At 36.9% G+C, this 71,145-nt stretch overlaps 3 protein-coding genes and 2 non-coding genes across 6 annotated transcripts; 3 read left to right on the top strand and 2 right to left on the bottom strand.

Annotated features, from left to right (window-relative positions):
* Positions 1-10,828: 10,828 nt before the first annotated feature.
* LOC141587351 (branched-chain-amino-acid aminotransferase 2, chloroplastic-like) lies at positions 10,829-14,094 on the top strand. 2 transcript variants are annotated; one of them, XM_074408818.1, is made up of 9 exons: positions 10,829-10,877; positions 10,982-11,154; positions 12,125-12,301; positions 12,400-12,531; positions 12,615-12,716; positions 12,807-12,923; positions 13,022-13,117; positions 13,562-13,674; positions 13,766-14,094. In XM_074408818.1, the coding sequence occupies exons 2-9, from the start codon at positions 10,984-10,986 to the stop codon at positions 13,878-13,880; spliced, it is 1,023 nt and encodes a 340-aa protein (XP_074264919.1). In that variant the 5' UTR covers positions 10,829-10,877; positions 10,982-10,983; the 3' UTR covers positions 13,881-14,094. The 2 variants fall into 2 exon arrangements, with proteins under 2 accessions (XP_074264919.1, XP_074264918.1); XM_074408817.1 differs by lacking the exon at positions 10,829-10,877 and having other exon boundaries at positions 10,878-11,154.
* Positions 13,931-15,611, bottom strand: LOC141587352 (uncharacterized). Its single transcript, XM_074408819.1, has one exon. The coding sequence runs from the start codon at positions 15,452-15,454 to the stop codon at positions 14,114-14,116; it is 1,341 nt and encodes a 446-aa protein (XP_074264920.1). The 5' UTR covers positions 15,455-15,611; the 3' UTR covers positions 13,931-14,113.
* A 15,940-nt stretch (positions 15,612-31,551) lies between these two features.
* LOC141587350 (vacuolar-processing enzyme beta-isozyme) lies at positions 31,552-35,612 on the bottom strand. Its single transcript, XM_074408816.1, has 9 exons — positions 35,301-35,612; positions 34,519-34,683; positions 33,703-33,859; positions 33,525-33,610; positions 33,228-33,427; positions 32,813-32,861; positions 32,511-32,720; positions 32,112-32,315; positions 31,552-31,979 (listed from the first exon to the last, which is right to left on the bottom strand). The coding sequence occupies exons 1-9, from the start codon at positions 35,523-35,525 to the stop codon at positions 31,794-31,796; spliced, it is 1,482 nt and encodes a 493-aa protein (XP_074264917.1). The 5' UTR covers positions 35,526-35,612; the 3' UTR covers positions 31,552-31,793.
* Positions 35,613-38,496: 2,884 nt separating this feature from the next.
* TRNAN-GUU (transfer RNA asparagine (anticodon GUU)) lies at positions 38,497-38,570 on the top strand. The gene has a single exon. It is a non-coding gene; the product is annotated as a tRNA-Asn (tRNA).
* Positions 38,571-48,877: 10,307 nt separating this feature from the next.
* Positions 48,878-48,951, top strand: TRNAN-GUU (transfer RNA asparagine (anticodon GUU)). The gene has a single exon. It is a non-coding gene; the product is annotated as a tRNA-Asn (tRNA).
* Positions 48,952-71,145: the final 22,194 nt, after the last annotated feature.

Genomic DNA, 71,145 nt, shown 5'->3' with positions numbered 1-71,145 from the left:
GAGACAGCAGCAACTCGTGCTCCATTCCCGACTCGCAGGTCCACATCACCCTTTTCGAGAGGTATGATGTTCTTTAGGCCCTGCAAATGATTACACAGATGAGAACCACAACCAGTATCAAGTACCCAAGTTCCGAAACTTGCATGGTTAATCTCAATCATATGAATATAAGATGACATACCAACAGGAACGACGCGGCCTGCCTTGATGTCCTCACGGTAGACGGGACGTTCCTCCTCCAATGTCCAGTCTTGTGACAATGGTGGCACTCTATGTCACCGCCCTTGCTCTTTGCCTTGCTCTGTGAGCCACTAGTCTCACCAGGCGCACTCTTACCGTTTCCTGGCTTCTTAAACTTTGGCTTACCTACAGCTAGGTCGCCATGAGCCTTGCCCTTACCTTTACCCTTGTTGTAAATCGTGAGAACATCCTGCTTCATGCTCCCACTCAATTTCATATCCTTCTCGGTCTGTACGAGAAGGGAGTGTAGCTCATGAGGACTCTTTTTCAAGTCATTCATGTAGTAGTTCGCCCTGAAAAGGGCAAAACCATCGTGAAGAGAATGAAGCATTCGGTCAATGACAATGCTCTCACCGATTTTACAATTCGGTGTCTCCACTTCTCGACATTCTCAATCATGTGAAGAATGTGTGGGCTAACCGGTTGGCCCTTCTGGAGTTTCGCATCAAAGAAGCGACAGGTATGCTCATATGTGACGATTCTCGGTGCCTTTGAGAACTCGTTAGTGAGCGTGGTGAAAATCTTGTTTGCACCTTGGGCAATGAAGCGTCTCTGCAAATTGGTTTCCATTGCAAAGATGAGTACGTTCTTTATCGCACCCGCTTCCATAACGAAGTCACTATAAGCGAATGACTCGTCGGCTCTTGCATTTGGGCCTGGTTGACCGGTATTGGCTCGATTAAATACCCGAGCTTACCGTCGATAATGGCGACATTCCGTAGTACCGCCTCCCGGTCCATAAAGTTGGACCCATCATTCTTCAGTCGCGTGGACTGATTCATTTGATCCATGAATACTTTTAGCCAGGATGAACGATCTAGTGTGGCACTAGGCATTGGGATTGCGTTATTTCCAGCCATTTGTTGTAACAGTATTATCGAAAATAATCGTGTTCTACACTGCGAAAGAAGAATAAAAATAATAAGCATGTGCATCGTTTTGACTTTAAGTCTAATGAACTAATGTCATAACGCGAAGACTCAAAACATTTATACAATTGACCTCCCTCAAGAATTATATAAATGATCCCAAGACTCAATTTTCTGTAAATTGATAAGCTAACCTTTTAGCTAATTCTACCGTTAGAATTCTTGGTCGATAAATTTATGTAAATACTATCTTTAGTCCATCATAATCACGAGAAACTCTTCGGACTATGATGTTGAGGTAAACTAAGTCAACACAACTACTTACCCAACGTAGAAGGGGTCATATTAGGCCTACCAACGAAGAAGGGATTCATAGATGTTTGCCCTTATAAAGACTAATCTCAATTTCCGTTTTAGAGGAAGATCCCATCAACTTTATTTTAATTCATTTTAAGTGAACTATAATCTAGCATGCGAAAATGAATAAACTAAGGTGATGGCTTATAGTCTGTGACATCTGCATGTCCATGAAAACTAACATACAACCTATATGAGACAATTTTCATGCATTTTAGTAGTAGTAGGTGGTTTGGTTTTAGGCGGAATATGATGCATAAAACTAACATGTGAATGAAAAGCAATAAGAATGAAAAAAAACGTAAAAACAGTAAAAGTCCTAGTGTGGCCTATCCTATCAAAATGAACAATAAATACAAGTTTGGAATCCATCCTTGGACCCGAGAAGCTTGTCTTGATGTTCCATCTTGATCCATGTAGCGGGAGTGAGCTCCAATCTCCATCTTTAGTCTTCTTTGAAATTACAATAAATAAAATTACATAATTGACCTATTTATTACATTCTAATTTCAAAACCCAAAACTAAAATAAAGGAGATTCGAGATCTCATAATTACATAAAAAAATCATGTTTCCTTCATTACGAAAACATGATTTGACTAAGGCCACACTAAGTATTACAAATTACAACCGATTGCAAAAATAAATACGTAAATAAAAATCATTCATTCGATTCATTCAACAAAATTAAAAGCATCAACTAAAATAAATTAAACATACATAACACAATTCCTTAATTATGTTGATTAATTTATCCAAACCACCTATTTAAATTAAATTAAGTGACAATTCCTCAATTAATCACATTAATTTCATTCTTAATCCATATTAAACTTGTAATATGAATTCAATCCGTCAAAATTTTAAACTGCTTTAAAGTAATTCGGTATCTTTTAATTGTGAACCGTTTCACAATAACTAATTGGCCAAAATCAAAACAAAAACAAAATCCTTTTTTTTTTATTTGGTCTCGGCATAAACAAAGAAAAACAAAACAAGCATGTTTCTTATTTTATACACGGTTTTATCTGTAAAAACCGAAACAAAAAAAAAATTTATTTTTTTTAAAATTCTGTCCCCTGTGAACAGTAACACGTGAACAGTAACAACAAATTTTTTTATTTTTTTTTTCGGATGCTTTTCCAAAACGGCATAAACAAAACAACCGCAAAAAACTTTAATCGGTTTTTCTCAAGAATTTTTTTTTTTAATACTGTTCATCCGTGAACAGCAATTTTTTTTTTTTTTTTAATACTATTCATCCGTGAACAGTACAGAAACAGCAAAAAAAAAATTTCACGGTTTTTAAATTAGGACCCTAATGCCTTTTTAATTTCAACTTAATCTGCATTAAATCAAACATGACGATTCCATTTATGTTTTAACTTAATCTGCATCAAATCAAACATCTACCAATTCTTCATATGATAATTTTAACTGATTAAAACAACATTATGAAAAATAAAAATGGAAATCTCGCATCAAAAAGAACAAACACCGGCTGCAAACATTTTTTTTTCAATCGGCATTAACAAAAAAAAAGACAGCCGTGCCCTAAATTTTTTTTTTCGGAAACCCTAAAAATTTACATACAATTTTTATGAAAATCATCAAAATTAAAATTCGTGGCCTTTGCTCTGATACCACTTGTGGGAAATAATCTGTATACTTCCCTTAAAAATGAAGGATTATAACGAATTTAACAATGATGATCAATGGTCATAAATAAAATACATAAACAAAGTATAAAGGATTCAGAATTAACCTTCGGTCCTAGCAAAAATGGCCTAAGAACAATATCAAAGTAGATATTCGCCTATCAGTTGCACCCAAGACGATATGAGATATGCCCCTTGATTATGCTAGAAATCGATCTAAAATTTTCTGTAAAATTTAGTTGTTTTTGTGTTTTTCTGATGAGAGAGAGAGAGAGGCTAGGTCAAGAAAAAGAATTAGGGTAGAAATAATTCTCTCCCTTTCTTTTTATACAGACCGAAATTTGGAGTCAATTAGGAAAGAATAATCCTTTCCTAATTTTCGGCCATCAGACCGAAATAAGGACTATATGCTCCTTATTTTTGATCTTTCCAAAAATATATAAAGTGTGTTAAATTGTCATCTAGTGAGGATCGAACCCATGACCTCTTGGCTTGTGTACCCTCACTATTACCACTATGACACATTCAATTTATTGATATTAAATATAACTGATTATATTTATTTACGAATTAACAGATTAATTCGTCCAACCTAACATTATATACATTTAATTAAATATAACTTATTATATTTAATTTACGAATTGACAGTTAATTCGTCTCAACTAATATTATTTAATTTTCATTAAATAATTATCTCATCAACACATTGACTAACTTTTTAGTCATATTGGGCATCAATGTAATTATATTTCTATAACCACATTTCTCAAACACATCCTATAGGTGTGACCTTTAGGGACCAGTTGATCACCGCCATCTGTATGATAATAACGTCAAACTTTTTAGCAAGCCAACCGTTATTAGGTAAACGTTAATCAACTGATTAAATATACGAAGTATACCCTTGTGAACCTGTAAGAGATTTACAAATGTTATCACACTAATTTGTGGAGGACACAAGCTCCAACATACACCACCGCTAAGAATTCCTTTTCCGTGACGGTGTAGTTCCGTTGAGCATCATTCAAGAGTGAAGAAGCATATTGGATCACATGAGCAACCTTCCCGTCCCTTTGGCCTAAAACCGCGCCAAGGGCATAATCACTAGCATCGGTCATGATTTCAAACGGGAGGTCCCACTTTGGAGCTTGAATTATCGGGGCCGTTACAAGCTTTTCCTTCAAAGAGTCGAATGCCAATCTACAAGCATCATCAAACACAAACTCCACATCCTTGTGCAAAAGCTTGCACAAGGGGTAAGCAATTTTGGAAAAATCCTTAATAAATCGACGGTAGAAGCCCGCGTGTCCTAGGAACGACCTTATCCCCCGAGTATTAGTAGGATATGGCAAGGTTTTTATCACTTCAACCTTAGCCACATCCACCTCAATCCCTCTCTTTGAGACTATGTGGCCTAACACGATGCCGCTTTTAACCATAAAGTGACATTTTTCGGAATTCAACACAAGGTGTGACTCCGTGTATCGTGATAGGACCATAGTTAGGTGGTCCAAGCAAGCTTCAAAACTATCTCCATGGACGGTGAAGTCGTCCATGAAGACCTCTAAGACTCTTTCTACAAGATCCGAGAAAAGACTCACCATGCAACGTTGAAATGTACCCGGAGCATTACATAAACCGAAGGGCATCCTTCGGTATGCATATGTTCCGAAAGGGCATGTGAATGTTGTCTTGGATTGATCCTCCGGACGTATGGGAATTTGAAAGTATCCGGAATATCCGTCCAAGAAACAATAGAATTCCTAACCTCTCTAGCATTTGGTCTAGAAAGGGTAGAGTAAAATGATCTTTGAAAGTCACGGCATTTAGGCGGCGATAATCGATGCAAACTCTCCACCCGGTTTGAATCCGGGTGGGGATCAAAGCTCCTTCTTTGCCCTCGATTACCGTCACACCACCCTTTTTAGGCACACATTGAGTGGGACTTACCCATTGAGAATCACTAATGGGGTAGATGATTCCCATTTGAAGTAGTTTGATGATCTCTTCCTTCACCACCTCCATCATTGGTGGGTTTAATCTTCTTTGTGGTTGCCGAACCGGCTTTGCTTCCCCTTCCAAACGGATCTTGTGCATGCAAACGCTTGGGCTTATCCCTTTTAGATCCGCAATGCTCCACCCAAAAGCTTCCTTGTACTTGTGCAAAACATCCACCAATCTCCTTTCTTGATCACTCTCAAGTTGGTTGGAAATTATGAGGGGTAGAGTGTTGTTTGCCCCAAGAAAGACGTACTTCAAGTGGTCGGGGAGTGGTTTTAGATTGGGGGTGGGTGGCTTAATGATGGATGGAAGTGGTCTTTCAAGGGAGGCCTCTATGGGAAGGAATTTGGGGTAGCTAGGATTTGTCTTTAAGCAAAACAAGTATTCGTGGAACAGGCGGTTTGGCAGACTGCCATGGGCTGGCAGACTGCCGTGGCAGACTGCGGTTTGTCCAGCAGACTGTCGTGGGGTTTGGCAGTCTGTCGGATTCCCTGATTCCGACCTCTTTCTTTCCCATTTGATAACGCAAACCTAGGTGTCGTAATATACTAGAATTAACCTATCAAATTAACAATTTATAAACCAAACTCAACTCTACACTATGCAATTAATAATAGTAGTAAAGGGAAGTAAGGGTCGAACCCAAGAGAAGGGATTTAAGACTAAAAACTTGAATTTAGATTAATGGAAATGGACAAAGCACAAAACTATGCACAAACTATGGGTATTAACAATGAACAACAATAGAGAGACATATATGGAGAATTGGCATGGAGAAAACAAGTAACAAAATCAAGGAGATGTGAGTTTTCCTATGAGACAAGGTAACAAACACTTGGTATGCAAGTAACAATTATAAGAGGTGAATACTTGGTATAATCCTACAAGTTCCAACTTTTCTCAAAGCAAGACTCTTTCTTTCCAATTTGATCGTCTTCAAAGGTTATTTCCTCCTCTAACTTGTTGACATAATCCTGCACATCATTAGACAACAAAAACCGCAACCCTTCTTTCTCGACATTGTTAGTGAGGGCCACCTCAAGTGGGTCCCTATGACTAATTTGGTAAACTCTATTTGCCAAATGTTCAATTTTATCAAGAAAGTAGCAACAACTCAAATCATCGGTCTTTTTCATCGTCTCATACACATTGTATTTCAAAACTTTCCCTTCAAATTCCATGGTCAAAGTTCCATCATACATGTCAAGTTTGGTTTTGGAGGTTCTCATGAAAGGCCTCCCTAGCAAAAGGGATGTAGCCTTGGAGTCCGGTTCCATGTCCAAAACATAAAAATCGGCCGGGAAAATGAATTTATCAACCTCTACCAACACATGTTCTACAAGACCTTTAGGGTGAATTGTAGAACGATCCGCCAATTGGATCACAACATTGGTCCTAGACAAGGGAGGCAATTCTAAGGTCTCATAAATGGAATAAGGCATGACATTAATAGAGGACCCCGAGTCTAGCATAGCTCTAGCAAAAGCTTTGCCTCCAATTGAGCACGGTATAGTTAGCATGCCCGAATCATCGCACTTTTTGGGAAGATTTTGTTTGAAAATTGCCGAGACATGCCTACTAACCATGACTCTTTCAACTCCTTTCCTTGGCTTCCGTTTAGGGGTGCAAAGTTCTTTGAGGAACTTTGCATACCTAGGAACGGTGTTAATGATAGTAAAAAGAGGGATGTTGACCTCACATTTCCTAAAAGTCTCATAAAGATCGGAGTCTTTATCAAACTTCTTGGGACTTGTGAGGGCACTTGGAAATGGTACCTCCGGTTCATATTCTTTTTCAATCTCTTTGAGTTGATCCTTTGTGTTGGTGCTTCCTTCCTTTCCTTTGTCAATGCTCAAAGGACTCCTTTCTTTTTCCTCATTAGCTTTTGAAGATGATCCTTTCTCTTGTTCAACCACAAGCTCTTCTTCAATTTGCTCTTCAACCTCAATAACCCTTTCTTGGGACTTGCCCCTTCTCTTCTTCTTCGGAGGGGATTCTAAAGTTCTCCCCTTCCTCAATGTCATAGCACTAGCATTCTCTCTAGGAGGAAATGTAGTGGAGGGGATAGAAGTTGAGTTCCTTTGATTTTTCTTGGCAAGTTCTTGGGCAATTTGGCTAAGTTGGACTTCAAGGTTGGCAACCTTGGCATCACTAACACTCTTGTCGGCATCAATCTTGTCAAACCTCTTGTTCGTTTTGACTTGCTCTTGCAAAATGTTCTTAAGCAAGTCTTGAACACTTGGTTCCTTTTGAGAATTGTTGTTGTTACCTTGATTGCCAAATTGGGATGATTGACCTTGGTTTTGGTTTCTACCTTGGTTGTTGAAATTCCCATTCCTATTTCCTTCTTGATTGAAATTCCCATTCCTATTTCCTTGAGAATTTGAACCTTGACCTTGTCGGGAATTTTGGTCCCTCAAGTGGTTGAATTGACCATTCACAAAGCTCTTTGAGGTGTCACCACCCCAACCAAGTCGAACATTGTCCCTACTCCCAACATTGTAAGTATTTCCACTAGGGTCATAATTGTAGTATCCTCCTCCGGAAGGATTCCTAGCATTGTAATTCTCATACCCCATTGCACTTACATTCTCCACTCCAATTCCTTCTTCAATCATGATGGGGCAATTTTCCTCCAAGTGAGGACCTTGACAATAGTTGCAATCCACTTGATTCCCTTTTCCCCCATCCTTGTTTGGATTGTTCACTATCATATTCTTCACTAAGTGATTCAAATCATTCACACTTTGCTCAAGGTTTTGAGTAGATGAGGAAGAGGTTCCCATTGAAGAAGTATTCCTTGTTCCCTTTTGAGTTCTTCCATAATTCCTCGTAGTAGAGGCAAGTCTCTCAATGATTTCCTTGGCATCCACTATGGAAAAATTCTCCAACCCTCCTCCGGTAGCGGAATTGACCATTCTTTGATCATCTTGGCCTAACCCTTCATAGAAGTTCACAAGAAGATCATCATCGCTCAACCCGTGGTATGGGCATTGAGCCACCAACTTTTTAAACCTCTCCCAATACTCATACATGGTTTCACCATTGAGGTCTTGTTCTATGGTAGTAATGGCCTTCATAGCACGGTTGTGACGTGCATCGGGGTAGTACTTCTCAAGAAAAGCCGCCTTCATTTCCTTCCAAGTTCTTATAGATCCCGGAGCAAGATAAAAGAGCCAATCTTTGGCCGAATCCAACAAAGAAAATGGGAAGGCCCGTAGTTTGAATTGATCCTCCGTCACCCCATTCGGAATAGCACCTTCACACATCATGTGAAATTCCGAAAGGTGACGGTTTGGGTCGTTCCCCGCATGGCCATGGAACTTAGGCAAGTTATGGATAAAGAAGCCTTTGAGTTCGAAATTTGCATTGGCTCCTAAAGGGGGATAGGTGATACACAAGGGTTGCTCATCATAATTCCTTGCTCGTATCTCCCGGATGGTTCTCGTGTCATTCGCCATAGGGGGATACTCTACTTCAATCGGATTTACGTCAATAGGTTCTTCTAAAGGTGCTTCTTCTACTCGATGTTCTCTTTGTGATCTTTGGTACCAAGGATTAGTAAATAACCACGAATATGCTCCAAAAGCGTCCTCTTCCACGGGAGTTGATTCACCGTGTTGTGGAGAACTAAACATAAACCTTCGCACTACACACACAAGTTAGAACTTCCACTTACTTATCAAAACAAAGAGAAGAGAAATAACTAACATGCAATTTAACAATCAAGCCTTTAGCTATGTTGCCCTTCCCCGGCAACGGCGCCAAAATTTGATAACGCAAAACTAGGTGTCGTAATATACTAGAATTAACCTATCAAATTAACAATTTATAAACCAAACTCAACTCTACACTATGCAATTAAGAATAGTAGTAAAGGGAAGTAAGGGTCGAACCCAAGAGAAGGGATTTAAGACTAAAAACTTGAATTTAGATTAATGGAAATGGACAAAGCACAAAACTATGCACAAACTATGGGTATTAACAATGAACAACAATAGAGAGACATATATGGAGAATTGGCATGGAGAAAACAAGTAACAAAATCAAGGAGATGTGAGTTTTCCTATGAGACAAGGTAACAAACACTTGGTATGCAAGTAACAATTATAAGAGGTGAATACTTGGTATAATCCTACAAGTTCCAACTTTTCTCAAAGCAAGACTCTTTCTTTCCAATTTCATTTACCCAACAACAATCCTCAAGCAATTGATTACCACCATCTAAGCCAACAATGATAATCCTACTTAAACTACAAATTCTAACATTAAACCATGTAGGAATTGTAGCCAAGAGCATGAAGAACAAAACCAATAGGAAAGTAAATGGGATATCACAAAGATATGTTTAAACCAACAAACCCAATGATACAATCAATTTCTACTCACAAAGGTTGATACTTTAAACCAAGATATCAATAATCATGAGATGCTTCAACAAGTTATCACAAAAGCAAGAAACTTTGCAATAAACAAGCAATAGATAAACATTAAAGAAGCAAGGGTAATTACTTCTCACAACAAAACATTCATCAAGACATTCAAACTTAGAAATTGAAATAAATGAAAGAGTAGAGATTAAAGAGTCAATACAATGATAAAGATGAAAGCTTGCAATGGATTACACCAAGTAGGGAAGGATTTAGCCTTCCATAGTCTTCATAAACCCAACAATAAAGAAAGATTACAACTTTCACCCAAAATAAAGTGTTCTTCCTACTACAAGTTTCTAGAGATTATTCAATAATTAGATGATAACTAGGTCTTCAAAATGAGGAGTATTTATAGGGCTGCACGAAGTTCTAGGGTAATACGGAAATTTGGGCTTCCATTTAAACCAACGGGCTAAACAAAAGTCACGAGTAGCTGACACATCGGCAGATCGCCATTGAATGGCAGATCGCTAGTGGCAGATCGGGCTGTGGCTGGTGGCGATCCGCAAAATGCCCGAATGCGAATTGTTTCTTCACTTCCTCAACATGAGTTCGCCACTACTTGACCTTCATGCTTCCTAACAAGGAATGTTGGCTCATGAATCGGTTCATATAGGGTCGTCTCCGCGTGATTGCTTGTCTACTAGTGTGGCTCGAGGCTTGCGCTTGGGATTCCGGGTTCTCTCCTCATACGAAGCTCCACACATGAATCAAAATGCATTAGTTGTGACAATCATCGGGACGGGAAGATTAACTCTTTATTCCGACAAAATGACCCTTAATTAAAACATACTTGGCCTAAAAAGGCCCTAGTGACTCGACACTTTTTGACTCTATCAGTCGCCATGAAATTTTCGAGGTTTTTAGTTAAATTTTTCGAAAATTTTCGAGTATACCTTATGAAATTAGTCGTTCGCCCCGCCCCCTAAATTCAAATCCTGGCTCCGCCACTGTTTAAAACGGATACGGTTGTCTTACGAGAAACTTAATGAATAATTAATGTTACTATGAAACATATCAACAATTCAGAAATGTTATACGGAAACTAATGTATTTTATTGAATGTTCTTCCATAAAAGCTAGCTATTATTCAGAAATGAATAATTATTTCTGCATTAAGTAGTCAGTAAAAAACTAGCTTGGTGCAACGTATTTACAACAAAACCTTTGACTTTTCCAACTTTGTAAACATCATTTTGTTGTATTTACTATACTCTTTTTCAGACTAATCTAACAGCCCTTTTTGCATTAAGTAGTCAGTAAAAAACTAGCTTGGTGCAACGTATTTACAACAAAACCTTTGACTTTTCCAACTTTGTAAACATCATTTTCTTGTATTTACTATACTCTTTTTCAGACTAATCTACCTGCCCTTTTTTTTATTTGTTTATCATACAATTTTATTGTTTAATTGTTTTTAGCAATGGAGCCAGAGATTGATTGGGATAATGTTGGATTTGGCATAAAGAAGACGGATTACATGTTCGTAATGAAATGTTCAAACGGTGATGAGTTTAAACAAGAAGGTGGTGAACTTAAGCCATTTGCAAATATTGAGTTGAATCCTGCTGCTGGTGTTTTGAATTATGGCCAGGTTCGTTACCTACTCGTATTTTTTATTCTTTCTAAAAAGTATTTTAATTATAGGTAAACAATTTATTCCTATTTTCCGAGAATAATGTACAATAGTTGGTTTCAGTTGTGACGGGTCAGAAATGTTGATAGAAAAAATGTAAAAATGTGACCATTTTATGATTTTATTTATCTTTATGTTTTATCATAAATTAATCACATTTTTCTGTCTCAAATGAGAATTTCGGTAAATTTAAACCAAATATTTTAATCGAACTTAAATAAATACTCCCGCTGTCTTGATTATTTGTTGTTTTACCTCATTTTGGGTGTCTCAGTCAATTGTTGTCCTTTTTATTTTAAGAATTAACTTGACTAGCAATTTGATTACTCACACTCAATTTGGTCCACTTGTTATTCATTAATTGGCCTCCTCCTTTTTCCTTAATCTTTGTAGCAAAACAAAAGGACAATAATTGACTGACACGGAAAGAGTTGAGACGGAAAGAGTAATTGATAAAAAGGGAGTAGTACCAAAGCATAATTGTGTCGTTATAGCCTATAGGCATATAGACATATAGTACTCTGTATTTGTTACTCGAATGTAAAAATATTAGATGTGGTGTAGCTAATTATTATCACAAATTTCCGTCTTAAAAAATAAATCTTGATAAATAGAAGAATGAGACAAAAAGTAGAATGTTTAGGGAATGACACACTATTTATGTGGGGTAGTATTCGACCTACTAATCTATTATACACTTAAGACGGCTATGATCATATGGCCATGACCGTCGAGACCAACTGAATCATTATTTGGACTCGGCTGTTCTGAAAATAAAATTAGCTATCAATCGATGCAATTTTTTGTGGAATTATTTTTACTGATGGGTAATGTTACTATATGACTGAACTTTCTCAATTATCACTCATCTACATTAATATTGTTGATACATATCATGAGATTGATGATGCAAATTAAAATGTAATAGGGTCTGTTGGAAGGAATGAAGGCATACAGGCGAGAAGACGGAAAGATAGTGTTGTTCCGACCTGATCAAAATGCGTTAAGAATGAAAGACGGGGCTGATAGAATGTGCATGCCTTGTCCTTCTGTTGCTCAATTTGTTGATGCTGTCAAACAGACTGCTCTTGCTAACCAGCGTTGGGTATGTTTTTTTTTTTATCATATGCAACCCATTGTAAAACTCCGTCTAATGCAAGACTTTCGTGTACAAACTAACACAACTTTGTCGAGTTACAACAGATTCCCCCGCCAGGAAAGGGGTCGTTGTACCTAAGACCGTTGCTCCTAGGAACAGGACCAATCCTTGGGCTAACTCAGGCGCCAGAATACACATTTCTCATCTACACTACTCCTGCCGGCAACTATTTGAAAGTAAAAATATACACCGATTGCTTCTATATTTCCGACTAATTAATCATCTTCTTATAGTCTAATACTCATTAATCTTGTATCAGGACGGAGTAAACTCCCAGTTTAACTTGTACATTGAGGATGAATATGATCGCGCTTCTCTTGGTGGCACCGGTGGTATCAAATCAATTACCAACTATGGCCCGGTAACAATGCCAGATCCATGATTTTCTTATATTTCTTATTGTACATTTTTTAAGCGTTGTAAACTAAACAATCATTTAATTTAATTTCAGGTTTTGAGACCGTTGACTAAAGCGAGGAGCGGAGGATTTACTGATGTGCTATATCTTGATTCTGCTACCAGAAAATATGTTGAAGAAGTCTCTACTTGTAACATATTTATAGTAAAGGTAATAAAAATACTAATCAAAATTATTTATTTAGGTTTCGACTTTTTTCCGAAAGAAATACATCAGTCATCAGTGTACTTAGTTGTTCACACTTTCAGGATAATATAATCTCAACTCCCCCAACAAAAGGAACAGTTCTCCCGGGTATAACAAGGAAAAGCATCATTGAAATCGCGCGGGATCAGGGATATACGGTAAATCGTTATTTGTGAGGAATCTGACCGTCTAGCCGCGCTGAATAACATTATATCATTTTAATTAGACCTGGCAAAGCTGACCCGTCCCGATAAGGTTGACCCGAGACCCGAAAATGACCCGAAATGTATCACTCGAAAGTGACCTGATAGACCCGACCTGAAACTGCCCGACCCAAAGTGACCCGACTTAAGTGACCCAAAATGACCCGATTGACCCAAAATGACCTAATTAAGACAAAATCATGACCTGAATGACCCAATCGACCCAGATTGACCGACCAGAAGTGACCCGACCCAAAAATGACCCGACCCTAAAGTGACCCAATAAGTTATTGACCCGAAAATGACCTGACCCGATGTGACCCGACCCGAACCCGATACAAATGACCCATGTCAGGTCTAATTTTAATAGATATTTGAGTTAACCAGTGAAACCAACAGGTTGAAGAAAGGCAAATTGAAGTGGAGGAATTGTTTGAAGCTGATGAAGCTTTTTGCACCGGAACAGCTGTTATAGTTGTCCCTGTGGGTAGCATTACGTACCAGGGCAAACGGTATGTATTTCTACTGATGCAATACTTACAGTTGAGTCAGAGTAACAACGCGTACAGGCCTGATGCAATTTTTGTGATTCTATAATTGCAGGATACAATACCAAACAGATACCAATTCAGTGTGCAATAAGCTGTTCTCAACATATGTAGCTATTATAAATGGTGAGACGGAAGACCGTAAGGGTTGGATTACTGAAATTAACTAAAAGGCTCTCGATTGTCTCGTACTGCTCAAACTGTGATGCATAATAAATTAGTTAATCAAGTATTTTCTTATTTTACAGATTTTTCTGTTTTCGAATTCTAAAATGTTTCTTTTCTTTCTTTCCTTGTGATTCGTAATACTGCGATGCATAATACAGTGGATGGCTCTTGATTAATTAAACAGTCAGTATTACGATTAATTATTTAAACAGTAAACGTAGTGTCATACGTCCAATTATCGTAAAGCAACCCAAACTAAATCATAAGAAGGTAGGAGATGGCAAATGGCATCACCCGGCTTGCCATTGAGTATCTTGAAAACCAGTCTGTTACGGTTCCAAGATGACGTGTCATCGTGACAAACTGCCAACATATTGGCATATTTGAGACGATCTCCATTTAGATCACTCAATTTTAAGGCAAATACAGAGGATTTTCCGAGTTGGTGACAGTAGAACCCGACATACTGTGCTTTATGGCAAATGACGGCCTGCCCAAATGCAGCTATGTTCTTGATCTCAGCAATGGTGGAGATGTTCATTTCAGGCGCAGCGGATGAAACAAGCTTGTTCTTTCCGAGCTTGCCTGTCACCTTCTTAGATATGTCTTTGTAGGAAGAAGAGCAGAATTTGAACTCTTTTTCTTGCGATTCGTGCTCACAATTTGATCTAACTGATGACTCTTGGGTAGGTGACGGTGCTGCGAATAAAGGGCACACAATTGCACCTTTCTTCAACTTCTCTTTTTTCAGATAGACGCTACAGTATGAAGCGCTATCTTTGTATTTAGGGGATTTTGAGGGGGGAACAGTGGCATCGAGATGAGGAGGTTCAGGCTCGCCTGAAAAGAAGGTTTGGCTGTCAACCGGTATGACATTTATATCAGAAGATTTTGGAGGTTCAGGCTCGCCAACAAAGAAGGTTTGACTGTCAACCGGCATGACATTTATATCAGAAGATTTTGGAGGTTCAGGCTCGCCAACAAAGAAGGTTTGACTGTCAACCGGCATGACATTTATATCAGAAGATTTTGGTGGTTCAGGCTCGCCAACAAAGAAGGTTTGACTGTCAACCGGCATGACATTTATATCAGAAGATTTTGGTGGTTCAGGCTCGCCAACAAAGAAGTTTTGACTGTCAATTGGTATGACATTGGTATCAGAAGATTTTGGTGGTTCAGGCTCACTAACAAAGAAGGTTTGACTGTCAATTGGTATGACATTGGTATCAGAAGGTTTTGGGTGGCGGATAGTGGAATCAAGAAGTGGAGATATAGGTTTGTGGTTGAAGAAAGTTTGGGTGTCAATATGAACGGCAGTCAAACCAGAGGGTTTTGGGTGTTTGACAGTGACAGAAATGGTCTTGACATGAGGCGGTTCAGGCTCGCTGTTAAAGAAGGTTTGGCTGTCCACGGGTATGACAGTCAGATCAGAGGACTTTGGGTTGTCAATAGTGGCACCAAATCCAGGGACATGAGTCGGTTTTGTCTCGCCAGTAAAGAAAGTTTGACTGTCGGTAGGAATAACAGTCGAAGCTGAGATCGAAGAGACGAGGCAAAGTAAGAGAAAGATCATCATTTTCTTTTGTGTGAGAAATAGTTTGAATGATGAACACGGCTGGTCATTAAGAGTATTTATAGATGTCAATAAAGAAAGCGAAACCTTGTCATAAAGCCCAAAAAAGGGATTATGGAATGTAATGGTGCGTTGAATTAGAGAACGATGGGTAAAGTAATCCCCCGTCCCAGTCATTTGTTTACGCTTTATACCGATAATTAAGAAAGCAATGAACCTGGTATGAAGAAGAAAGCGATGTATAACAGGATTTAGAGATTGTCATTTTGCTTATTGTAGAATGTAATAGTGCGTTCCATTTCATTGTTTAATAAGACTATGCTATATTAGGAGATTTATGCTTTTTTGGTTTTATTTTAGGTGCTCATATTTGCTTGTTATTTAAAGCTGAAGAAGATTAAGCGTTCATGAGAAGACAAAATATCTATCTGGTATACACGTGTAGTGGAAACTGATACGATTCTGGATACGAACTAATTTGAGACGAGTTTGTGTTGTGAGTAGTTGAGTGAGAATAACAATAATCAAGTCGAATTAAAACTAGTCATAAGATTAGATTTAATTAGTTTTTACGAGTTGTTAGATTAAGTTTAGAATTATTTAATCCTCTTATCTCTCTACTACTAAGAGAATAAAAATTTTTAGTTTTCCCTTCAAAAAGCATCTAGCTAAAGAAGGTAATAAAATAAAATTTTCTTTCATTACATTATTTTCTTTTCAATGAATATATTCTTATAAATAAACTCTAATTTTTTAAATAAATTCATAATTATGAGTTTTTCATTGAAATAATATTAAATTGATATTAAATTATAAAGTATAAGTTGCTAAAATTTTCAGTAATGCAATAATTATTATTGTAGAGAATAACTTGACACATGCTTACTATTAGCTTCGTTACAGAAAACATTCACTAAAAAAATTCACAACTTAAATATTTTTTTTTATTAATTTTCCATTTCAATTTTTTTTGTTTCATATCAAAATACAATGGAGTGAACTGATAAATATTAATGAGATGCAAATTTTAAAAATATAAATCCTTCTATATACTAAGAGAATACAACTTCTCTAATGTTTTCACTCCAAAGTGCTCAAACTTATATATGGAAACAAATTAGATTTTCATTTATTAAAACTAATTTTCCATTTAAAATAATTTATACATAAAAACTGTATCTCATATTATTAACTTCATGACGAAAAAAAGATTTTTAAAAATTTTTGATGTAGTTAAAATATTTTCATAAAAAACACAATTCATGAAATTATTCAATTCTTTTTTTTGATTAATTTTAATATTAGTTATTTTTTATAAAAATTCGCGAGATATAAATCTAAAATCTATAACTAATACACTAAAAATTAAAAGGTTTATATTTACCGCGCATTTACGCGGGATCTACACTAGTCTCCCCTACTACTAAGAGAATAAAAGTTCTCTTAGTTTTTCCTCCAAAAGGCATCTAACTAAATAAGGTAACAAGTAAAAAAAATTCATTACATTATTATCTTTTCAATTAATATATTCTTATAATTAAACTCTAATCTTTTAATTAAAATTCATATTTATGACTTTTTCATTAAAATGCATAATTTATTATGCAATCATTTCCATTTCCAAATATATTATTTTTCATCAATTACACTCTAAAATTACGCAAACCCGTTTCTTATGCAGTCGTTAACATAATTATTGTCATCACTTACACCCTAAAATTACGTAAATCTGTTTCTTATATTATTCTTCATCAGTTACACTCTAAATACGGTGTATATTTTAAAGGACATAATAATTTTTATGTATTTTTTTTAATTAAAAATAAAAAAATATTAGTCTAATTATTCGTAATTCGTCTTTATAAGTGCGTGGTATACTGTTTTTACTTGTTTTTGTTATAAAGTTTATACGCGTTTAGATTAGATTTTACATTTTTACATCACTTAATTGTAATTTAATGTCATAAATTAGTTTTATGTAATGATATATCATTATAGGGTTATTTTTTAGGGTTATTTAACATAAATACTCCAAGCTATTGCGCCCCTTCTCAAAACACTACGAACTTTAATTTAACTCAAAATAAACTATACTATTAACCCCTTCTTCTCACATTATACTCGGGCAACCGACTACCTGTTTAGCAAGTCACCTCCATAATTGTCCTTACAAACCCACCCATTGACATACACTACCATTGTCATCGGTAAATCAACATCGTCACAACAGCCACTACCTATAACTACTAATGCGCAAAATCACCGGACCGCCTAAGCCAACTCTCGACGGTCATAATGACACCCCCAACGACCCCCCCCCCCCCAAGCCCCAAATTAATATTTACCCCCAAATTGATTTGGGGATTTAGGGTTTTAAAAATTCAAATCAATTGTTGGTGGTGACGATGACAAAGAGGAAGGAATGTAGGGGGATGCACAAGCTCACAGCCGCGACGGTCGACGGTAGGAAAGTGTGGCACAGCGGCCAACAACAGGAAGGCAACGAAGGTTGAATATGGCGAAGAAATATGGGGTACATGCGAACTGCGGAGGTGAAGAATGGTGGCTGACTGTTGAATATGACGGCGAAATATGGGTGGCCGTGATGAATGGTGGTTGAGAATGCTGTAAAAAATGGGTGGTAGGTGGTTGAGGATAGATAGTGTGGATTGTGGTTTAGAGGGTGATGTATGGATGGTAATAGGATCTAGGAGGTTGTGTATAGGTTGTAATGGTAGGGAGAGGCAATTTAAATTGAAAAAAAATAGAGGAGGAAAATAGAGGAAAGTAGTATTGTATAATGAAGAAAATGAAGTTGGAGTTTAAATTGTAGCTGATGGAACATGGGATTATGTTGTATATAAGAGGAAAGTTGGGTATAAAGAACATTGATGGAGGTAAGATTGGGTGGAAGAAGATGAAGTAGTGGGTCCCGTCGTAGGTTTACCTGTTATTATAGGTTAAAACAGAGGCAATTCTATTAAAAACGAATGGGTGTAATAGTTGGATATATTCCTAGTTAAATGAAAGTTTGGAGTAATTTAAGAAGACATCCAATAGTTTAGAGTATTGCTGTTAAATAACCCTATTTTTATAGTAAAGTAAAAATGGTTTAAGACAAAAATAAGTTAACTTAAAGTGTCTTTTGATGGTTATAAACTTTCATTTTGTACCTCTAACTAAGATTATATTAGTACATTATAACATTAAAGGTACAGTTAATTTATGCAATTAATTTAAGAAGAATGTCTTTTTATAAAACAAAACTAAAAAATACCGTGCTGTAGCACGGAGATCTATACTACTATAGTACTAAGAGAATAAAACTCTCCTTCCCTCCAAAAGTTATCAAGCTAAATAAGGAAACAAAAATACTTATTTCTTTAAATCATTTCATCAAAATATAACCTTTTAGTCAAATAATAGTATTTTCTTTAAAGTCTAAATTATAATATTTTAATTAATATAAGATAAATTCACTATAATTTTATAAACTGTAAATTTCTATTTTTTTTGTTATGTATTACTCCGTATTATATATGAGAGAATGACTTTGAGAAAAATTATTATTTTTAATCATTAGGTTTATGTTAAAAAAAAATCATTACACATATTTTATAACTTTACTAAATTCTCTTGATTAGTTCATAGTTTTAGTTCATAGTTCATTTTTTCTCATATCGAGATACGATGAAGTACATGACAAATATGACAAATTAATAGTGTATAAATTTAAAATATTTAAATAATAATTAAAAACAAAACCTCTATATATACCGCAAATGCGCGGGATCTACATTATTAAATACCAATAGTATAATTGTTAAATTATCTAATATCCCTATTAACAAAACCGCGCATTTGCGCGAGATCTATACTAGTTACTTTCTAATCTACATAGTATAAAAGATGGGTTATTTAAAGGATTCCTATTGGCCGTTACAAATTTTCTTTTTTCTTTTTTTTTCTTTATGACGTGGGGACCGCCATGATCACTACATAATTAATTACACTCTTCTTTACCATCTTAATTTTATTTACTTAAGATTACATTTATACAAAATTATACATTATACAATTACACATTAATAAATTACAATTATGAAAAAATAATAAATTTTCAAATAATCGTCCTCCTACTTCTAACCTGAACAAATAAAATGTGAACAATGCATATTGATTAATCATCCGGAATGAGTACGTAGTTAAATTCATTGTGTAAATAAAAAAAATCAGTATAACTATTATATTCCAACATCACAAATACAGAATATATTATTTCTTAACATTTTAACAACAACATATATTGATATGTCATTTTTTAAAATTTTCGTACATAAACAATATAGTAGAGGTAGATAAAAAAAAATTCGTAGAAAATAGATTACTCTATAAGAGAGTTTTTTTTAAAAAAATTGAAAATATATAAACTTTCAAGTAAATGAAAGCAAATATAAAAAGAACCAAATATAACATAACCAGTATAATACAAGTAGATTTGAAAAAATTTCCGTTCCAAATCGAAAAAAATATAAACTTTAAAATAAATGCAAAGAAATACAAAAAGGAGGAAATATAAGTTTCGTATCATACTTACAACAAGTTCTTCCGATTATTCACATTAATTAGCTTTAATGTTACAAGTCAAATCCTTTAAATTTGAATGAGATGAACATATGGAAAAATACTTAAAAAACACAAATAATTAAAGACAACAATATTTAAATAAATTTTTTAAAAAGGTTTGAAAGACATCATAATTATTCATAATAATTGAAGAATAGTGGAAAAAAAACAAAAAAAGGAAAAACAGTGAATTACTGTAAAAAAAATAACAATACTGCATGGAAGAAAAAGAAATCAATTTTAAAGAAATCAATAGTCGGAAATACATAAAGATCGATCTTTTTGTATCATACATATAATTTCGATAATTGACTGCACACGTCGTTATATGAGGTGTGAAGTAAATTTTGAGGGCAAATTTGATGTGAGAGATTTTTCAATCGGAACTTGAAGAGAATAGAAAGAGGCCTGCAAGTGAGAATGAGGGTATAAGATGAAATTGAGAGTGAACGGATTTTCATTTTTATTTAATATTTGAGGGGAGTTGGAGAGATGATGGAGGTGACGGTGGTAGTGAGCCAAGGAGATATTAGACTCTCATGCTTTGGAAAAGCACATTTTGAAAAAAAAAAAAAATACTCTACTCACATATACAACTTAAGTGCAATGTCCTCGAGCCCCAACCAGGGTGATATCCTCGCGATAGTGGTTCGAAGCAGCGACTGATAGATTGAATCGATTATTTTAATTACATTAATGATGAAAACCATTGTCGTAAATGAAAATTGTTTTGTCTTTAATTATACGTACGTTATATGTTGGTTAGTTACGTTAATGATGAAAAACCGTATTATGTCATCAGAATGAAGACCCTACTGAAATTATGAAATTATATTACGTCAAATCTTGAATTATGGACTTACTTATAATGTTACGACATTGCACATTTAATAACACTCATTTATATGATCATGTATCAATAATAACATCTGTTATTACAACTCGTGCATTTTTTGCACGGGTTTAAAACTAGTTAGATTAGAAGTCTTATCAGTTCAGAAGACGATATCTATTTGAAAGAGGGTTGTATGTTATTTTTATTTTGTCAAGTTTAATAAAATTTCAGAAAAACGATCAAGGTTAATCAAAATTTCAGTTTTAAAACTTCAAATGAAGGTCTTCGATCACTTAATTCATCGCTTCAAGTTAAATAGGTCTTTAATTAAGCACACATTGTTCGAGACATAAGTCTAATCAAATTCGTCTCTTGATATCACGAGTCACAAGTTCGATCCTCACTACTATCATGGTTCGTTTATTAAATCGCTTCGACATTCGTATTAGAAACTGAACCCAAATTCATGGCTAGAGTATGGAGGTGGTCAGGTTGGATATGGGTTTCCAACTCTAAACCTTTCACTGATTTTTTTCCTCATGATATGGGATGTCAAGAGAAAAGAGGATCGGGAATGAGTTGGGGATTTTAGGCATTTTAGGCCCATCAAACAATGAGACTTCAAAACAATGGGTCTAGACACATATTAGCCCATATGTTTTTAGATGTTATAATCCGAACTCTCAAGTTCGAAATACCCAATTTTTTTAATCTGGAAAATTTTAAGAGATCATAATTCGTGTTTACGAACTTAAAAAGTGATGATTTGTTTTTTCAAATTGATCACTTTTCCAAGAACTACGAGTTGGAAAAAAAGATTTGTCGAGTTTGGAACTCGTGACCAAGAAATATGGTCACTCAATGTTTGTTCGATCAAAAAAAATTTTTGACATGCAAAAAACTCCTAGCCACGGGACACAAATACGACAGTTTTTTTCCTTTCAAATCGTAGTTCTCGGAAAAATGATCGATTTGAAAACCATTTGTCACTTTCTAAACTCGTAAACACGAGTTATGACCTCTTAAACTTTTCCGAAACAAAAAGTTGGGTATTTCGGGTAAAACGTCAAAAGTCAAGGGTACTGCGTGAATTATCAGTTAAAAAAATCAACACACTCATTACTACACCTAGTAAAATTGACCGATCCAATACCCGAACTCAAGACTCGATCCTGAATTAACCCAATCCAATATAACTCAACCCAAACTTTTATTGTTGTAAAATAATTATTATCCACAAATAACTTGGTAATAATTAACTTGAGAACAATCCGACCCAATTATTTCGTTTAAAAGGTCAACTCATTACTCACATATACACGTAGACTCACATAATTGTTACTTATCCAACAATACGACCTTCTAAAGTTTGACTCATTCAGTCACCATTAGCCATCGTAATAAGATTATTCATACATATTATTGTAGAGTGATTTTTGGGTTTGTATAATTGTGATTAAGGAGACAGATTAGCGAAGTTTAAGATCCGAGTGTCATTTATAATTGACAACTATTTGGTGTTGTCTACCTGTCTCCTATGCACATGAACGTCTTGGATCTTATAACAGTAACAAAAAGAATAAAAATTACTCCATAATTTATAAAACGTCTCACAAGATAGACATCCGATTTGTATTCGGTGAGTTGTTCATATTTTATAGAAACACAAAATCTCATTGAAGACGGCACGTATCCGTCACTTTGGATTGACTGATACCATTTTCTCTCACAAATGACCCAAATAGAGAAGAGAGAGAAGCACATGGGGGTGCCCCCAACTTGTCCCCCTATCCGTTTTGTGAGTGGCATTATCCGTCACTTGCTCCGACCCGTCTTCAGCAAGATTAACTGTTATAGAAAACTTTTATATTATTGGAAAAATTGGCCATAATAATTCAAGTTTTGCATGTTCGTCATAAATAATCCCAAGTTACATTCTTCCCAAAATAATCACTAGTTGTCAACTTTATTTCAGTTTTGCACCCATCTCTTATACGGAGTACCATTTATTTCCCGTCAAGAGAAAGAATGATATTTGGAAACAAACAATAATAAAATTCTGGAAAAACACAATACGGTAATATAAACAATTTTTCTTACAAAATAGAGATCAAACAAAAGATAAAAATTAATAAAATTATAAATTACTCATATTTTTTTTGTTAAAAAGAAAAATACTTTCATACTTGTCAATAGAAATATACTTAAGATAAAAAGCTCTTCGTATCATATTATAAATCTTCATATTTTTTAACATATATAGAGCAAAATATTTAAACTATAATCTCGAAAAGATAAATCGAAAATAAAAATTGTTGCATTATGAAAGGAGTACTAAATTAGAAGCTGTTCATCTCTAATGAAGTGGAGTTCTAGGGGAGGTTCATTAAAAGATTAGAGAATCTAATTGTTTTGATAATTACTTAGGATTATAATAAACAAATAAGCCCCTCGTGTGCATAAGTACAAAATTTTGAGAAATTATGTTGTACTAGTCTTATGAATAGAATACTCCCTACTTCATAATTAAGTTGTTCTTTTGTGTTTGTTGTGTCTCTTGGTCACTAATACAATGTATAGAGTACAGTTTATGGTTGAACGAAAATAATCCGTCTGGGCAAGACTTACTCGCTATGACAAATAGCTTACTCGGCTTGTAAAGTCATAAAAAGTGATTATCATTAAATTTACCCTTAGTCCTCTCTTTAAACAAAAATAAATAAATATTAATTAAATGCTATTGAGTATTTTGAGTTTGAGCTTGTCTTCTTTATAACATTATGTGTTTTAGGTTTAGGATGAGTCAAATATCACCTCATATTGTTATATATTCCCTCATATTCTAGATAAGTGTCCCATTGTGAATATGACACAAGAATTAAGAAAGTGAATTTAGACCACAAAAAACGGACAATGGGACAGTTATGTGAATAGACGAAAATGAAACTGAATTTAGACCACACAACACTTACCAAAAATGGACAGTGGGACATTATTATGAATAGACAGAAATGGATAATGGAACTGTTATTTAGAATAGGAGGGAGTAGAACAAATCTTGTATCTTTTCAATGTTTCAACTTTTGTTCTATCTATTTTTTTTTTTGTTTTTTGGTTTTTTCGCAGCTGATGAAGCAATGGAAGTACAAAACAACCGTACACACCCTGGGCCCAGCTGCACGCTTGCACCAAGATAAACTCTGACGCAGCCTTCACATTTTAAAAAAAAATAAAATTTCTGTCTTTTTGTCGTCTTCGTTAATCGGAAATTTCCTCCCATTTACAAAGTTGCAAGTTACTAACAACTCTTACAACCACTCCGTACATAAAAACAAACTTTATAGTAAAATTTAAAATTACGATAGGATAGAAAAATGATCGACACTGCCTTTTCAAGCTCCCTACAGTTAATTACACCGAAGAAATTTAACAATACTTTCTAGTTAAAAGTTTTACGACTCTAGCCGTCTGACCATATAAAAAGTAAAAATTATTCTGTATAAATGATTAGGTTTTTCTAACATGTGTCCTAGGATAGTGCGTGATATTTTTAGCATATACCATATGTGTGGACATGATAATGTCTAAATGGATATAATATTTTGTATTTAAATATTTATAATATTTAATATTTTACATTCTGCACAAGTTTATCTCCGATCTTTTTACTAATAAGGAAATTCTTTTTTTAATAACTTTTACTGACGTCAGTCACTCTAATAGATAATAGCTAAATATGATGTTTCGGGTTTTTAGTCGGAGTAATAGACTAAGTGGATTACGGTTAATGTTTACAGGCCATTAACATATTAGGCCTACTTATCTAATTATGCCCTCCTGCCACCTATATAATAAACACACAAGAAGAGAATTAGAGAATAAGGAAGGCATGAGAAGGCAAAAGATTGGAGTTTATCTTCTTGTTGATTTCAAGCAATCTCCTTATCAGATCTAATGACTACTCCACGTAAGTACTTATCTGTAATTATCACTGCATTCAAGATCCTCTAAATGTATGTTTACATGTGATAAAAAAAATTATTGACTTTTTATGATAAGAAGTTGCGGCTAAAAAATATGGTATTAGTAAATATTTGTTAAAATTCATTGACTTTTTATGATAAAAATTTAATATGTTAATAGTAAATATTTGAAAATTAAAGTCATTGATTTCTCGGTAAAAAATTCAAAAAAAAAATACTCGTTTTATTACATCTTACGATTTAAATTTTTATTTATTTCTCTAATAAAAAAGGAGAAACATGAAAAATAAGTGAATTGTCAATTTAAATTCTATAAATACCGTGCATATATTGCACGGGGTTTATATTAGTAACTCTGTAAATACCGCGCATTCATTGCGCGGGATATAAACTAGTTATATCACTAATTATGGTAAATATGAGTTTTATCATGATATATTTCCAATTAACCTTCCCTAATAACATGTGCCCTTGCCCTTAGGGCACATGTTAGAAAATCCGAAATGATTATTATATTATAGGTTTTCTTATAATTCGTTCATACTTATCAATTAAGATAAAAAGACTATATATAACATTCGATGTAACTCTAAATTCAAATCTAAAATCTCTTAGAATTTGTTTCCGATTGTGACACAACATAATGAAATATACCATAATATTTTCTGAAAGAAAAAAAAACTATATGAAAGTGTCGAAAATCACGATGTTACACACTTTGACCGTGATTTTCAACACTTCCATATAGGCTTTTTTACTCGAAACAATGTGGAAAATTATTGTGAAAGTGAGGTAGTATAACATAGTCGCAACTAGTGAGGTATCGTAACATATTTAAATAAGATTATCACTCTAAAATATTTTTTTTTTAACGAAATATTACTCCCTCTCCGTCGTCCTAAACTCCTAATCATTTGCTTACCTTTGCTTAAGATCAAAATACTTATCAAAAGCAATTCTAATGTAAAAAAAATCATGTAAATGAATGAGATACGAAAAAATAAAATATGTAAATAAATGTCTGAGACGGGATATTTCAAATTTTCCTCCTTCCCTACTCTAGTCGTATGTATATAAATGGCTATCACACGCCGAAGGTCTCTCATCATCCTTTGGTCAATTCCCCACAACTTCACAACTTCATCTCCCATCTTCAATATTTTTTCACACTTTCACACACCATATTACAAAACAGATCAATATTTTGCTTATATTCTCATAATCTAATTCATTTATATAGTTTTAAGTCCAAGTACAAAAATAAATAATGATGATAAGGCGAAACAGAGGAATTAAATTGGGTAGGAAAATCATCCGTATATTGAATCGGTTTACCCGATACCCGAGAAATTGTTTCAAATACAAGAAACTCGGGAATTCGATAGCACAAGGGAGTAAAGCGATGCCGAGATTATTCAAATGGGGCGGAATGATCAAGAGGGCTCTCTTTAACACCGGCTCAAGAAGGGGGTATGTTCGTGTGGGTCACGAGTCGATGATGGATACTAAACCGGGTCATGTTCCAAAAGGGCACCTGGCAGTCTATGTTGGCGAGCTAGATTGTGAAAGGCGTCGTGTCCTCCTGCCTGTTTCATTCCTCAGCCATCCCTTGTTTGAGAAATTATTGAAAGAGGCGGAGGATGTTTACGGATTTAACTATCCTGGTCGGATCACGGTGCCATGTCCGGTGTCCGAATTTGAGTTTGTAAAGAGTAGGATTGCAGCTACTAGAGGTAGTTGTCGGCCTACGATTCCTACCTGCTTTCCAAGTCTCAAGTGCTTGCAGCTGATATGACATTAACAGGCGCGGTGTCGGTTGAGCACAGACTTTTGGACTATCAAACGGTTCATTTGATTCGAGTATCATGTTGGCAGCTTTCCGTACATGCTCAAATAAAGTTAAAGATGCTCAACATAAATCTTATTACACCGCCATGGTGAGAAACTGATTAGAACCCACCACCAAAAAAATGCTTACTTAGACGCTGTTTGGTAAACGACATATTGGACAATTTTTAGCATATTCAAGGGTTTTAGCATGTTTGACCAATCAATATGCTAATTTTAGTGTTTGGTAAACAGCATATTTGGGGTCAATATGCTGTTTTACAATATGCTGCTTACCCTAACATATTGTAAAATAGGAAATTTTTCTCCATTTTACAAAGAAAATTAACAATCTACTAATCGTAATCTGTCAATTACCAAACACTCAAATTAATTCTGCTAATTATAATATGCTAGTCAAACCTTCTGATAAAATCTGCCATTTATAATCTGCTTTTGCAATCTACTTATGCTGAAATTAATAAGCTGTTGACCAAACAAGACCTTAAGCACGAACTCATGAAGTCCACTAACCAAGAACAACAAGCATTTAAAAATGTAAAAACAGCGCTTCAGGCAGCAGGGATCAAGAGTCATCAATAAGTGATCGCAACTGTTGTTTAGAAAGTAGGGGGCTTTATAAAAAGTTATACAAAAGTTGCATCCTGATCAATACAAGCAGCTACAACAGCTGTACCTGAAAAAAATATAATGTGTACGTAAATATATGTTTTGGAAATTACAAGTCAACTCACAAAACATAATAAATAAAATAAAATGACAAATTAATACCTTGAAAACCATCATCGTTGGGGAATGGCTTGCGAGCCAAAAGCCTGCTAGATTTATTTGAGTGGACAAGTTCCACAACATTAATATCCAAAAAATAAGGACTGCGCTTCCTAGCCTGTCTAACACGGATTATTGCGAAAACATCTCCACCCAAGGAATAGAAAGATCGAATAGGAGGATAAACAGTAGATGGAAGGGAGTATCTACATAACTCAACCCAAGAAAAATGAAGAATAGAGTTGTCCGAATGGGGATCATTTAAAAGTTGATAACAAGTTAAGTCGAAAGATTCAAATTGCAATGAATCCTTTGGTGCAAAAGAAATCCCGTAACAATTAGGTCCAACAAATTTGCCCTCCCCACGAAAAGGCAATGTTACTGATTTATACCACACCCCATTATTAGTATCATAGTAGAAAGAAAAAACACCGGGGCTAAAAGAATCCGCGGATTCACCCAAAGTAAGAAAAAGAGTTGAATTCCAAACAGCAAATGAAACAATTTTGTATGCAATAGATTTTTTGGGATATGAAAGTTCTGGAAAGCGGGGAAGCGGAATCCATTTCCAAAGTTTAGGATTGGTATTAGTTGTATCTAACACTTCACCCCTCGGTTTCGAGTCCAAAGGGCATTTTTTGTCCAAATGAAAGAGGAGAAATGAAAATGCAAATAATTTAGAACCCATAATGATTAATGTGGGACGTGACTTTGCACCAACAAGGAAGGGGCCAATAGTACGTTCATAGGGAGGCGGGTTTCGAATATCATAGTAAACAACATGTCTACTAGGTTTACCACCAGACTCTCCATCCGATATTACAAATATATATTTACCACCCACCAACCCAGAGATTGAGCACGGACCGTCAGTTATTAAGGGTTCACCGTTTCTGTTAAGAGTAACAGGAGACGAACAAGCCAAGTCATATTCAATCAAATCTTTAGGAGTTGCAGCTATAAATTTCACATTTTTCACCGCTTCCATAATTTCTCTACACAAGCAATTTTTTTGATCAGTTGTAATTTCATCAAGGACAAATTATAGTATGAAAAAAATTAATTTGCTAGAATACTTGACTGATGTAGAAAACCTAATTATATTCATCATTCAAAAATAAATTGGTACCAACCTTAAAAGAAAGAATTCCGAGACAATCAGGCGGTGCGGTGGACGAAGGAGGTAGAAATATGAACGAGTAACAATCGACGCCTGGAATTTTGAGGAAGTAGAGATTTCGAGCAGTGGTTCAGCCTTTTTCTGAAAAAATCGAGAAACCCTAATAATGTTTGTGTTTATTTATTGTTTTATTACAGTCACGACTCAAGAGGCGATAATCGGGTGTGGGTTGAACAGTTGGCCTACACACAAATGTTTGCTTTAATACAAAATCAAAGTTGGAAGCCCATCAGAATAATTAACATCATGGGCCGTTATGAAACTATCCTTGGTGGACTTATGTAGCTGTATTACTCCTTATTAAAAAATAAACAAATGGGTATCCAAACCCATTAGTCCATTATGTAAGGGGGGAGAGTTGTACCACTTGTACGTAGGATTGCGATTGGTAATAGTAGCTTGAGAGTTGAGGATAATTTCATATTTTTCGATCTCTGGCTTTGGATTTTCGTGCGCTGTTTTTTTCTTCTTCTAGGCCTCGTATTGGGTGATTGCTGGATACCTCATGTTCTTCTTCCGACTTGGATTGAAGACTAAGTTTTCCTCTTTTCTCATTTCCCTTCTTATTTTAATTATACATTCAATTATTTTTTTTCTTTATTTATTTCAAATTATGCGTAACTAATTCTATTTGTTAGGATTTAGGGAAGCCATGATTATAACACGGTCTTAATTAGGATATTATATCTGGAATATTATCGAATTTGTGTTGTTATTGTAGCATTAAATTGAGATTAAATGGTTGTGCATGTAACTAATTAATTAATCTGGTAGACTCAGACCTAAATCGAGAGATTGAAGAGAGTTTAAACCTCCTACAAACAATAGAGTGCCCTAATAAGTTGCGAGAGCCCGTTAGAAGCATTCTAGGGTGAATAGTGGACCGAGATAACCTTTTCACTACCCTGCAGACCGTTTTATGACTGACCTTTGACCCTAAACTTGACCGTCGACTTACCATGGTGACCCGATAATCCCAGTTATCTCTCTTTACATTCATTTAGACTCATTTGTTAATTCTTTTCTCTTGCCTTCAATACTCGTAGTTTAGCAACCAATAACAAACAAACCCCCGAACTATTACCAGACGGACTTTAGTTAAGCAAATAGAATCTTTCAGTCTCCCTGTGGATACGATACTCTACTTACTAGACCTGACAAAACGGGTCAACGGGCCGGGTTCGGGTCGGGCCAATTCGGGTTGGGTCAATTCGGGTCTCTCATTGACTTCGGGTTAATTCGAGTCGGGACGGGTCTTTTCGGATTTCGGGTCTGTTTCGGGTTTGTTTTCGAGTCTATTTCGGGTCAAGCGGGCCGGGTTGTTTCGGGTCGGGTCATTTTCGGGTCAATGAATAATAGAAAAATAGTCATTTCAAGTCTTTTCGGTTCAATTAGAGTTATATTTTGTCAGGTCATTTTCGGGTTTGGTGGTTTCGGATCGGGTTATTTTCGGGTCGGGTCAGTTAAGGTCAAGAAAACTCGGGTCATGTTCGGGTCGGGTCAATTCGGGTTTTCGGGTCACATTCGGGTGATGAAGATCGGGTCACTTTGAGTCTCGGGTCAGTCTTTTCGTGTCGGGTCAATCGGGTCCGGTTACTTTTGCCAGGTCTACTACTTACCCCTAGCTAACTGTTAGTAGTAATTTAGGATTACTTTGATATTGGTGATACCACTTTAGCCATATCAGTTTTGGCGCCCACCATCATGACCATCTTTTTTTTCTCGCAATTCAAAAATAAACCCTTGCATATTTATTGGGATAGACTTGTGTGTTTCATTAAACATTTCATTACTCAACCTAGTCAAGTTGATATTTGGGAGATGTGTCATATAAAATATGATGGTGTCGATGATGTGACACGAGATAGAATTGAGAAAAAAATGTGGAGGGATGTTTAATTACATGCCTTATGAGGAGTGTTGGAAACTCATTAAATATTTATTCCGAAAGAGTAATGAGGAGTCAGAGCTATGAGGAGTCAAAGCTGAGGTGGAAAGCTGAAATAGCGGAGCTTAAGGAGATTATGCAATAATTCATAGCTATGCTAGCTTTAAAGCAAAACGAACATGGCACTACATGTGAGTTAGATACTAGAGTTGAACCCCCACCCTTATTTCACCATGTTTTGACTGACGTCTGACTCGGCTACTTCTATTAGAGATGAAATAGAATAATAGATCTCTTTGACGACGATGATGATGCCCCCTTTAAATTGACAGTATCAGAATAGATTACAATTACCGGCATGGAACTAATGTTGAATCTATAAACGCGACAAATATAACCTCCAAACGTGGTACTTTTAAGATGATGGTTAAAACCCAATTAGCGTCAACAATGAATTTTGTAACCACAATTGTCAAACATGTTTCAAAATATGTCCTTTTTCCCAAGTTGTTGTAAATAGATGATCCTATGTAAATCTCACACCGAAGATTCCTAGCGGAGTTCTACACTTTCAAGTAGTTGATTTAAATGTTCGATGCTTTCTTCTGTTGCGCTTAAACACATAAAACTATGTTTATTGGTACTTGGTAGTGCTAGGTACGGGTAAGAACGAAAACAAAAGTCTCCCAGAATAATTTTAATTAATGCGTAGTGTATGGGGGCAGTGAACACTATCTCAATTCTAATGCAAAGTTACTCCAAGAAAAATTGCAGCTGCGTACCAAACGCATCATTAGATCTACTGAGACTATTTTACGTCATACAACGGCTCCATAATAGCTTATGTTAGTCGATTCGATCTACTGATAAGACTATTGTACGACATACAACAGCTCCATAATAGCTTGTGGGACTCATTTATCGTTACGTCTGTATTACAATGGCCTTATTCGACAATTTGTGCCTAAGCCATGCATGAATTCTACAGGTACTATGTATAGATGGACAGTAAGACGGTACAACATAGCAGACGATGTAAGTCCCAACAACGCAGTCATTATCCAGGCAGTCGTCTATTCTTAACTTCCCACATTCCATTCAAAAGAGAGCCAAGCAAAGACAAAGGTGAGAGACACTTACTGAAGTAAGACTATTTTACCTTTTAAATAACTGAACTAGGGTACATACTATAAAAGCTGAAGAGCTGGTAGCAGTTACGAGGCACTATAACCATGAGATGAAGGATGCCACTGGCGGGAATAATGTCCACTGCAAGTCGCTTCACAAGCATCCTCCATATCAGCGAGGGATATTTCGTTGTTGCATATGTTTGCAAAAGCCCGCATGTGTTTCATGCCATATTGAGTTAGCGATCCACACCGCTTCTCAAACACCTTCACCTACAGATGGTCAGACAATGTCAATTATGCTGACATCTTCTCACGAGTCACGACGACTTTAAATATTATCGATCGACAGTTTTTATGTAAAATAGAAGACAATGTTAATGGTATAGAGGCAGCATCTTTTACCATTGATTTCAAGCAATCCCAATCATCTACCAGAGGCATCCCTGGTCTTTGTTTCGAGGTCAGAACAGAAGGCCCATTTACCGGCCCAAATAGTAGTTTTCCAATCAGTTCAATGCTACCATCAAGATGAATTCTGTGCTTCATCGTCTCCACTATTTCCTTGAGGATTTCTTGCTTCTCTCTTCTCCCTTTCGCTCTTTCATACTGCACCTCAGTCAAAATGAAACTCCGGTTCAATATGAACAACAAAAGCCAATTATATCTAATTTCAAACTATACAATTAGTGTGCGTCTTGCATAAGATGGCCTCATTCACTATAACACCCTCTATACATCATTTAATTACGAAAATAATGTGTTAATTTCAGTCGTAATATTTGTGAAGAGCAAGATGCTTACCTTTTTCCAGAGGTAGAGAACATCCGCATCTCTTTGATTTACAACACCCATCTTGACATCATGAGGCAATTTATTTGAAGGCATATTCACAGTTGCCGGATCAAAACCTTGGTACAGATAAAGCTTCTCAGGCTTAATGCTTTTGTTTCCGTACTCCATCACATGGGATCCGGAAGAAAAGGTGTTATAGTTTGAAGTTCTTTCCTTCACCTGCCAGTAAACAACAACGGATTTTCTTCTACTAAAGCGAGATGGTCTATTAAAAAGAGAGTTTCAATTTACACATAATCGGATAATCTTACCTTCTCATACTGCTGATTAATTGTTTCTTTCTTCAAATTGTGAGTCTCACTGCAGACGACGGAAAATTTTCACTTAGTTTTGTTCGAGTAGTTTAAATATGTCCTGATAGATTGATAGCTAACAACTTATGAACCAAAACTAGTTCGGCCGTCCCAAAATTGTAACTCAAAACCGAATTGACCCGGCGATCTCAGTCACGTGGTCAGAAAATGACCCGATTCCAGTCGACCAGGGATGACTGCCCAACACGAAAAGCACCCTAAGACGATCCGACCTGTAGCCATTATTGATCTAAAAATGACTCAATAACATTGGACTCGAGCGACAAGAAACAACCACAACCCATTATGAACTGATACGGACCCGACTCATTACACTCATACAAGCAGAATGGAAAAAAGAGAGAATAAATACCTGTCCTCCATCCAGGCAACGCTATATAAATCGCCTAAGCATGTCGAGAACTCTGGTGGAGGAGCAGGTTCGGAACCAGGGCAATAAGTTCCCCAACTGCTTTCATCAGCATTAGATGCAGTCGTAACATATATGTTGAGATCTTCAGGCATAATGCCTTCGAACACGCTGCCACTTTCACAAGCCTCGATGTACATCACCTGAAATGGATAAATAAAAATAGAGTTTTCCGTTAGCTGAGCTTAGGCCTTGCCAATTTCTCTTTTTATTAATAAATCATAAATCAGCTCCCAATACCATTTCCTTGTAGCTTTTCAATGCGTGCTTCTTTTTCAAAACTTCGATGAAGTCGTTAGCAATTATGTATGGCGGATTTGGCATACCTGCAAGTAATAATTAAGGTACACGTCTGTAAAACCGTCAAAAATCCAGAGCACAAGTAATTTTTCTTATGATTTACTCATTCGAGACTGACCTAGAACACCGGGTCCTCCGTGATCAGAATAGTAAACAAAGATCCGATCATTTGGCTTGCTTGCAATCACTTTTCCACTGCCACCCTTTACTGAAGTCTTGTCTCCTAGAAGCACAGCGTAGAAGTTTTGCGCTGTGACATGTTCACCGGTATAATCCTGTGTACGCAAAATTTATTTAGAGGTAGTCGAGAGCTAATCATAAAGCCAACCATATTAGAAGAGCTATACTAGTTTAATAACCGCTTTTTTTCTCCTTTCACACCCAAACGAGGATCAATTGACCGTGCATCTCCTGGTGAGTCTCCCATCCGTAATTATATTAATTTTCTTTAAACCTTCTCAATTTATACGCGTAAATGTAAAGTACGTAGATCCGAATATATGGTTGTTTGTAACAAGTTTGGTAGCACGATTATTGTCGATTTGTTTGCTTCAAGTGCTAGGATTAATCAGCAGAGCTATACTAATGTATCTCACTTCATCGTCACGTAAATCTTGTTTCCCATTTTGTAATACTTGTGTGAAAGATCAAATTGCTCATGAAATGCAATCCTAAAATAAAAAGGACAACAATTGACTGAGACACCCAAAAATGGAATAGGACAACAAATGACCGGGACGGAGGGAGTACTTCTTTTGCGTGTGGAATATATGTATTTAGCTAGCTGTTTCAAATCATCTTCTACAAGTAACGCAAAATCCGAGCAAACAAGTTATTAAATCATTCATGAATCATGACCACTAAATTAAATTGTTACATTAATCAACAAACTATTTTAACAAGAAAAAAATAGATTAAAACCGGAAAAAAATACCTTAGGAACACCAGCATAAACATCTTCACCCTTGGGGCTATTAATTATAATACCGGGCTTCGGATTAAGCTCATTATTAGCAATATCATCGTACATAAACACCACTATATTCTCATCCTTCAATCCTCCTTTCTTCAATACTTGATATGCATGGCACACATCAGCCTACACCACCCAATTCAATTCAAACTAAAATCAATAACCATAAAGACAAGTCAACAACCACCCCATTCAAAATTAAACCTGGCTTAAAAGGTTCGGATGTACATAACCTTATTCTAAAAGCGGGTGCCTAGTTGTCAAAATATAACAAAGCAATCTTGTGAGGCAAGGGTCGCTACCCCAAACTTCGGAAAAATGGTTAATATTATCGATTTTTGTTGTCAAAAATTTTTAAATATGAGTCCTTAACGCAAGTATAAAACAACTCAAGGAAAATTCGGTACCCAAAAATTTTATTTCTAGCTCCACTCCAGTTGTGAGGTTATTGTCACAATAACACCGTCTTAACCACCAGGCTAATACCTTTTCGCTAATACTTGTAACTACATAACATGCAAATTCAAGGGATTGCTTAATTAATTTTTTTTTGTGTTGATCAGAGTATCCCCTACCTACCGAGAACGGGGACAATTTCCTGTAATGGGTTGACACCTCCTAAGTTTGACTTTTTCATACACAAGAGTCGGAATTGAACCCTAACCACTTGTTTAAGAGATGTGAGCCTTAGTAGGGATTGCTTAATTAATGACATGCAAGTAAAAGGTAAATTAATTAATTACCTGGTGACGATAATTACCAAAACCTTGAGAACCAGCAACAAGAACAGCCCACCGAGTACCGTTATCACCACCGCCATCAGAACCGGCAGCTGGCGGTTGCTCTTTATCATCAGTAGGCATGCGTATACTCATCTCCCACCGTTGTTTACCTTCACAAACCCATAAAACTAGAAAACATAACACAATAGATAACACTACTATACTTGTTAATTTCATCATTTTCATTGCAAATTAAAATCCACCCAATATGTATGAAATATGATATGAAATTGTGAATTGTGATGTTTTTGTTCAACAAAAATAAGGGTATTTATTTAATAATATTAATGAAAAGGCATGCAAAAAGAGGAGTTGACACGTAATTAAAATGGGTATATGGGGGATTTGGACTAAGTGGAACATGTGTAGAGTTTACATTGCTTGTCTTGGAGAGTTGGAGTTGCGTTTTTGTTTACTAGTCACATCGTGTTCATCTTCTTGTGAAAAATAAAAAGGAAGAGGAATGGCAGAATGCTCTCGTTTTGTGTAATTTGGCGAGTTTTTGTGTTTTTCTTTTGTTTCTTTCTTTAACGGCGTGCAAATATTAATCCTCTTATTACCTTACTAAGAGAATAAAAATTCTTTTTATTTTTCCTCCAATAAGCATCTATTGAAATAATCCTCTTATTAATACCTTACTAAGAGAATAAAAACTTCTCTTAGTTTTTCCTCTAGTAAGCATCTACAGAAATAAGTAAATATGTGAAACTTTCTTTCACTAAATTTTTATATTTCAATGAATATATATTCGTATAATTGAACTCTAATCTTTTTGAGAAAAGATCATTATCATTAATAAAAAGTCATAAGACATCTACAACATATGTCAAGCTCAATCGGATACAAATCGATTACAACCATAAGAAATAAATTCTTGTTCAAAGAATGAAACACTACAACAGAGTCTCTATCATCAATTCGCCGCAAAAGGCTTTCATCCATAAGAGGGTCTCCGAATCTTCCTTGACGAGTATCCATTTCTTCTGACGTGATTGATTGTAGCCATGAATCGGACAAAATATGTAAAACCATATAACGATCTATAACAACGCTGATCTTCTGCTGACTTATTAATGAACCAGAAAATGAAAGCTCTCAAACTGAGAGAAGGACATCACCGATAGACGGGGACAGAACCCTCAGAAAGAGAGACGAAACAAAAACGAAAGCAGAAATTAAACAAAAACATAAAGGAAACAAAGCGGAACCCAGGAAAAAAACTGAAGCCACCGTCTCCCTACCAACCCACAACACCGCTAGATCCAAGCACCACCCTGCCACACCACCAACAAACTCGTCCGATAAGACCCGAACGAATGCCCACATGCACCACGCACGAGAGGAACGGCACCCGTGCGATCCGAACCGGGTGTGGGTAAGAAAGGGAAGGAGGGTTAATCGGAAGAGAGGAGACGGGTCGCCGGAGAAAGGTCTTGAGAGACCCCATCCCCGGCGACATGGTAGGGGGTTGATGGGTGGCGGTGGGAGGAAGGAGGAGAACGGCGGTAGCAAAGAGGAGGATTTAGGGTTTTGTTTTTTAGAGAGAAGGGGGAGAGAAAACTAGAGAGAGAATTCGACTTACCGCTTGAACTCTAATCTTTAAATTAAATTCATAATTATAATTTTTTTATTAAAATAAAATAAAATTGGTATAAACTATAAGTTGCTAAATCTTTCAGTAATGCAATAATTATTTCGGTTGACAATAACTTGACACATACTTAAAATTAGCTTTGTGCCAAAAAAAAAAAAAAAACAAATTCATTAAAAAGAATTCACAACTTAATATAATTCTCTTTGATTAGTTTTCCATTTTTTTTTGTTTCATATATCAAATACAATGGAGTGAAATATTAAATATTAATGGGGTGCAAATTTAAAAAGTATAAATAATCCACTAAAAAAAAATAAAAACTTTATATACCGCGCATGCATTGCGCGGGATCTATACTAGTTATTCATCAAAAGTAAGAGTAGGTCTCCTGAGAGACGGTCTCTTAATAAGATTTATTGAGAGACTATTGTACAATTTTAAGAAAAAGTGGTACTAAAATTAATAAAATAGGTACAAATCAGGATTGATGATAAAATGGGTACATTTATTATGTAAATAAGTACGAAATTACTATGTTACGATCAATAACAAAAGGGGTACAAAATACAAATAAAAGGATACGAAATATTGGTCTCTCAATAACGTAGTGAGAAACCGTCTCTCCCAAGTTTTAGTGTTCCCGTATTTCAACCAAATGTTTTTTTAGCAATTCACATGCATTGACGTATTCATGTGTATTTCAATTTTATGGGAATTTAATTTCTCAATGGCAAACAAGCGATACCTAAATCACTTAGATAAGGAAAACTGAGTGATAATTTTTTTATTTAAATTGGTTGAAACGTAAACTTGTTACGGAAATAGTACTATTTTAAAAGAAGTATATGAAATGGATTCATGTCATGATGTGGTTTTTTCTCAGGTTTTTAGTAAAAATGAATTAGGAGAGAAAAATAGATGATTGTGTACATGATATGAAAAAGCATCATTCCAATATAATCGATTAATCAATATATCATTTTAAATCAGCTTGTCATTAGAAATTATAAAAGGTCTTTATCACTTATTGTTAAAAAATGGTCACAATATGCACAAATTTAGACCTCAAGGATACAAATTTCATAAATTTAAGAACTTGGATACCCAAAGAAAAGTGACAAACCATAAGTATAATAAGTGAATTTTCTGAATTTTTTTTAGCAATATCATTTAGAACAATTAGGTACACTTTTCAATTTCTTAACCAAATACTCAATACAAATTAGTCTATCTTTTTTTTTAGAGAAAGGTCAAATTAGTCTATCTATAAACCATATTTATCATATTATGTAATACTCGTATAATTTTAAATGTGTAATTTTTTCAGTTTGTTTAACACCTCGACTTTGACACTCATAAATGAGTTTACAACTAGTTATAATAATCATTTCGATACCTAATCTAAATCTAAAATTAATAAAAGGCAGTACCTTACGTTCAACCGACCTCGCATGTAACCGTTATTTACATAATAGAACAAAAACAAACAGTGCTTGGTTGCTCGATAGAAATAATCACATAGTTGAAGGTTTTGTAAGTGTCTCCATGTTTTTTTATCAAATAGCTGGAATAGTTCAGTTGGTTAGAGCGTGTGGCTGTTAACCACAAGGTCGGAGGTTCAAGCCCTCCTTCTAGCGTTTTTATTTTTTTATTTTGTGTGCTATTTCTTCTTTGGGCTTTCATTTAGTGCTGATCCCCTCTCCTCTTGGGCTTGCCTAATGGACTACTAACTCTTTATCCAGTAGAAAATCACCTTCTCCACTAAAGAAAGACAAAAGTTGCTTCTATTTTCACTATTACGAGCTTGAAAATTATCACCAATCTATAAATATTATTAAAAGGCTACCTTAAAATGACCAATTAAGTCCACGTAGACAATGCCACGTAGGATAAAAAAAGTCACGCAGACATTTGAAGCTCACGTCAACCGCATAACCTCAATGCCACACACACATTCATACCCAATTACCACGTCTCTTATCATCACTGTTCCTACCGACAACGACAATCTCCCTTTTTCCGCTCATTTCGTCAACCGGCATTAATTTATTATTATATGACATTAATTTAATTTATTTATCTATAAATTAATTTAATCACTTATCTATAATATTAAAACATATTATCTATATTCTTAAATGATTTTTGTATATTAAATATATTGTTTTCCAAAAAATTGGTCTACATTTTCTTTCCCCTTCATTAAATTTTCGTATCAAAACAAAGTTTTGAGGAAGCGTCTTGATAAAACCCGTGCATTGCACGGGTCACAAAACTAGTTTTCCTATGAAATGGTTTCTTAGTACCCTAGATCTGGCAAAACGAGTCAATGGGTTGGGTTTGAATTAGGCCAGTTCGGGTCTCTCATTGATTTCGGGTTAATTCGGGTCGGGACGGGTCATTTTAGTTTGTCAGGTCTGTTTCGGGTTAAGCGGGTCGGGTTGTTCCGGATCGGGTCATTTTCGGGTCAATGAATAATAGAGAAATAGTCATTTAAAGTCTTTTTGATTCAATTAGAGTTATATTTTGTCGGGTCATTTTCGGGTTTGGTGGTTTCAGATCGGTCATTTTCGGGCCGGGTCAGTTACGAGTCAAGAAAGCTCGGGTCGGATCGGGTCAATTCGGATTTTCGGGTCACATTCGAGTGATGTAGTTCAGGTCACTTTGAGTCTTGGGTCAGTCTTTTCAGGTCGGGTCAATCGGGCTGGATTGCTTTTGCCAAGTCTAAGTAATATTAATGTGAAACCCTCTCACATGATAATGGTAATTATCAATTTATATTTATTTTTCATCTCTTTTTTCGTTGATTTCTCGAAGGGGTGTCTAAGGTCACGGGCAACCACGGGCGGCGGAATCAGGTCTCCGGTTTTGGCCACCGAATTTAAAAGCTTTATTGATGGAATTCAATACAAACCACGACATATAGTACACTTGTCATTCACATTTGGGGCTTCATATTTTTTTTTGACAGCAACAAATAGCATAAGCTTACACAAGAGATCTCTGAGCAAGATTATGAGCTATCCTATTTACTCCCCTAGGACAGAAGCTAAGAGAGCAACAATGAAAATGAGAAGGTCTTGACTTAATATCTTTGATAATGTAGTTGATAGATGCAATCGGCTTCTCCGCTCCCGCAGCCTGCAAAACCAAGTTAAGACAATCTGTAACAAGTCTAACATGAAGGTACCCTTCGTCCAAGGCCCATTTGAGCGCCATGAAAGCTGCATGTCCTTCAGCATGCAGGGCAGAAGAGGCAAACGAGCGAGCGTGAGCAGTATTCCTTAAGGTCCCATTATCATCCAATAAGCACCACCCCATGCCAGCGATTCTATCAGCCCTCCAAGTAGCATCACACTTGACAGTACAAACATTTCCGCATCTAGGTCCACCAACGATCCAATAGGGGAAGGAGTTTCTAATCCTCTTAGCTAAACTAAAACCAGGGGAAGAGTCCAACAAAGGCGCTCGAAAAAGACTAGCATCCTTATTGCACACAACCTCTTTCATACACTGGATGTCACCAAGAATAGAATGTAAAGCACTTATAGGCCAAGGGCGACGATTCTTGAAGACCATCTCATTCCTGCAACACCAAATTCTCCATAGGGTAGCGATTAGGGGGAAAAGGAGGGAGTTAGGATCTGGGCCAATTAGGAAATAAGTTATCCAGTTAATGACCCAAACCCTAACATCAATGTCCACCCCTCACGTGATTCTATGTCCTAAAGGACAGCCAAACCATAGAGCCTTTGCAAAGTTACAATCTCTGAACAGATGAGAAATAGATTCCACACAAGGAGATGAGCCATCACATAGAGTACAGAAGGAGCGCCAATTCATTTTTCGTTTGAGAAATTCAGAGCCCACTGGTAGGGCATTAGCCATAAATTTCCATAAAAACACCTTAAGTTTGTTAGAGATAGGCAGCTTCCAGAGCTTAGATCTGCAAAAAGCCACAATTATTGCAGACATTCTAGAAAGATCAGCAGACGATGTAGGTCCGTTATCTAAGGCCATAGCAGCAGCATAGTATCCCGACTTGACAATGAAGGCACCATGTTTGGAGAATTTCCAATAGAAGGAGTCATTCAAGGGTTGACACGGGATATAAGTTGCGATGATTTTCTTTGTAGCTTCCTCACCTGGATCGAAACCAAGAGAAGAGAGATCCCACCTCCTATGACTATCATGAAGGTCACCAACCAGTAACGCAGAATCAATAGGAGCATCAATAAAATCCCCACAAAGATCATGAATACTATAACCCTCTATCCATTTGCTCTTCCAAGCATTAAGACCAGAAGAAGATCCAATAGTCCAAGCAATATTATTGTAGATAAGATCGGATCCCCATACAAGGCTTTTGAGAGCCCAAGACAACGCTTGGGGAGCCTTCCAACGGTTCTGGAATAAAATATCATCTTGAACACCAAGCTTGGGACCAATAACTTTACTAATAAGACTTCCTGGGACACATAAGATTCTCCAAGCAGATTTGGCGAGAAGAGCTTGGTTAAAGCAACCAATATTACGAAGTCCAAGACCCTCTTCACCAACAGGCCTACTAAGGAAGTCTTTACTACACCAATGAATAGACTTATTATTTCTAGTTCCACTCCACCAAAAATGCACCATCAAGGACTGAAGTTTTGATGTTACACTTACCGGTATACGAAATACCGATAGAGAAAAAAGAGATAGTGAAGATAGAACAGAACGAATAAGAGTCAATTTACCAGCCGAAGATAGAAGAATGTTATTCCAGGAGGAAAGTCTTCGCTTATTCTTTTCAACAATGAATTTAAATAAGTCCCTTTTAGAAGACCCAATACTCGTAGGAAGGCCAAGATAGTTGCCAAGGTCATGCTTAGGAGAAAAATTAAACTCAGTCAAGGACTTCTTGACCGTCATAAGTGAGCAATTTGGACTGAAAAGAATAGAGGACTTATCTTTATTAAGGCATTGCCCAGAGGCAGCACAATATTTATCGATAATGTTCATAAGAAAATCCAAATTCCCAAAGTCACCACGGATAAAGAAGAGTGAATCGTCCGCAAACAATAAATGGGAGATTTCCGGCCCGTTCTTGTAAATTTTGGTACCTTTAATAAGATTGCAATCCTGGGCATAGAGAATCATTTGAGATAGGACTTCCGTGCAAAGTGCGAAAATATAAGGGGATAAAGGATCACCTTGCCTAATCCCACAGCCGGGTTCAACTCTTTCCATAGGAGCACCATTTATCAGAATTTCGTAAGAAACAGATTCAATAGTACTCATAATAAGATGAACCATAGAGCCCGGCAAATTTAAGTAAGAGAGCACCCCTCTTATGAAATTCCAGTTTAATCTATCATATGCTTTACTCATATCAGCCTTAAGAGCCATCATACCCATCTTGCCATTACTCCTATGATTTATGGCGTGAAGAATTTCTTGGGCAACGACAATATTATCTGCAATACTTCTATTAGGGACAAAAGCGCTTTGAAAAGGACTAATAAGATCATCCATAACCTCTTTTAATCTATTAGCAATACACTTTGTAACAACTTTCATAATAACATTGCAGAGGCTAATCGGCCGAAAATCCCCAACTCTCTCCGGACAATCATTTTTCGGAATAAGAACAATAAAGGTTTTATTGAGATCCTTAAGCACAGTACCAGAATTTAGGATATTGAGAGCTCCTTTAATAACATCATTCTTAACAATGGCCCAGTACTTTTGGTAGAAAGCTGCCGGGATACCGTCAGGACCCGGAGATTTTAGAGGTCCCAATTAGAACACAGCCTCACGGACTTCATTTTTCGAAAATACACGACCCAATTTGGCTCTCTCCTCCATACCCACTTTGTGCTTAATATTATCAAATAAGTAACCAAACTTTTTAAGTACTGTTCAAAACACTCAGGTTCAGAATCAGAATTAAAGATAGTGGAGAAATGTTTATGAAACAAACCACCAATCTCCTTCATATCAAAAGTCCATTCATTAGACTCCTTCTTAATACCTAAGATAAGATTAGCACCAGATCGTCCTTTAGCCCAATTGAAAAAGTACTTCGTGCACGTGTCACCCTCACAATTCCATTTCAATTTGGTACGTTGACGCCAATAAATGCCAGCAGCAAGGGAGAATTCCATAAGCTTTTTGTGGAACGATTCGTAATTAACAGAATCACCGCCATTCTCAATATCCAAAAGATAGGACTCAAGATCCTGATCAAATTCACTCCACTTAAGTCTCCATTCGTCCTTTTTGTTACAGGCCCAAACTCTGAAAGCATTATTGATGCGACGAAGTTTTGCCAAAAGAACCTGAGAAGCATCACTCATAGCTTTTCTTTCCCAGCTTTCTTTAACCAGATCACTGCATTCTGCATGATCAAAACACCAAGTCTCTAACCTATACACTTTCTTCTTGGTATTCAGAACCATATTTGTATCAAGGATTATAGGCGCGTGATCCGATATTTGAATAGGTAAGTGTTTGATAAAAGTATTTGGGAAAAGAGAAAGCCAATCATTGGAAGCAAACCCCTTATCAATTCTTTCGTATATTCGATGTGGAGCATCCCTATTATTGCACCAAGTGAATCTAGGTCCCTTAAAGGGAATATCCATCAGACAATGAAAATTCTTCCAGTATGAGAATAAGTTTGCTCCTCTAATCAAATTATCACTACCACCTAACTTATCAGAAGCGAACTCAACTTGGTTGAAATCACCTATAAGCAAGAAGGGTTTGTCAAGGAAATTAAGATGATGAGTAAAATTTTCCCAAACAGGACCCCTCTTGGAATGATCGGGTTCACCATAAACACAGCACAAATACCACATGCTACCCTTATACTGATTCACCAAGAGGATAATAAGATTATAACTAATAAAGACACATTCTAATTTACAGCTACTTTTCCAACCGACCCGCAGCCCCCCCCCCCCCCTAAGCCATCCGCATCACACCCAGCAGACTGAAGGAAACCCATAGGTCGCAAAAGAATATCCACTAAAAGTACATCACACTTAGTTTCAGAAAGGAAGACGAAATCTAAATTGTTATGAAAAGACCTACATATAACTCTAATTTTAGGAATAACAGGGGAAAATGGGTCCTTAAGACCCCTGCAATTCCAAGCCAAACCTTTCATGGGGATCAATGAGGTTGAGACCACCGCATCCTGGCCACCCAACAACATTGCCACACCCCGACTTCACCCTACCATGCACATCTCATACGAAAACCCCAACACCCGAAAACACCCGTAAACACCCATAAATAGACTCTAGCAGAAAACACCATCTTCGAACCATCCAACCAACCGAAGCACCCAAAACAAGACCACTTGGGCACACTAGAGCCACGACTCCCAGACAAATCATTTCGAAAGAACCAAGTTCGAGGACTCGACAACCACCCTGACACAGCAAAGAAACCAAAACCCATCGGCATCCACTCACACCAAAACGGCCAAACAACCAAGTTCGAAGACTCGAACCTCAAAAGACACAGAAGCAACAAGGATACACTTGCAAGCATCAGGAGAAGGAGCGGGAGATGAAGACCCACCAACCAGACAACAAGGTGTACCAAGACACCACAGGGACACCCGAAACACCCGAGGACACCTCCTAGGACCACCGCCAACAAATAGACAATACAAATGTACGACTCTGATCAACACAAGGTAAAAAGAAGAGGGAACGAAAGGAAATGGGGGGGGGGGGTCATCTTATAGGACCCAAAAGACAGCCGCTTAGGAGAGCAGCAGAACCAACAACAGAGAAAATCTCATCAACAGGACAGACAAACCAGGAGTGGGGGAAGTGGGGGGATCACTCTTGGATTGAGAACGAAAAGCGGCGGTGACAGGATAAGGTACCAGAGGGAACGGATAAAACAATCTTAATCATAAACCAGGACCGTGGCAAAACCACCTTTGAAAATGATTACCAACCGGAACGTCACACTTTAAAAAACACCACAACTTTTAAATCAAAAACACGAACACACAGACCATTCCTCACTTAAAAGAAGCCATCATCACAAGCATAACCCAACTCCACCATGAAGCAAGCAAAAAGGCCGACAAGCCCGCACCAGACCGACCAAAGGTAAAACAGCCGCCATAAACGGAGCAACAAACATGACCGTCGGAGGAACCCAAAGACGATGGAAAAACATCTTAACACGGAAGAAAATCAGGCGGTCATCAGACGGAACCAAGGACAAATGAAACAACCATCGGAATGAGCCAACCAAAGGTCCACAAGAAACGGGTCAAAAAGAAACAGCTCGTAAGAGACGGAACAAAACATCAAAATGGAAAGAAAGATGGTCAGAGAACCGGTAAAAAGCATAAGATAACGAAAAGCAGGCCGTCATCGGAGAAAGGCCAGGGCAGAGCCATCCTCGGCGACATAGCAGCGGCGAAAGAACGGGAGATGCGGGGTAACAAGAAAGAACAAATGGGGTTTTTGGGGTATGAGATGTGACGACTCGCCGGAGATAGGCTAAGGGACCAAACTATCTCCGGCGAGTAGGTAGAGGAAGCAGAAGGAGGGCAAGTGTGGATGGTGGAGGTGGCGGAGCAGCGAGACCTAGGTTAGGGTTGTTGATTTGGGGTTTTTTTTTCGCTTTCTCTCTCTTCAGGAGTTGTAGGAGCAGCCAGCCTCCATTTACTTTAAAACGCTCCATTTTCTAGGTAGTTAATAGCACACACATTTCTAGTGTAAAACAGTCTCTTATGAGATCTACTCGGTAATTATTGCCTTTCTTTCTCATTAATTGTCATTTACATGTTTATGTTTACGTTTTTGTTAATTTATGTCATAATTAGTTAAATTTCGATCTTTATTACTTTCAGGGTGTTGATCTTCGTAGTACATATTTTACTTATTGTAGTACGCTTTTGATCATTATACCCTTATCATTTCCAATCTCATGTCCCTCTCTCCTCCCTTTTCCCTTTCACCTTCCACCACCGTCAAACCCATAATATGCCACCCTCGTCAACCAACTTTATATCGCCGTTATATACCACCCCCTATACTATAATCATCAACCATTACCGCCCTACAAAATCATCGAACAAAAAGAAAAGTTTGTTGTTTATGCGTATGTGGACAGAGGCGGACTAGTTGGTTTTCCGGCGGGAGGAAATAAGATTACAATATGTGGCTGGCAGAGGGTGACTATGGTCGACTGTCGACGTAGGTGGATTAGTTGGAGGAGGTAGCGGGTGAGTCAGGGATTGGATGGGGAATACTTTGGTGCGAAATCGAGAGGGGGAGGTTGGTGCGACGAGTGGAGGACGATGGTGACATAGCGACCGACCGACGGGGATCCAGCAAAGCCATAGGGTGGAGATGAACGGTGGTGGTTGGTCTTGGGGGGGGTGGATGAGGGGTTGGAGTACTGTATTGCCGGGGATTTTTGGGTTTCTCTTCTTCTTTCTTTTTCTTGATGTAGTACAATAAGGGTAACAAATGGAAAATAATTGGTAAAATTTACTGAAATGAATAAAAAACATTCTGCAAAAATAAACTACGTACTTTTATTAGGGAAAGTATCATGATCAAAGATTCAATACTCGTCACCAATTCTCATATAAGAATGTATTCCTAACTCCGGTTGGTCGACGTTTCATACAGGCGTGCATAATATCGTATCATTGCCATCGTAGATCGTAGTGTTTTGTTCTCTTGAACACATCGCAATCCCAATTGAATACATTTGATGACTTCACCCTTCAGAAATGTGATACATGAGGGACATGGTATATGTTCAAAACGAAAGTTCAAGTAGTCACTATTATTGACATTATTATATTCCAGATTTATTCACTTGAATTTAAAGCTAAATATCTCATAATAAATGCCTAATTTTGATGTGATTCCACTTGGAAATGAAAATACATAATGTTAGCTTTCCAATAAGTGGTCATACACCTTATTTAGTAAAGTAACAAAGGAAATATGATCGTTTTAAGTTGAGCTGTCCAAAACTTACGCGGGTGACACAAATGGTGCGGATTAGGATATCTAAACATTTGCAAGGAGATGACTACAAGTTGGAAGCTCAATTGGCATCGTTTTTAAGTTAGCTTTCCTAAATCGAGTCAGTTTGTTTTACGTTCCTAATTTGAGCCATGTTGTGTTTATTTTCATTATAAGTTTAGGAAAAAGCCTATTACTTTCCTAATCTTAGTTAAGGTAATTTTTTTTTATAAGGTAATAAAACTAGATTGATCCTCTAAGGTAGGATCAACCTATCTCATCCTTTCGAATGATAGAGGTAAGTAGAAGCCACTGGCTTTCAAACCACCTCGAAAGAGTAGGACAGGAATGTCCAATAGAAGCCATAAAGTCGGCAACTTTGTTGGCTTCACGAAAGCAATGTTTAATTATCACTTCATCAAAGAACTGAAGATCTAGTTTTACATCCTTGATAATACTAGAAATTTCCCAATGAATTTGCCAAGTACTACGGATTGAGTTGATAACACATAAATTATCATCTTTCACAATTAACTTTGAGATTCCTAAGTATTTAGCTGCTAATAGTTATTAAGGTAGTTGTTATGTTATTTCCTAGCTAGTTTAGGTTATTATTAGTAATATAAATAGCCTAGCTTTGCAGCTATTGTTATTCATGTTAGTTGGAGAGATTACTTCAAGTGTTTTACTTATGTTGCTTATAATTTGCGAGTTTTAAGTTATTTCTTTCTTTCTTACGAGATTGAAACATTCTTAATTCTTTCTTGCGAGGTTGAGAGTTACACAAATGGGTTAATCAAATAGTTTTGCGAGATTGCTAGTTTAATTCAAGTCTTTGTTGAGGGATCTTGCGAGATATCACAACTAATTCATATATTTTTATATCGTTTTTAATTTCATTGCTAAAATTATGTCCGAAACGTAAAATTGTGTGAAAATTTTACATCAAAATGAATCGTTTAATGTTGGATCCATTACTTCCAAATAATATACCATATACTCTTTTGGTCAAAATTATATATTTATCCTTAATTAATTATTTTTATAAATAACATAAAAGAAAAAAAATAATTGAGACAAGGGGAATATGTTGCATAAAGATTAATTCTCACATAGCTTAAAAGGCTATCTCCTCCTGTTTGGGCGGAGAATAAACTATGTATCTTATTAATCTCCAAGATTAAGTCATTAAGGGATAGACATTTGTAGCAGTGGCGGAGTCAGGATTTAAATTTAGGAGGGCGAAAATTTTTAGTAGGGGTGAACAAGTATCTAAGGTACACTTAAAAGAAATTCGGAAAATTTAACTAAAAAACTCAAAAATTTCATCCACCGGGGCCATATAGCCACTGCAATTCGGGAACTACACAAATAATAAACCGCGATAAGAAAAAGAGCATATGTTTTGCTTGTTACTCACTATTTTCACTGGTAATACAATACTATTAACAATTGAAAAAACATTAGTTATATAAGTTGGAGTATATTCATGTAAATTATCATAATAATTTTGTATCGTATGAGACGTAATGTACTCGGATTATACAAGTAGGTGCAATGTAGTGCCACAATTGTTACACATGAGTTTTACTCCTAAGTACTCGTATTATATTTCACAACATTACTTATAATTTCTCAGGACTGGTCATTTGTTTACCTATTATATTAACTTAATGAAACTTTCTAACCGTTATTTTTATTGTGAAAAAAAAGGAGAAAAAAAAACCTTCCACGAATTCTCTCTTTGAATCTTTGTGTAATTTAGTGAGTTTTTGTACTTTCTTTTGTTTGTCTCTTCAATGGCGTGTAGTCCTAACTTATTTTCATTAATATACCGTAAGATTTATTGCGTTGGAAAAGAGTTGGATGGTTTGAATACTCTTATTTGCTGTTTATTAGGCTTTGTTTTTATACAGCATTTCATGATTATTAAACAAATAGCTGGAATAGCTCAGTTGGTTAGAGCGTGTGGCTGTTAACCACAAGGTCGGAGGTTCAAGCCCTCCTTCTAGCGTTTTTCCTAAACTATTTTCTAAACGAAAACCTACAAGCGTAGTTGGCTTTTGCCTTCTCAAATATTCAAAATTTGAATCTTATTGGTTAGTCTAAAACAGAAGTGAAGCAGATATCCGGTATTTTACCATACTGTATAAACTATCAGCATCGGTTATTTCAAAAAGGGAACCAGGGTGTACCCTCGAAGACGCTCTCGCTTGGCACTGAATGTGCACTATTGGTTGCTCGACTTGGTGCCATACCCACCAAGCAAAACATTTCGTGAACTTCATATGTACTAACTTTGCGGGTAAGGTTCTTAATGGAAAAAGGTCCAGAAACGAGGTTTTGAAACTCGTAATTAAATCGACAATGTCTATTTGAAACAGTAAGATAACCCATCTCGACAGTTGACACTCGACACATTCCACATGCGGATTAATCCTCTATGGACCATGGACCAATAGAGAATCAAATTTTGTGACTGACTCCAGCACAATACAATATGTACAATTGTAATAGTTAATACAAATTTTCCAAATCGTCATGAACTAAGCAGCGGGGTGTTGTGCCGTTGTGGCATAGTGAGAGTCGCAACGACCGAGTAAGGGTTGATCATAGGGACAATGATGGACATAGTAGGCCTCAAATTGCTATCTTCTTGAACACATAGCAATCCCAAATGAAAACATTTTTTCACTTCGTCTGTCCAAAAGGAATTCCTTATTATTGGACCTACAAATTCCAACGGGTTCTCGTCTTCCCAGCGTCTTGCAGACAAACATAATTCAATCTCAATCATATGTGGCTCAAGCCGTAACATGTTACGGAAATATATTATCGTGTGTAATAATATGGTAGTCGTGTTTTAGGTAATTATGTCTTGGTAAATATTCGGTTTCCTAAACTGGTGTTAGGGTTGTAACAATTGTACTAGTATATATGTCTTGTGTGCACATTGCAATACAACACAGAAAATATTCCCAAAATCTCCGTCTCTATTGTCTTGCCGAGTTCCTCTTTTACTTGCTAAAAGCCGTTTTTTTCCTTGCGTTGGTACCGTGTATCTGTCGTCATGACAAAAGATACAGAGGTCAAGAAATTTACGTGAGTCAGTCCGTATTTCCTGTCGACTAGTGATAAGCTAGGGGACAAAGTCATTCAAGTCGTGTTAACAATTGATAATTATGACGAGTGGTCCATCAAGTTTCGTGGTGGTTGATGGTTTCAAATCTTAACCTCGCAAGTGAACGAGTTCGAGGGTCGAATCCACAGGGAGCATGTGGGTGATTATTAGTTGTCTAAATTCTTAAGTTTAGCTAAGTCAAGGAAAATAGGTTTGATTGATAAAATGACTAAGTGAGCTACACTAAATGACAAGCAAATGAAATTAGCTAGACAACAACTAAATTAAAAGAGGAAACTAGTTGGAATAAAATTTTACTCAAGATATGAAAGGACTAGGGCACGATTAGGCTACAAACATTCATGATTATCATGCTAATTCCGGCAAATAGTCATCTTGGGAGCACAAGGCGGGGAAAACGCCTCTAATTCACCTATTGACTTCCTCCCGGGCTCACAGTAGGACACTAGACCTACCGACTCAACTCCCTCCCGGGCTCATGACTCAGACTCTCCTATACAATACTCTAAGACCCTAGGAACGCGCGCCATCCCCATGGTAGTCAATTATTGCTAGGAGTCACTAAGCATACGATAAATTCCCGGCCTTCCCAACCCTTTTCCCAAAGGTGAAGGTCAAACCGGTTTCCAAAGGCACCCTTTTTAGGCTCTCCCTTCCGGGTTCAACCCAAATAGGCCAAGGAAGTAAATAGGTGGTCAACCTAGGACCTAACCAATTCCCATTGGTGGACAAGGGTCATCAATCAACCAAGTTCCCAAATTACAACATTAACAAAATAATTCCCAAGGTAAACCCCACCAATATCCCCTTAATGACTAATTTAAATGGAATCAATCATGTTAATCACTCATGTAAGTGCCCAATCGTACCCTAGCAAGGGTATTATTCACTAATCATGGCTATTTGAGCAAGACTACTAATAAAGGAGATAACTTTAACCATAAACATGATGATTAATTGATTTCTACCACTAAGCATGCAATTGACAACAATAAGATGATAACAAACTAATCAAGTTTTAATCAAAATGAAATTAGGCAAAAGATGGTAACTTTAGCTTCAAGCAAAACAAATATTCAATAATAGAAGAAACATAAACAAAGGAAAATGAAATCGACAACTAAAAACAAGAGAAAATAAGAAGTGACAAAGGAAATATACCAACAGTTATAAGGCAAGAAAGATGATTGGATTGAATAATTGAAAAAGATGAAGAACAATGTTTCAACTTCTTCCCCAAATATTTTCTCTTCCAACTCACTTTTTGATCTCAAATCTAATATGGAATATCATGTTTGCTGAAAATAGGGTTAGGTATTTATACAAAAGGGTCCATTAACGAAATTACAAAGGTCGAAAATCAAAGAAAAGCCCAAAATTCCTCTATCCGGTGTTCCCAACACCGGCCGCCTGTTTTTACACCCTATAGAGGGAGATACGCCCAGCTTTGGCAGATACACCCACAAGAGAAATTTTTACACCCTATGAGCTTGAGTTACACCCTACTGAAGTTTTTACACCCATAAGGCTTAGAAGAGCTTCAATTCTTCACTTCTATTCTTGCAATTTGTTCAGATCTTTATTCGATCTCTTACTTCACCTAGAAAAGCGTGAAATGTTACAATAATATAGCAAAGCCATGAGTAAAGTACGTAAATGCAAATTGATCATAGAGCAAGGCTAATTAGCATAGAAATGCATCAAAATTGAGATAAAGTAAAGGGTTTTCGGTCAAAATTGTAGGGTGATATTGTAGTTATCAAATCTCCCACACACTAAACCCTTACTCGTCCTCGAGTAAGCTCATTAAATTAAACTAAGACCCGTAATAGAAAAGACTAGCTAAACTAATAATATCCGATGAGAGGCAATTAACGAGCCTTCTCCGTCCCTTCAACTCACACCAAAACACAATGAGGTATGCATTCCGATGCAAGGCAAGTGGGGGCTTGCGGAAAATTTTGACATATCCAACATTTAAGCACGAATCAACATATAAGATGCATCACAAAAAGTCGAACCGCTTTCCTCATCTAAGCGGCCGTTTTTATTTCAAAAATCGAATAAAGAGAGTCATTGGTGGAGGATGTCGTCTCCAGGTCTTACCAAGGCGCCGACTCCCTAATTCTAGCTCAAGTAACCTACATTGACAACACGGGGTGCCTAAGAAACAAATTCTAGGTGGGAAAGAGGAAGTACTTCGCTATACTCACAAGAATGACACGACACACGCAAGATTCGACTCCATATAAAACCCTTGACCAAAGGAGACCTAAGTCCGACTCTCACGGGTTTCACTAGTCACTCAAATGAAAGAACGGGGTGATTTTTATGACAAAAAGTAATCGAAATCACTCTCCTAACTCGACTTGCGAAGCATGCCCGCAATATAATATGGTACTCCATCCAATTTCCGCAAGAAAAATGTCAAATTGATGCACATACAAGAGAGACAACTGGGTTGTAATGAGGCTTGGGTTAGGTGAAAAGGGTTTGGTTCAAGCACCATTTTAAGACATGTGAGGCTATCGGTTAAGTAGTCGTCACATCTAACCAAACAACTAAACTCAACCCATGCAAATGAATTCTTCCACAAAATTTGGCAAAGATTGCCATCTCCAAAAATTACTCAATCCTATTCAAAAAAAACTCAATTTGCAAATTACTAACCCTTTATTTGACACAAAAATGTAAATCCTTTTCTTTTTCTTTTTCATTTCATTTTTCTCTTTTCTATTTGATTTCCTTCTTCATTTTCATTCATTTTTTTCTTTTTTTTTTCTTTTTCTTGTAAACCTCTTATGTATGCAAAAATTGGTCAACCATCAAGCTTCATTTCACTTTTGTGATAATTCGAACCGTTCACCTCAATAAAAATCAAATTTCCTACCCAATTATACTCCTCAAAACAACTACAAAGACGAACTACTCAACAAAGGTGAGATGTTTATGGAATGTAGTTATTTTGTTGGCAATCGAAATGACAAGGCTTAGGCACAAATTGGGTGAACAAAAGGGAAAGATGATCAAATGAGTGAAAAATAAGCTTATTTGGCTTTGAGAGGCTACTTTATTTGAACAAAATTGTCTAAACATGCACACCGACACTTCGATGGTAAGGAATGAGCTCCATACTTATGCGTTTTGACATGACACACCACGCAAGGATAACTACTCTCATGACCTAAACGGGACCGGTTTAATGGACCGCCCATATAGAGGCTCTATCCTCACAATTTAGTAGCTATGTCGGACCTAGGTCAAGTCTCGGGCCTAATAAGGTCTCACAAGGTGGTCACAACTTGGTTGTTAAGCTAGACTTCCGAGTTTTTGTAAGCAAAAACCCTAACATGTATCATCAAGAGGTACGAGCTATCAAAAGGGAAATGACACGGGCAAAACAAATTATCATCATTGACAACATATGCCCTCCACTTTTAGACTCCCTATGCAAAAATTTACCTACGAAATGCAACGTGTATGGATGCAAACTACACATATGAACAAGCTACGTGAATGCAAAAGTGAACACATATATACATGTCTAATCTAATAAATGCACACAAGTTCTAGTCCTAACAACATACCAACAACACAACCATATCCAAAACGGTTCCCAAAGGGAACACCCACATTACATATCCCGTCCTCCTCCATGCTTATATATACAAAAAGAAAAGGAAGGGTAAAGGAGAAAGAATTGGAAGAATTTTACCAAGCGTCTTCTTCGATGTTTCATGTGTTGCCTACCAAAATGGTTAGGACCAATGCAATATATATAATATAAAGGTTTTTTTTGTCAAACACAACCTTTAAAAAAAAAATTCTTCCAAACACCACCTTTAAAAAAAAAATTGTAAAACACAACCTTTAATAATTTTTTGTTGTCAAACACGACTTTTTGGCCGAAGGACTTAACATTTTGTAATGGGGTAACTTTCAGTCGATGTTTGAGATAGCAAACGATGTCGGTTTGAGGCGTTTTTGGACTCGTTGGAAAGGTGGAAATACAAGCTTTCCAGGGGTTATCAATACGATGGTTAAAAGCAGCCTTATGTGGGGTCTATTATTGTGTAAAGTAAGGCTGGTCGGAGAGTTTAGTGAGTGGTCGGGGATTTTTAGTGGGTCTTTTAAAGAGGTTATGATGCTTTGTTTGGTCGGAAAATTAGTATGTAGGTAGCGTGGAGTGTACGGTAGGCCGTAGTTGTGTTGTTTTTGTGGTTGTTTATTGTAAGTGCTGGTTTCAGGTGAGTGAATCGACCCACAAAAAAGAAATCCTACTTTGACATTCTTTTGAATGTTTTTTACCTTCAAATTAACTCCCCTCGAACCACCACTTGTAACCAACAACCACAAAAAATAACACAACTACGGCCTACCTTACACTCCCTGCTACCTACATACCAATTTTCAGACCAAACAAAGCATCATAACCTCTTTAAAAGACCCACTAAAAATCCCCGGCCACTCGCTAATCTCCCCGACCAGCCTTACTTTACACAACAATAGACCCCACATAAAGCCACTTTTGACCATCGTGTTGATAACTCATGGAAAGCTTGTATTTCCACCTTTCCAACGAGTCTAAGAACACCTCAAACCGACATCGTTTGCTATCCCAAACATCGATTGAAAGTTACCCCATTGCAAAATGTTATGTCCTTCAGCCAAAAAGTCGTGTTTGCCAACAAAAAATTTATTAAAGGTTGTGTTTTACAAACTTTTTTTTTTAAAGGTGGTGTTTGGAAAAAAAAAAAATTTAAAGGTTGTGTTTGACAAAAAACCCTAATATAAACAATGCAAGATTTTTGAAAATTTTCAATTTTTAGGCATTTTTGCGATTTTCTCAAATTAGCAAGCTAATATATATACAAATATAAACAATATGCACAAAGTGGATATTTCCCTCCCCACACTTTAAATTTACATTGTTCTCAATGGTACAAAGTATAGGGAGAGAATAGAAAGAATAAATAACATATTTTTGTTAATTTTTGAATTTTCCAAAATGTAAGAACATGTTTTTGGATTTTTTGAATATTTGAAAATAAATAACATGTTTTTGGTATTTTTAAACTTTTCAAGTTTTTAAGATTTTTATGTAATGAATCCCCTCCCCACACTTAAAACGTGACATTATCCTAAATGGAACAAATGTAGGGGGAACAAAAATGCAAGTAAAGTATAAGTAAGTAAGAGAAGAGAAGAGAATATATACAATTTGGTGGTTCTTGAGGGACTCCACCAAACCTCTCATTCAAAACTTTGCTTCTTGACTCCTTTGGTGATGCAATCCATGTTACACAAGGCACGTAGTAACCTATCAAAAGCCTTAACAAAAGCCTCAAACAAGCACAAATAGCACCAAGCAAGAGCATACCACAACCAATATCTTTTCCAACACTTCTTATCATAGTTCCTCTTACCCTCCTTGGCTCCCTTTGTTGAGTCCTCTTGATGGCTAGAAGCCTTCATTTTGGAATGGTTGCTAGGCGGTAGGAGGAACGGAATCTCGTAAGTTTCACTTGTTGGAATCTCTTCATGGTCATCAAGGCAAGGAAATCGGTAAGGAATATTAGAGGAAGGGGTCAACTTCTCAACATTGAGGTTCATAATGCTATCATTCATATCCCAATTTTCTTGACCCTCCTTTTGAACCGAACCATTTCCATTGAGAGCCGTCTCCAAGACATCAATTTGAGCTTCCCAATCACTTGAAGAGTTATCCGACCAAGGTGTACCTTCAAGAGAGCCTAGATCAAAAGAATCCAGAGAGCTCAAATACAATTCAATCTCATCATCAGTTTGGTCTTCAAATTCATCTTTTCTTGAATCATATTCACCCAAATCTTCTTTCACATCAACTCTCAACATAAGATCACCTTCATTTCCCTTCTCATTTGTTGAGCAAGCTTCCAATGGGTCCAAAAATGAAGGCTCTAAATTAGGTTCATCCAAGTTATCTTGCACCATATCCACCTTACAACAAGAGTTGCCCATAGGATGAGACTTCATGGAATTGTTGAGTTCAAACTTAATCTTCTCATTACCTACTTAGAGTGAGAGTTTTCCACTCTTAACAAGGCCTACCCAAAATGATTGGCACATGGCTATCTTCGGGTATGTCCATGACAAAGAAGTCGCATGGGATCACAAGTTTTCCAACCTTCAAAGGAACATCTTCAATCACACCCAAGGGATACTTAACCGAACGATCAGCTAGTTGTAGGGAGATATTTTAAGGCTTCAAATCTTCCAAGTGTAGCTTCTTAAACAAGGAAAGAGGCATTAAGCTAACACTAGCTCCCAAGTCACACAAAGCTCTCTTTATCTTCACCCCTTGGATAGAACAAGGAATAGAAAAGCTTCCCGGGTCTTCAAGTTTGCAAGGAAGTTTGTGAGTGAGGATTGCACTACATTCCCTAGAGAGGTTAACGGATTGTACCCCTTCACTTTTTCTTTTCATAGTGACAAGTTCCTTTAGAAACTTTCCATAGTTAGGGATTTCGGTGACCATGTCAAGAAATGGTATGGTGACATTCATACTCTTCAAAATATCAATGAACTTCTCATATTTCTTCTCAAGTCTTGGCCTTGCAAGCCTTTGTGGAAAGGGAATTGGTTCAACATACTCCCTTAGAGGTGGAGTAGGTTCTTTGACTTTTGTTGAAATCGGTTAATCTTCCTTTGGTGGGTCAACCATTTCTACTTCTTTTGATTTTTCCACTTCAACTTCAACTTCAACCGGTTGCTCTTTCATTGATCCACTAGAAACCCTCTTCCTTTTCCACTTTGGAGTCTTCACAACCTCCTCCAATTGCCTTCCATTTCTCAAGAATACCGCATTCATTTGCTTTGGCTTCACCGTGTTACCCGGAAACTTGCCCGAATTTTGAGCCATTTGACTCAATTGTTATGAAATTTGAGCAACATGAGTTTCCGTGGCCTTTTGAGAAGCTCTAATCTCATAATTAACACGACTTTGAGAAGCAATGTGGTTGTCAAGTTTGGAACCGGATTTTTGGTTGGCAATCACCAATTGCTCAAAGGCTTGCTCCCAAGATGGTTTTTGATTTTGTTGGACGTGAAAATTTTGGATCAAAGGACAATTAATTGGGGTATGTCCTTCTTCACCACAAAGTTCACAAGATAACACTTGCCTCATGTTGGGGTTGGAGGGCTTGTTAGAGTTCAATAATGCTACTTGTTGAGTGAGGTCCTCAAGCATACTCTTCACTTCCACATTGAGCACCGTATTAGAGTCTTTACCATTACCCTTTCTTGTTCGTCTTTCATTGTTCCAATCCATTGTCCTTGAGGTCATCTCTTCAATCAACTCTTTTGCCGCCTTGTGACCCAAGATATCTAAGGCTCCCTTACTCGAACCCGAAACAAGAAATAGCCTTAGGTCTTGTGTCAAACCTTTGTAGAAATTATTGATCAACTCGGGCTCGGATATGCCGTGGTGAGGGCATAACCGTTGGAGTCTCTTGTATCTCTCCCAAGCCTCGTACAAAGTCTCATCTTCCTCTTGAGTGAACCCTTGCAACTCACTCTTTACCTTAGCCGTTCTTGAAGGAGGAAAGTATTTTTTCAAGAAGGCCGAGGAGAGCTCATCCCAAGTCTTGAAAGAGTCGGGATCACAATTCTTTAGCCAATCCTTAGCCACTCCCCTTAGTGATCTAGGGAACAACCTTAGACGGATCGCATCATCGGATACCTCATTCATCTTATACATGTCACAATTGTCAAGAAAATCCTTGAGATGGTCATTGGGGTTCTCCAAGGAACTTCCCCCAAATTGGTTATCTTGCGCTAGGTTAAGCAAAGCATTCTTAATTTCAAAATTGTTGGCTTGAATCCTAGGCTTTTGAACACTAGAATTCACAATATTATTTGGGGCCATGTAGTCCCTAATCGGAACCGGTTCACCCATTGTTGTGCTTTCCGGATTTTCAAATGGATTTTTAAAACCACTACACACTCAAGTGAATAGATTAGCAAGATAGATGGCACACCAAGGTGTGCAAAAGTGACAATAACTTAGTCTAAACTAGAATAAAACAACTAATATCATGTCAATGCTCCCCGGCAACGGCGCCAAAAACTTGATGGTTTCAAATCTTAACCTCGCAAGTGAACGAGTTCGTTGCATTAATTGAGGGTCGAATCCACATGGAGCATGTGGTTATTAGTTGTCTAAATTCTTAAGTTTAGCTAAGTCAAGGAAAATAGGTTTGATTGATAAAATGACTAAGTGAGCTACACTAAATGATAAGCAAATGAAATTAGCTAGACAACAACTAAATTAAAAGAGGAAACTAATTGGAATAAAATTTTACTCAAGATATGAAAGGACTAGGGCACGATTAGGCTACAAACATTCATGATTATCATGCTAATTCCGGCAAATAGTCATCTTGGGAGTACAAGGCGGGGGAAAACACCTCTAATTCGCCTATTGACTCCCTCCCGGGCTCATAATATGACACTAGACCTACCGACTCAACTCCCTCCCGGGCTCATGACTCGGACTCTCCTATACAATACTCTAAGAGCCTAGGAACGCGCGCCATCCCCATGGTAGTCGATTATTGCTAGGAGTCACTAAGCATACGATAAACTCCCGGCCTTCCCAACCCTTTTCCCAAAGGTGAAGGTCAAACCGGTTCCCAAAGGCACCCTTTTTAGGCTCTCCCTTCCGGGTTCAACCCAAATAGGCCAAGGAAGTAAATGGGTGGTCAACCTAGGACCTAACCAATTACCATTGGTGGACAAGGGTCATCAATCAACCTAGTTCCCAAATTACAACATTAAAAAAATAATTCCCAAGGTAAACCCCACCAATATCCCCTTAATGACTAATTTAAATGGAATCAATCATGTTAATTGCTCATGTAAGTGCCCAATCGCACCCTAGCAAGGGTATTATTAACTAGTCATGGCTATTTTAGCAAGACTACTAATAAAGGAGGCAACTTTAACCATAAACATGATGATTAATTGATTTCTACCACTAAGTATGCAATTGACAACAATAAGATGATAATAAACTAATCAAGTTTTAATCAAAATGAAATTAGGCAAAAGATGGTAACTTTAACTTCAAGCAAAACAAATATTCAATAATAGAAGAAACATAAACAAAGGAAAATGAAATCAAAAACTAAAAACAAGAGAAAATAAGAAGTGACAAAGGAAATATACCACCAATTATAAGGCAAGAAAGATGATTGGATTGACTAATTGAAAAAGATGAAGAACAATGTTTCAATTTCTTCCACAAATATTTTCTCTTCCAACTCACTTTTTGATCTAAAATCTAGTATGGAATATCATGTTTGCTGAAAATAGGGTTAGGTATTTATACAAAAGGGTCCATTAACGAAATTACAAAGGTCGAAAATCAAAGAAAAGCCCAAAATTCCTCTATCCGGTGTTCCCAACACCGGCCGCCTGTTTTTACACCCTATAGAGGGAGATACGCCCAACTTTGGTAGATACACCCACAAGAGAAATTTTTACACCCTATGAGCTTGAGTTACACCCTACTGAAGTTTTTACACCCAAAAGGCTTAGAAGAGCTTCAATTCTTCATTTCTATTCTTGCAATTTGTTCAGACCTTTATTCGATCTCTTACTTCACCTAGAAAAGCGTGAAATATTACAATAATCTAGGAAAGTCATGAGTAAAGTACGTAAATGCAAATTGATCATAGAGCAAGGCTAATTAGCATAGAAATGCATCAAAATTGTGATAAAGTAAAGGGTTTTCGGTCAAAATTGTAGGGTGATAACGTAGTTATCAGTGGTTCTATCAAGAAACTAGATGACAAGTCAGAGGATATTGAGGATTGGTATATGGTGAACGCGATGGTTGTTAATTGGATTTTTAATGTCATTGAACCAACCTTGGGTTCAACGATCACGTATGTCGACGAAGCGAAGTTCTTGTGGGATGACATAGAGGAGGGATTCAGCGTGGGTAATGAACCAAAGCTCCATCGAGTCAAAGGTTCAATTTTTGCGTGTAAGCAAGGTGAGAAATAACCCCTGTCTAAGTATTATGGCCGTCTTAAGCGTTTGTGGAATGAACTCGATAAATACGATCGCAATCCCGTGTGTGAGTGTCATGGCTGTAAGTATAATATCAACAAGAAATTGGACAAAAAACGTGATGAAGGCAAGGTGCACGAATTTCTGTTGGGACTCGTCTTACAATATGCTATGGTGCGTTCCAATTCTTGCCGCAAGAACCTATGTCCTCTCTAAATCGGGCTTATGCCACCATCGTTTAAGAAGAGGGGATGCAAGGAGATGAAGTAGTTGGCAGTTCTGAAGTTCGTGGCGACAGTAGGTCAGATCCTGTTGGTTTCAACGCGACAACTGCTCATAACGCGAGTTCTACCTCTCGTGGTGACGGGTCTTCTCGGTCTGATGGTTATACAAGGCCAAAGTATGACAAGTGTAATCGATGGGGTCATGCTAGGTGATGGTTCAAGCTTAACCTCGCAAGTGAACAATACGTTGCACTAATAGGGGTCGAACACGAGGAGCATGGGAGATTACTAATTGTTATTATTCTTAAGTTTAGCTAAGTCGAGGAAAATAGGTTTGATTGATAAATTGACTAAATGAACTACACTAAATGACATGCAAATGAAACTAATTATGCAATAACTAAATTAAGAGAACAAGCTAAGTGAAATATGGATTTCTTCAATATACAAAAGGCCTAGGGCACGATTAAGCTACAAACTGATAGGCTATCGCACACCTATGCAAAGATAATAATTATACCCTAGATAATAAATGAATGTAGTACATAGAGGTCGAACCACGGAGAGACGGAAGTTGTTAATTAGTTGATATGAAATGAATTTTACCTTGGTAGATTATCGATTGATTGATTGGGTTGAAGTGATAAAACAATAATAAATAAAATGTCTAGGGAGGTCAGGTCACACATGTAAATTATTTAAATGCTCAAATTAAACATAGGAGTTGATAAATCGTTAATTGTTTAGGCTTAGAGACACCCACCTTACGATATTAGTGTCAACCATAGACCGGGTCCTAGGGAAACTCTCGTCCATGACTAGGTCGTCCTACTACACATGCTTAGTCTAATTCAATTCCGTGCCTCTCGACATTTAGAACGAATGAACAAACTTAATCGATGAATAAGGCCTTTAAACAAAGATTAAACTTTAAGGTGCAAACATGTGATAGAAACAATTAGACAATATTATATCAACCTAATTTAACATTTTACAAATACTTTTTATGCATGGCTCCCTTCATTCCTTAGACAAGGTAAACTACTCTAACATAATGTAAATGCAAACTAAACTAATGACAAATAAAATGATGAACATAATGGAAATGTGAATAGGATTACCTTGCAATGGAAGTGGGAATGAAATTTGGAAGAACAACACTTGAAATGTAAATTGTAAATAAACTTGAATGAGAATTATATTGAAATGCTTAAGGTAAAATGTTTAGAACATAAAACTAAAAGTAATTCTAATCTAAACAAAACTAAAGACTAAACTAAACTAAAACTTAGAGAGAATTTCTATGTAAAAATTGTGTAAAAAGGATGATGAGAAAATTGGTGAAGTCTACACCCTTTATATAGGAAATGAGGGTGAAACTTAGAGCAAATACAAGGGGTCAACCCCAAATATTTTCTCTTAATTGCTTGAGTAATTGCCTATAGAATCCCATGTGAACCATTAATCCCATCTTTAAGCCTTTGGTTAATCACTCAATTTATCATCCCATGAGAATCCTAAGAGCATCTCATGTTGAGCATCTTATGTAGAATTTTGTGGACTTGTAATGTGGGCTTCATTTTGCATTTGTATTGTTGCACATCTACATTTTGGTCCATCAATTTGGCATTGTTAGTCCATGCACATCTTCCATGTTGGCCCATTCTCTTCCTTAGCTTAGCTACTTAGCTCATGCTTCTAGTACTTGCAAATGTTGTAGAATTAAGCTCCTAAAAGCTTATCTACCTACAAAACATGACAAAACATGCAAATAGAACTAGAAAGAAAATATTAGCTCATTAACACTAAAGTTAGTGCATAACACATATGAAATGGAGCTAAATATTGGGGTAAAAATGTATATAATTTGGACCTATCAAACTCCCCCAAGTTAAGCCCTTGCTTGTCCTCAAGCAAGAAACCATATCCCTTCAATTGCAAATCCCAAAATAGCTAACAAGCAAAATGATTCAAATCTCTAGACAACATGGGCATAAGGATAAGCAACATCATGGTTGAGATTTATACGACGGCGTAGCGTGGTCGACTTTAAGTAAACTTTTCGGCTCTTGCATGATCTTTTGACTTTCGGACTCTCACGATCCACTCATAACTCAATTTTGTGTAAAAGGACATTTTGTGATTGATCACTCAATAATCCTCGACTCATGAGAGTGTGCCCGCAATCTAATATGATAAATAATCAAATCATAAGCCAAAACAATCAAATGCAAGCAAATAATGAAGCCAAAGGGTTAGATGAAGGCTTTATTGATTGTGATATGGGACATAAGGGGGGCAAATGATTATGGTTATGTGGAGCTAATGTTAAGCTAGCATTAAAACCATGTGTAAATGCTCATTCCAACCCAAAATAGCCCAATTAGAAGACAAATGACTTATTACATTACAAACCTTAAGAATTTCTCCAAAATATATAATTAACCATATGAGAAATCTTAACTTCTTCTTCTTCTACCACTTATTAGTAACATCAACTTCATCAAACAAATCTTTTCTTTTCTTTTTTTTTCTTTTCTTTTCATTTTTTTCTCATCCTTTTTTTTTTTCATTTTTTCTTTCTTTTTCTTTTTCTTCAACTCTAATTCTTTCTTTCATAGCACAACCGGAAAACAATGACATCCGGCAAACAAATTCACAATGACATAAATTTTAAAGAACATCCCAATTTTGAGCATCCCATCACCAAAAGACATAGATACTAGTTTTAACAAGGGTAGGCTATTTTTAATGTAGCTAGGGAATAAGAACATGTAAAGGGGGCTAGAAAATGGGCAAATTTATCAATGTGAATTTGGCTTCAAAAATGCATAGCAAAATGAAAGTAATGCTTAAAAGAGATGAAAAGAAGACCATATTTGTGCGTTTTGATGTAACACATACCATAAGAAGACCTACCACTCAATTAAGTGAGACCAAATAAAGATGAAATGGCCTTTAAGGAGGTTCTACCTTACCAATTTTGTAGCCTGCCAAAAGTCAAGATCAAGCCTACTTGGTTTAATTTCCATCTTCCACGTACTATGTCAAGACATCCCCATGCATGTTATATCCCGTCAAAAGTAGTGAATCAAGAGCTATCAAGCCAGAAATGGGACAAACAAGAGGGCATAAGTAGGACAAGCAAAGAATTAGAAGCAAAAATTCACACAAATTTTTCAAAAATTCCCACTAAATCTATACTAACTAAATGCAAACTAACTAATATGCAAATGCAATCTCCCCCCAAGCTAAACATAACATTGTCCTCAATGTGCCAACAATCAAATTATCCAACTAAACCATAAAAATGCCGCAAAGCACATAAACAAGAAGGACAAGAGGTCCCATTTAATGAGTTGCGAGAAATAAACGAAAATGCAAAGGAAAGAAAACTTACTAGACTAACGAGCCTCCCCTAAGCTAGCATAAACATTGGGGGATTCCTCCACTTAGCATCTCATCAAAAAAATGGGTCAAAATTCCGGTGGGTACTTTGTCCTAGATGCTAATAGAGGTTTTCGGATGTGATTTGATTGAGAAATGAAGAAAAATTGAGATAAGGAGTATCGTCCTTTGCTTTTGAAGCATATGGAAAAGATTAGCATATCCCGTCTTTTATTTAAAAAACGCGTGAAAAGGAAGAAAGTCACGACCCCGATCGGGGTTGACCGTTGACTTTTTTATTTTAAAAAAAAATAATTTTTTTTTTGTAAATAACGGAAATGTTACGACCCCGAACGGGGTTACAACATGGGGTAGTATGCTATCCTTCAAAACGTCTCTTCTCCTCTTCAAACACCTACAAATCACAACTCAAAATAACTAATTAGTCTAAAATTTATTCCTAATGAAATTGCGTAAAAATTGAAATAAAACAAAAACAAACTAGTTTTTTTCTAATGGATCCTCCATCGTCTTCTAAAAAGCACGTCAATGCCCTTAGAAGTCTATCATATACCTGTGCATGAGCAACATGAAAGCATATGTACGCAATTGATAAGATTAAAGCATGAAAGAGGAAGGGTAAAAATTTATAAATCTTATCGATGGGCGCAAGAGAGACTTCAAATATTACCACTGTATCACTCCACTTGTCAGCAAGAGATGGGGCGTCATGCTTAAGACCATAAAATAAATCGTTAGAGCACAAATTATAATCATATATGGTCTCAAATGGGTGGCATAAAGAATAAAAGAGGAGAGGGTCATCAAAAATAGGGGGTTCATGTAACACCCCCATACTCCAAGTGCCTTACCAGGACCACTCAGGTATAAGGATGCCACCATCTCGGTTACCCGAGGCATGATAATCATAAGACAATGAAGAAACATACTTAATTAAATAAGTTTAAGTGATTACATTACAAACCAACTGTAAGCAAATTACAACTGTTCTCAAACTATAAACCAACTGAAAGGAACTGTCCTAACAAACACAGCGGAAGACTAAAGACTCTGATATGTGATGACTCCATCCCCAGCTAGATCCCACGCGTATCCAAGATATACCGCTTGAAATCGCTCACCACCCCGAATGGATCACCACAGTTTTAAAACATTTAAACGGGTCGATACTAATCACACAACTCAATATACATCAACAATAAGATAAACAGACAAATTGAACTCACACACACACACACACACACACCAACCAATTCCCATCATCTCAATACTCGATCGTTCACTGGACCCAGCCGCCGTGGGGGGACCGCAGCCGTTCCCACCTAAGCCCCGCTCATCATACCGAGCGATAACCCTGTCCCATTAATGTGCACATCCCCTTCCGTGGCGGGTTCCACGAAGGGCGAAACTAGGCGTGAAGTCACTCCCGCAAGTGACCCCACTCACCGAGAACGCATCTCGAGAACCATCAACAAAGAATCACAACCACGGACACAACACAATCATCATATCAAACAACTAACTACAAAGACATCACCAATATCCCATTATGGGACTAATACTGAGTAGGAAATCCTACCGGAAAGCAACACAATCATCGACGATCTAGCTATGTCTCAAAACCTCTCCTTTACAAATCCTTCTCCTATCACATAATCACATAATCACAATCTAACCTTAACAAATCATAAAAACCCCCAATCCCAAAATTAGGGTTTAACCAAATCAAAGGAAAGACAATAAAAAGGGTACGTAGATCTTACCCTCGACGCAAGGAATCCAACGATATAAACAACGACAAGAACTGACCGTCTGAACTCCGGGAATTGCTAAGAATGCGATTAGGAAGGTGAACTTGTTGCTTTCTCTCTTAAACAGGGTTTTAGGTTTTGTAAAAGTGATTTAAAACAATGACGACGATACTTAAATACCTTAATCGCATAATTAACAAAACCCGAGAAAATTCCCCGTAAAACCGGACACTCGATCGAGTACCCAATGTACTCGATCGAGTACCCCCCTACTCGATCGAGTGCCCCAGCTACTCGATCGAGTACCCAACAGGTCAGAAACTATTTTATTTCGCAACTTACCCTTACTCGACAGAGTAAGGCCTACTCGATAGAGTACCCAAAGACTTATAAATACGGAGTATTACAGTCTTCCCTCCTTAAAAAGAACTTCGTCCCCGAAGTTCAACCCATACATGAAAACAAACATACTAACTCGGTTAAGACGCAACAAAGCTACCAAGAACTCAAAACAACACCCCAACTTATAAAACATAAAACCATGAACTCTTATCACAAACTCCACCAACTATTCCTACCTCCACATATCGCTCACGATGTCGTATCAACCACATTATAAACTCTCCCAACACTAACTTCATACACTACCAACTACCATCCACTAATGCTGCTAGCTCCATAATATATCATCCACTACCAAATCCAATATCAAGACACTCATAGACATTAAACGGAATGTTACATTCTACCACCCTTAAAAGGAACTTCGTCCTCGAAGTTTACTCAGACTCATAACATCATCCTCCAACTGTCAACACTATATAAAATATTCTCATACTCCGAAGCATCACACTACTACAAGCACGGCCATGGCCTTTTATAAGTATTATCCACAAAACAAATCCCTCCTTTACGCTACGCTAACACTCTACTTCCAATTATATTACCGCATGCACCACCATGAAACTCTCTTTTATTGCATCCTACTCCTCTTAAGACAAATGTTACGTCCTCGTAACTCACTAATACTAAATCCTTAGCTATATTTCATTACCCTCTTTACCACTACATGTCAAAGATAACCGTTTATAAACCAAACACTCACTATTCTTATATCCAAGGCTCCCGTACATAAACATTTCTCATTCCTCAACTCATTCGGCATAGCACCTAACCTATACCATAAACTCGTAGCAAATCGCCATACCCACTCTTCATTATTACTGCCAAACCAACTTACCTCGCTATGTAAAGCACTTATCTTCCAGAAGCATAACTCCCGATCCACACTCGTTACGTATACTCACACTATATCCTCAAGTTCTTTCCTTCATTACCGCAAAACTTATACACAACTTAACATGACACTAATTCCCAATACCCTACACTCACTGTCTCAACAAAAGATTATGAACCACCTGCATCTTTCGGGTCATTACCACACATGTTCTACGACTCACTTGCCATTACCATGTCTCACAAACCTTAACTAGAACAAGATCATAATTATTGTAACAACCTCTCACAACCGTGTCCCATTAACAGAATGTCACTATACCATGACAACAACGAAAACATATACAACTCTCTTTATATTAAACTCTACCCTCCTTCTCAAACTGAAACTTGTAAGAAACATTAGCAAACAAAACAATAGTCTATTTGTCCAAACTGAAACTCACAGGAAACAACAACAAATAAAACAACAATCTATGTATGACTGGTATGTATTTTCGAAACTCGAATCATAATCATCCCGCCTACTCCACCACAACCGGTGACGGCATCACAACACCGCCACCAACAGCCACACCATAGTGCGAAAATACCCGTATCACAGCACTATGTACCGTGCCCGGATCACCATCCGAAGCACCACAACCACACCGATAGACATCATAACTGCATACAATTCCCATAAACACTGACTCAGCATAACTTCTCAGACAAGAAAAACTTACTCAAATCCACTTTATTAAGTCACCACGCAACATATTATATGGATACACAGATAAGCATCTCATGAACATCATTTCTACCATTTCATGGAATACACCTGTGTTATTAATACACATAAAATTATAACTAGCCATGTCAATTAATCAAATTATTACCCTTTTGGATATCATTCAATTAAATTACCGTGCCCAACATATATATTACAGAACATTTAAAAACAACTTTATAATTATCACACCATACCACTTCTTGTGAGGTCAGAACCTCACACAAACATTTACACATATCATAGACCCGTAATCACAACCAACTAGTCAATCCTGACCACGTAAGTTACCACTCAACAAAGGTTACCTGATGCCCGAGTTTAACTCATATGCCCCTCATAACATATTCCCCCATTCGCACAACCATCACTTCCTGCCAAATATAACCATACCTTTACTATTCAACTATTAGCATCCGCCTCATCTAACCACATCTTATACCCTCTCACAATCATACACAACAATCAGGTCCCTACCAAATCAGCCTCTTTAGAATTGCTACCTTTCTAATATACCATCACTCTTAACCACTAGTGATAACACCACAATGCCACCACTTTAACAAGTATATCAAACCTCCTACACTCATATCAAAATAACATGGTTTTTCTCCTATTTTTGGTTAACATTCCAAATAACGAACAGCAAACCCATCCACAAAATTACCTCAACATTATTCCCAATACTATCTTTTTTGTATTGTCATCCAACTCTCCACCAAATATCTCGTATCGTGCTAATACTCCACCAACTTCTTACTCCCTTAATTCCTCGAAACTCATTATCAATCATGTTGTCTTGAAGCTCCTATATAACCTTCAGCTAACATCCTCGTGATACTATCACACATTTCGATGATTCCTTACCTTTATATCACATAACTCCGGTGAACATTTTCCTCAGCTTACTTTTATCCTTCTTTTCTCTTTACACTCAATAATACCAATTTAATAGCTCAACTCCTTATTACTTCTATCTAACCCTTTAGTGCACCAATTACCTTCTCATCGCTCCAAAACTCAAATCCCATTATTTTATATCGATATCATCTCCCTCTTTCTTACCACAAATATTCTCTTATTATGTCATCAATCACCCTTGCCACTAATCCATCCATAAAATCAACGTTCTTTGTTCAACAATTGCATCTTCCTTCTTACATCTCTAGAAATCAAAATTCCTTTCATACCGCTAATTGCCCAAGGAAAACCCACAATAGTTTCATCTCTTAAAAAGCCAAATCTCCACCCCGCGACATGTCTCCTCAAAGTTCACTATATACCACTCTTCTCAACCCCTTTAAAACGAACTTTCATTATGTATATTCTTAACCCACGCGGCTCTTAACTACCTCCCTCCATAATTATTTACACATCTCAAGTTGTCACTATCCATATCCTTACTCTCAATCCTTTCATTCTCACGTTCCTTAGACTCACATCATCCATTGCCCACATTCACTTACTTTTACGTTACCCAACACACACTCATATCACTCATCTCATTTCATCTCAGAAAACATGCTCTATGTCTCAATTAAGCCATAACAATCTTCCTTTTCTTTTTCCACTATCTATTACAACCACGTATAACTCATGTCCTCCCACCGAACTCATACTCACCACAGGTGTCACTCACTACACCACAAGATTGGGTAACTTACGCGTCAAGACCAACATACATGTAAAACAATGCATAAAGAAGCAAAATAATAACTTTGAATTAAACATAATATGCAACGAAGTCAAAAGATAAGCATATGACCCAAAACAAGGGTCACTAGATCGAGTACAGGCCACTCGATCGAGTAAGGGACTTACTCGATCGAGTAGGTCAAGATCAGAAGCACGTAAAAAAAATCACCAGGGCTACTCGATCGAGTAACTAACGTACTCGATCGAGTGCCCCCTTACTCGATCGAGTACCGAGGATACTCGATCGAGTACCCCAATTCTCAGCACTGTCCAGCTTTCGTAAAACAGTCATAACTCACTCATTTCTTGGTCGTTTTGGGCGTGTGACCTATCGTTAGAATCGTAAAAGGACAAGCTATCACCTCCAATTGGAATCACATCAAAATCATTTATGAATCTCAAGTTATAACAGTTTAAAGACAACCTCTTTATAATCGAAAAACACAACTACTTGATTTTACTTCCAAACAACTTAAACAACAACCAAGCAAACAAAACCAGTCCAAAACTCATAAAACCAGTATTCATAATCATATGCTACTATTTTCAAAAGCCAAACAACAACATTCATCATGCACATAACTTATCTAACTTGCCAATTATGACTCACCCACATGTTTTTATTCTATCACTTTTCGTAAACAAAATCACAAATACATGACATCAAGTCCCCTATTCACATGTTACTACCACGATGATTAATCTTTTCCACTAATTCATCCATCATACCACATATTTATCCACCATATTCGTTCAACATATTCACTCAGCACATGTTCAATTCACACTCCCAACCTTCTGTACTTTTACTCAACACGACAACAACAACATGTAAACTTACACATCGCTTTATATATATATAGACAAAACACTTTTCCCTTACATAACTATAGCATGCCAAATTACATGTATCAATCATTATACTTTCATGCTTTACAATCCACCAACATATAATTCACGTCATCATCATCAATTCATGCAACATACTACTACAGAGATACACACAGCACACAATATGCACATAACGATCCCGACACTTATCCCATGGTGACCGGTTCAAAATTGTAGGGCGAGTTCGCGACTTTAGGACGTCTCCCAAGTCTTTGCATTAGCTCCTACAACCTTTACCCCGGTTCATTTTAATTGACTCCCTATGTTCATTAAGTTCATTGGTTACGAGTTTCAGATCGTCGCTCGATACCATTTGTAACACCCCCATACTCCAAGTGCCTTACCAGGACCACTCGGGTATAAGGATGCCACCATCTCGGTTACCCGAGGCATGATAATCATAAGACAATGAAGAAACATACTTAATTAAATAAGTTTAAGTGATTACATTACAAACCAACTGTAAGCAAAATACAACTGTTCTCAAACTATAAACCAACCGAAAGGAACTGTCCTAACAAACACAAATGGAAGACTAAAGACTCGATATGTGATGACTCCATCCCCACTAGATCCCACGCGTATCCAAGATATACCGCCAGTAATCGCTCACCACCCCGAATGGATCACCACGCTTTTAAAACATTTAAACGGGGTCAATACTAATCACACAACTCAATATACATCAACAATAAGATAAACAGATAGCCGAACACACACACACACACACACACACCACCAACCAATTCCCATCATCTCAATCTTGACCGTCCACCGGACCCATACCCAAAGGGGGGGACCGCAGCCGTTCCCACCTAAGCCCCGCTCATCATACCGAGCGATAACCCTGTCCCATTAATGTGCACATCCCCTTCCGTGGCGGGTTCCACGAAGGGCGAAACTAGGGCGTGAAGTCACTCCCGCAAGTGACCCCACTCAGCCGAGAACGCATCTCGAGAACCATCAACAAAATCACAACCACGGACACAACACAATCATCATATCAAACAACTAACTACAAAGACATCACCAATAT

Source organism: Silene latifolia, chromosome 6 (genome assembly GCF_048544455.1).
Source record: "Silene latifolia isolate original U9 population chromosome 6, ASM4854445v1, whole genome shotgun sequence".
Lineage (NCBI taxonomy): Eukaryota > Viridiplantae > Streptophyta > Magnoliopsida > Caryophyllales > Caryophyllaceae > Silene > Silene latifolia.
Note: the sequence above shows the minus strand (reverse complement) of the source record. Positions and strands in the feature narration are given on the sequence as shown.

Bases quoted from the DNA above. Each gene is read 5' to 3' on its own strand.
- LOC141587350 (XM_074408816.1), bottom strand. From the start codon at position 35,525: ATGAAAATGATGAAATTAACAAGTATAGTAGTGTTATCTATTGTGTTA. The intron at 32,316-32,510 runs GTAAGCATCTTG...ACTGAGGTGCAG, and splicing joins TTCTCTACCTCTGGAAAAAG to TATGAAAGAGCGAAAGGGAG. The intron at 31,980-32,111 runs GTAAAAGATGCT...GACCATCTGTAG, and splicing joins GGGATTGCTTGAAATCAATG to GTGAAGGTGTTTGAGAAGCG.
- LOC141587352 (XM_074408819.1), bottom strand. From the start codon at position 15,454: ATGATGATCTTTCTCTTACTTTGCCTCGTCTCTTCGATCTCAGCTTCG.
- LOC141587351 (XM_074408818.1), top strand. From the start codon at position 10,984: ATGGAGCCAGAGATTGATTGGGATAATGTTGGATTTGGCATAAAGAAG. The intron at 12,532-12,614 runs GTAAAAATATAC...ATCTTGTATCAG, and splicing joins CTGCCGGCAACTATTTGAAA to GACGGAGTAAACTCCCAGTT. The intron at 13,118-13,561 runs GTAAATCGTTAT...TGAAACCAACAG, and splicing joins CGCGGGATCAGGGATATACG to GTTGAAGAAAGGCAAATTGA.